This window comes from Vigna unguiculata, chromosome 9, assembly GCF_004118075.2.
Source record: "Vigna unguiculata cultivar IT97K-499-35 chromosome 9, ASM411807v1, whole genome shotgun sequence".
Lineage (NCBI taxonomy): Eukaryota > Viridiplantae > Streptophyta > Magnoliopsida > Fabales > Fabaceae > Vigna > Vigna unguiculata.
The window spans coordinates 9,236,641-9,308,729 of record NC_040287.1 but is presented as its reverse complement, the minus strand read 5'-3'; the positions used below and the strand labels follow the sequence as shown (position 1 = coordinate 9,308,729).

The following is a 72,089-nucleotide window of genomic DNA, read 5'->3' as shown; positions in this document are numbered from 1 at the left end:
AGAAGGCGCAAAAGAAGGCGCAAGGGCATGAGTCCAAGAAGAGCATGATCACTCTCAAGGGGGTGAAGAAGGTAATGCTTGCCCAAAAACCCATCTTCCTAGCTTATCCTAGTGAATCTTCCCCCTCCTTCCAAAACCCTCACTCTAGATGTCCCTTAGACTTGTCATTAGTCTTAGATGAGTTCAAAGATGTTTTTCAAGAACCTCCAAAGGGTCTCCCACCCCTAAGAGGTATAGAACACCAAATTGATTTCATACAAGGCTCATCTTTGCCTAATAGGCCAGCCTATAGGACTAGTCCCGAGGAGGCTAAAGAAATTCAAAAACAAGTGAATGAGTTGTTAGAAAAGGGGTGGGTGCAACATAGCATGAGTCCTTGTGCAATGCCCGTGATCCTAGTCCCCAAAAAGGATGGAACATGGAGAATGTGCATAGATTGTAGGGCTATCAACAACATAACCATCAAGTATAGGCATCTCATTCCTAGGTTAGATGATTTGATTGATGAGTTACATGGTGCAACCATATTTTCCAAAATAGACTTGAAAAGTGGGTACAATCAAATTAGAATCAAAGAAGGTGATGAATGGAAAACCTCTTTCAAGACTAAGTTTGGATTATATGAGTGGTTAGTCATGCCTTTTGGCTTGACCAATGCACCTAGTACATTCATGAGACTCATGCACCATGTTCTTAGAGAGTTCTTAGGGAAGTTTGTTGTGGTATACTTTGATGACATTCTCATTTATAGTATGTCTCAAGATGACCACTTGCATCATTTAAGGAGTGTGTTAGAAACCTTAAGGAAGGCATCCTTGTATGCTAACATGGAGAAATGTGTGTTTGGGATGGATCATGTGATCTTCCTAGGTTTCAAAATAAATCAACATGGGGTCCATGTGGATCAAGAAAAAGTGATGGCAATCAAGGATTGGCCTCCCCCAAAGAATGTAAGTGAGCTTAGGTCTTTCCATGGGTTAGCTAGTTTCTATAGGAGGTTTGTGCCAAACTTTAGCACCATAGCTGCCCCTCTCAATGAATTGGTCAAGAAAGGTGTGACCTATAAGTGGGGCAAAGATCAAGAAAAGGCTTTTGAAACTTTAAAACAAAAATTGATCAATGCACCACTCTTAGCCCTCCCTAACTTCTCCAAAACTTTTGAAATTGAGTGTGATGCATCCAATGTAGGCATTGGGGCCGTGCTTCTCCAAGAAGGGCACCCCATAGCTTATTTTAGTGAGAAACTCAAGGGGAGTCACATCAACTACTCCACCTATGACAAAGAGCTTTATGCTCTTGTGAGAACTTTGCAAACTTGGCAACACTATCTTCTTTCAAAGGAGTTTGTGATACATAGTGACCATGAGTCACTCAAATTTTTGAAAAGTCAAGGCAAGTTAAACAAGAGACATGCTAGGTGGGTAGAGTTCTTAGAACAATTCCCATATGTGATCAAACATAAGCAAGGAAAGGCTAACATTGTGGCGGATGCACTTTCAAGAAGGCATTCCCTCCTTTCCATTCTTGAAACTAAATTTCTTAGTTTTGATCATATTAAGGAATTGTATCCAAAGGATGTTGATTTCTCCCCCATTCTTAGTGAGTGCCACCAAGGGGCTTACAAAGACTTTTACCTTCTCAATCAATATCTTTTCAAAGGTAAGAGACTTTGCATTCCCCAAGGTTCCTTAAGAGCCTCACTCATTAGAGAGGCACATGAGGGAGGATTAATGGGGCATTTTGGGCCAAACAAGACTTTGGAAGTCTTGAAAGAACACTTCTATTGGCCTCACATGAGGAAGCATGTAGATAGGCATTGCAAAGGTTGCATAGCATGCATGAAAGCCAAGTCTAGAGTCCAACCCCATGGTCTTTACACCCCCTTGCCTATCCCTTCCAAGCCTTGGGTTGACATTTCTATGGATTTTGTCTTAGGTCTCCCAAGGACCAAAAAAGGTAGGGATTCCATTTTTGTAGTGGTGGATAGGTTCTCTAAGATGGCCCATTTCATTCCTTGCCATAAGATTGATGATGCAACTTATATTGCAAATCTTTTCTTCAAGGAAGTGGTAAGACTACATGGCCTACCTAGGTCCATTGTAAGTGATAGGGACTCCAAGTTCCTAAGCCATTTTTGGAGAACCTTGTGGGGTAAACTTGGCACCAAGCTTCTTTTCTCCACCACTTGTCATCCCCAAAGTGATGGCCAAACCGAGGTGGTTAATAGAACCCTAGGGCAAATGCTAAGATGTATGATAGTGCAAAACATTAGAGAGTGGGAGGAACTTCTTCCCCACATAGAGTTTGCCTACAATAGGGTTGTGCATTCCACTACTTCTCATTCCCCTTTTGAGGTTGTGTATGGGTTCAATCCCCTAACTCCCTTAGACCTCCTTCCCCTACCCACTCATGAGGCATGGACTTGCCAAGATGGTGAGACCAAAGCCAAGTACATCCAAGACTTGCATTCACAAGTTAAGGAAACCATTGAGAGGAGAGTTAAGAAACAACAAGAGGATGGTAATAAGGGAAGAAAGGAAGTCATCTTCCAAGAGGGAGATTGGGTTTGGCTTCACTTGAGAAAGGAGAGATTCCCTACTCAAAGGAAGTCTAAGCTCCTCCCTAGAGGGGATGGCCCCTTTCAAGTCATTAGGAGAATTAACAACAATGCTTATGAGTTAGACTTACCCCCAAGCTACAACATAAGTAACTCATTTAATGTTTGTGACCTTTCTCCTTTTGATGTAGGGTTTAAGAATTCGTGGTCGAATTCTCTCCAAGAAGGGGAGGATGATGAAGGCATGACCACCTCCTTAGAAGCTCCACCAAGAAGGATCACTAGAAGCATGTCTAGAGGAGAGTCTTCTATTCCATCACCTTTATCTTTGTTTTGCATTACTTTAGTTTGAATTCCCTAAGTTGGTTTCTAGTTGATTTATTTTGGTTGACTTGTTGACTTTGATCCAAATTTGACCTTTGACCAAGATTAGATTAACTTAAACCAACATGTTAATCCTTGTTTGTCTTGTTTTGTAGGTAATTAAGAGAAAGTAGAGCATGGCTAGGTGGCACTTGGTGATTGGAGCACTTGGATGAAGTGGAAGAGAGAGGAAAGCAAAAAGCATAAAGCAAAAGCAAAAGTAGACATGTACCTTGTCTCCTTTTGCCTTTGTGGTTTATGCCTTAGAAGGTCACTTGGTCTCCTTCCTCTTTTGGCCTAGAATCCTCATGGGAATGCCTCCACCAATCATCTTCCTTCACTTGGCCAAGACTCACTCTCACATTAGGTTTAGGGTTTGCTAGTTAATCCTTTTTCATGTTTTTGTATTTGCTAAAGGACCCCTATGAACTCCTATTTAAAGGGTGCTCCTTGTCTTGTAAAAGGGTTGATCATTTTGTTTCTAAACTATTGTGTTTCAACCTTTAAATTTTCGTGAGCTCTCCTTCCTAGAAGTGAACTCACCTTTGCCTTATCTTGCTTGCAAGTGGCGGCACCATCACTCATCTCTAGGGCTTGGTTGGCTTAGATCCCCCCCTATGAGTGGCGTGCTTCTTCCATGCTTCATCTTCTATGCTTTCCATTTTTAATGTTTCTTCTTTCATTTTGGTTCTTTAAGTGTTGTTAATGTTGTGTGAGTTTAAGCTTGAATCCAACTCTCTTCTTCCTTTCATGAGCTTGAGAAATGAACCTTCACATCTAGATAGCTTGCTATCTTAATGTCCAGTGGGAATTTTCAAAAAGCTTTCTTAAATAACTTCACCATATTCATAACTCTAAAAGGAAACAAGATAATCCTTCATCACATTACTAAAGCAGGTCGGTTCATTCCTTAGAGCCTAACCTTAAATGCCCAAGTACGTCCTAAAATAACATCTATATTCTCTGGACAACAATTGGGATCGTCTTCACCATCCTAATACATATAAAAAATGACAAATTATTAAGCTTTTTACAATAGTGTTTAATTGTTAGAAAAATAAACTTTTACTACCATGATCATTTCTTTTCTTAAATCAGCAACAGATAGACCAATCAAGTTCATGCAGTTTTGGTCTCAAAGCATAAAGTTGACAACATTTTTTCCATCATAAACTTGAATTTCAAGCTTGTATCTACAAAAAGAAATTAAATATAATTAACATTCTAATGTAGGGTTATATATATATATATATATATATATATATATATATATATATATATATATATATATATATATATATATATATATATATATATATATATATATATATATATATAACAATATATAATGGGGATTTCCCTTTTTGTATCCACTTTTCAAAATACCGATTTTACCCTTTAAATATAATAATTTATTAAATTTTTAAAAATTGACCGTTACTTTTACAAACTTTTTATAAAATCATATGTCTTTGCTTCTTTTGTTCTTCTTTATTTATCAATGGTTATTTTTTTATTTGTTCTGATATATTTCACTTTATTTTTAATAAATATAATTTTTATATATATATATATATATATATATATATATATATATATATATTAACTTAATAACATTATAATATTATCACCTACTAATATAATATCACACATATTTAAAAAATACATACACACAAGCGCGATAGCGCCTATGTAACGCTAGTATATATATAAAATGTATCTCATTACAAGTGCAAACAATGAATCCGATCTCATTACATGTATCCGGATAATTGAGTTAGAGGGGCTTTTATTGGTTACCATCACATGTTGTGTGCTTACTGATTTGTTTTTATAATTTGTATAATAAATTGTTTGCTCATTCATATGTGAAAATTATTTTTCTCTAGCTTACCCTTTTTTTGTGTTTGTTTTCGGTTTGGCCTTCCTTTTTGCTATGATCACCAAATATCGGGTGATCATGCGAATGGTGGAGATGTTGCTGCTTAGTTAGGCTCCTCGGTTTTTGCTCATTGTTGAGTCTTTCTTCTTGTGAACGGTTTATATTTAGTAATTTCTTGTTCCGTTAGTTATCCTGTTGGACAATTGGTTTTCTGTTTAAATTCTGTTTATGATTGTTTTGTGCTTTAGTTTTCCTTTCTAGTATAATTTGGGATAATTGTAATGACTAATCATTTATACTTCATATCTCGTACTCTACTTTATATTATAATATGTGATGTTTTATTTACTTGAATTTATTTATTAAATGGGATGTCACAAATATCAACTGACTTTAAAAATAAACATAAATTACGGAATTATTATTATTATTATTATTATTATTATTATTATTTTACCTTCAATTTTTGAATAAAACATAATGCGTAGTTAGTAATGTAATTAATTTTTAATTTTGAATCCTAATTTTACTGAGACTGTTATTGCTCTAAACGTGGAATTTTTTGGAAAGTTCTGTTATTTGTCATTGTTGTTAATTTTCATATCTGGACTAAGTGTCTTCTGGAATATTGTTATTTGGTCATGAGAATCGATCCGAAACACAATTATATGATAAAAAATGGTTATCAAAGTCGAAGTCTTCATCAAAGAAAGAAATCACTATCAAAATCCAATTCCTCAACAAAGAAAGAGATTTATGTGAGTTTTTTCCTGTTGGCTTTTGTGGCTCACGTTATTAGTGTTGAGAAAATAGTGGGGACACATTATTCTACGTTGCATATTTGACTTTATAGATATAATTCTTTTATTACAAATAAAAATACAGAGAAAGTGCCGAATAATCAAAACAAAAACGTGTTTCCAAACGAAAACACCATCTTCAGTTCTAACTTTCTTACAAATTAGGCATCTTCAAAGGACATATTACAACGTTCTTCTTTTTTAGAATCTCATTGCACTTCAAACAACTACACCAATGGAGATCTTTCACATAAGATGAAAAAAGAGTATGGTGAAATAATAAGGAAAGTTTAATAGAATTTTTAATAGAGTATGTGAGATAAAGAAGAAGAATAATAACCACTTCTAATTGTTTTTTTTTAAGTATAGTTCAAGTGTTAATTTTAATAGCTACACAAAAATGAGGTTTAAAATACAAAAAATAACACTTTTTTCGAGAAGATATAAGAAAGTTAGACTTTCTTTCACTGAGATAAATTTACAATAGTAAACGTCTCTTGAAGATTAAGGATAAATTTTACTCGTCATTTTAAGGAAGGTTCGAAGATGATATTTTTTAAGAACTCCAAAATTGAATATTAAACAACAATCGCATAAATATCAAAGAATTCTACAAGAAAGCAAATAATCTCGCAAAATTGAAAATTATTTTACAACTACGACATTTATCGATTTTGTAAATGTTGAAAGAAAAATACTTTAAATATTTAAGTGAACTAGGTGGATATAAAATGAGTTGAACCATTAAAAGAAAGAATGAAAATTAAATAGTTAAAATATGATGCTTCAAGTATTTTTAAGTTACCTAATAAACTAAAAATATTTTAGTAATTTAAAATAAAAATATATATAGAGACAATATAAATATAAACATATATATTCGTTATCATTTGATTTTAAAAATTGGGTATTACGTGGCCCAACATATGTTTGGTTAATGCATTGTAAAACAAGAATAATAAAAAGTGGATATTAACATCTATCGATACAGGTTTTTCATCTCTAGTTAATATTAAAAAAGTGGTGGATGAAACAAGAATAATAAAAAGAAGTGTTTTGTTAGTATTTAAAGTTGAATTATGATAATTCTTATGATTTCATGTCATTGAAATATCTATTATATATTCTAAGAAGGTTAGGTTTTCATGAGATGGGTGAAGTAGAAGAGAGAATGTATAGCCCACGCTTTAATGCAACCCCTACATATGATTTTAGATGGAAAAGACAAGATGACCCAATGGACACATCTTTTATTAATAGTTTTTTATAAGCAAAGAATTATATATATATATATATATATATATATATATATATATATATATATATATATATAATTATGCTTTTGGTCCCCATTTTAGAGTCAAAATCTCAAAATGGTACCCAAATTTTTAAAAGTCTCAAAATGGTTCCTTTTTTGTTGGAACGTCTCACGTTTGCCCTTCTCGTTAAGTCAAGGTTGACGCCGTTAGAGGGAGTGTCACGTGTCAGTTCCTCGATTTTTTGAATTTTTTATTATTTTTTTTATTTTTTTTTGAATTTTTTTAAAAAAATCAAAAAAATTGTCACGTGTCAAGCTATCATCGTGCCACGTGGCAGTGATAGTGACACGTGTCAGTATTACGCCACGTGTCATTTTGTTAGTCTCAATTTGGTCCTTTTATTTTAATTTGTCTCAATTTAGTCCTAATTTTTGTAAAAATTCAGCAATTTTGTCCCTCTCCAAATTGAAATCAAATTTAATTTATGTATAAATGTACACAAATATTTCCATCAAAATTGATATTTCAAGTAAATATTTTTAACCAAATTAAGTTCATTTAATTAATATTTTGCATTGAACTTTATTTAAAATGGTTTAAAAGTTGTTAATAGAAAATAATGTTAATAGAAAAAAAAATCATAAATTACCTAGTTCATGTTACAATAAAACACATATAAATTTAAAATTTGAAAACAATTTTAAGTAAAGTTGAATGTGAAACATAATTTTAACGAAACTTAGCTATGTTAAAAATATATAATAAAAATATCAATTTGAATAAAATATCAAATTTAATAAAAATATTTGTATAACATTTATATAAAATTAAATTTTGTTTCAATTTGAAAGGGGACAAAATTGCTCATTTTTGCAAAAATTGGGACTAAATTGAGACAAATTAAAATAAAGGGACCAAATTGAGACTAACAAAATGACACGTGGCGTAAGACTAACACGTGTCACTGTCACTGCCACGTGGCACGATGACAGCTTGACATGTAACAATTTTTTTATTTTTAAAAAAAATCAAAATAAAAAAAAAATCAAAAAATTAAGGAACTGGCAGGTGGCACTCCCTCTAACGGCGTCAACCTTGACTTAACGGGAAGGGCAAACGTGAGACGTTTCAACAAAAAAGGGGACCATTTTGAGACTTTTAAAAATTTGGGTACCATTTTGAGATTTTGACTCCAAAACTCAAAATGGGGACCAAAGGCATAATTAAACCTAATATATATATATATATATATATATATATATATATATATATATATATTAATATAAAAAATTACATAGTGTTTTGGGCTCTGTTACCTAATTATAAAAATATTTATTTATTCTGAACATCTTACATTTAGATGTAATAAAATTCAGCTAACTCTCCATTTAATACATTTATATAGAGTGACTACAAAACTACATCAGATTCAAAGTTTCGGTTTATAATCAAGCATCATACTCTACAATTCCGTAATAAGTTGTTTAGTCATCGATATCATTTACTGATACACCTTTGTTCTGTATTTGATTTTGTTGATATTTCCAAGTTGTCTCTAAATATGATAAGGGTTGTATGAGACAAAATCTTCCCTGATTTTCTACACAGACAAAACGAACAATAGACTACAATTAGGTTATCTTGAAAAGAAACAAAACATCTGACTCACATTTCTTGCTTCGTGATAGGCATTCTTAGTGATGGCAAAAATACCCACGCCCACGGATATCTGCGAATAAAACCCGTGACGGATAATTATTACCCGTGAGTATTTATTACCCGCGGGTAGCGGGTAATTTAATACCCGTTTATAAACGGGTTGGGTACGGGTATCATACTATTCGTACTCGCAGGTACCCGTTACCCGCAAAAAATTAAAATTAAAATTTAATTTATATTTTATTAAGTTAAATTTAATTAAAATTAAAATTAATAGTATATTTTATTATGTCAAATTTAATTATAATTAATATTTAATTTAATTAATATTTTATTTTTATAATGTTATATTAAAAAATTTATAAAATATATTTTTTTTAAATATTTGCGGATATCGGGTATCCACGGATATTCGCGAGTATTTTTTAAGCGGATACCCAGCGGGTAAACGGGCGGGTAACGGACGATTTTTTTTTTTGCGGATCGGGTTGTGGGTTGGCACTATCCGTGTCCGACCCGACCCGTTGTCATCCCTAGGCATTCTTAGTCCCTACCGAGTTCCTTATTTGTGATTATGGTTATGTTTCTAAGTAACATAATGAATGCACTGAATTGGACAAAGAATCCGGTATGAATAGAAGGAATTAACGTTGCCAATTTTATACTTCATCCAATTGTAATGCTAATTCAAAAGTTCAATGTAAAATAAAAATTTAAATAAACTTAATCATTTAAAAATATTTAATAAAAACATCAATTTTAATAAAAATATTTTGTATAATATTTATATAAAAAATAAATTTGGTTTTAAGTTAGAAATGGACGAAATTGCTTAATTTTTAAAATAATTGAGACTAAAATTTTACAAAATAATAAAAATACATCACCAAATTGAGACTAACGCGATGACATTTGGCATGACAGTGTGACACTGCCACTGTCACATCATACGATCATTGTCACGTGATACGACATAAGATTGATATGTGAAATTTTTTTAAATAAAATAAAAAAAAAACACAAATTCACACATGATACATCTTTAATGTTGTTAATACAATATTAACGAATTGCGTCAAATTTGTCGAAGTAAGAATCAAATGGAGACCTATAAAAAGAAAATAACCTACTTAAGATTTCCCAATAACAATAAAGATCAAAGATCTAATTTAATCTATTATTTATTTTTCTTCTTCCATGCCTAACTATATCATGACTTGAGACGATACCTAGAAATTTATATAAAACAGTTAAGATTTGAACATTTTTTAAAATTTAGATTTAAGAAATACAGTTATAAAAATAAACTATTACAAGAATAACAATAGATATTAATAAACTTTATTATTTTTCCTAGACACGTTTTTTGAAGAGTCGTTATTAATATACTATATTTAATCGATGGCTTTCAAGCGTACCTACAAGACAAGACAAATTTTAAAAGTGATATTTTGGATTTTAAAATAGTTAGCCGCTTTTTTAAAATCCTTAAAAATTCATATGATACACCAACTTCTTTTTCATATAAGAAAAGAATTAGAAGTACGTCCCTTATGAACAATAGAAAGGGAGTGTTTGAAGATTTTTCTGAAATCAAAAATGTTTTTGTAGAATTTATCTGTTTTGAAATTCAATCCAATTCAAACGTTATTGTGAACATATTCTTGGAGTTCAAAATTAATTATTAATTATTTCCATATTTATAATTAAACAAATAAATTATCATTAATAGATAGAATATTACTGTAGTTGAAGCATAACAAGTTTTTATTTGTAAATAGCTAACTTGATTTAAATTCTTTCAAACTAAATGGTTTAGTTTTTCCCCCCCTAATTTTAACGGTTAATATCACTTTGTAGCCATAGAGATTATTAAAATATATGTGGATTTCATACGTGTTTTTCACTCCTTTTACCTTTAATTGGTTTCAACGTTAATCATACTCTAAGAACAATAAGAACAAAAACTTTATTCAACTTTCATCATTTCTCATGATGCAACTAAACGTAAAAAACATAAAAACGAGGAAAAACCAAACATGGCCTATGCCAAATGGTAAATAGGAATTAATTTATTCTCCGTAATTTGAGGCTTAATTTGAAGAATGGGAAGTTGTAACCCTTTCATGAAGACGAATCATTCACTTTTTATTATTTCTTTACAATTGACGTTTTAACAACTCCATAGTTATATATATCACCAATTAATATAACATTCTTTTACAACAATAATAACAATAACATTTTGAAAAAATTAGGATTGTAGTCTAGTTTCTTAAATTGAGTAAATTATGGAAAAATTAGAAAATTAGATAAATCGTGTTTAGGAAATATGACTTTTTACTTTTAACCATATAGGAGTTGTGTTTTATAATGAAGTGTTTATCAAGCAAAAAAAAAAAATAGAAATCACCCATATTATCACATAAAGAGGGTTTCCTATTTTAGTGTACACATTTTATTTTCAATTTTACTCTTTAAGTATTTTTTTTTAAATTAAAATAATTATTTTCCAATTTTATTCTTTAAGTAATTTTTTTTAATTTAACCATTTTTTGTTTGAATTTTTTTTTCTAAAATTTAACTATTCTTTTAAACTAAAATAACTATTTATAGTAAAATAAATTATCTAAAAAACAAACTACAAATTTTCTACAATCAAATTGTAAAATCATTTAATTTTTTATAATTGTAGTAATTATTTAATTATTTTTTGTTATTATAAAAAAATTACTTATTAAATACGATTTTAATGTAAAATAAGTGCTGTATTATACATAACTTCTATATATAAAAAATAATAAGGTGAAATGGTGCTTACCTAATTAAGAATTTTCCTACAAATTATTTAATTTAATTATTAATTTGAGAAATTTACAAAAGTCATCATGATTTGTTGACAAGGCACACGGAATGTTAAGATTTTCATATTTCAATTTTTTTTTTTAGATGTAAATGTGAACTTTGGGACTTCAACTCTCCCCGTTGACCACGTCAACCATTCAAGCTTTCCCAAACCAAACGCCGAATGCAATTTTTCAAACTCTAAGCCTTTTTCTTTTCACACCTTCACTTTTCAATAAACCACATAAAAGGTTCCAATTATAAACCATTTTTCAAAACAATTTAAGAAAGTGAAAATGATTCGGCTCAATCAAAACTCCTCATAACACTCACTCATGATTTAAAGCATAATATATTAAAGAGCTTTTTTATTTTTTATCATTTTTTGTACGAATGTAGTTTGATTAGAATATACAAATTCTAGATTCTCCAAAACTTCTTCTCCTGTTTAGGAAACAGAAATAAATATATAGAACATTGCACAAAAAACTCGATATTAAATAATTTAACAATTTACACGTGTATTTAACAAAAAAAAAATATTATTGTACTGTATGAGTCTTTCAAGTTAGTCTCTTTAGTTAATTAGGTCAAAACAAACAAGTTGACTTTTTTTACGTCGAATCTGATAAGCTCAATCCATCCTTAATTATAGATGTATTATACATCATGTATAATACACAAACTATATGTTTTAGTATCAGGTACGAGAGAATTTCATACATTTATCAAGCATTCAAATTTAATTTCATTAAAAAAAAAAAGAAACAATATACAAGTAGAAAACCTATAAATATATAGTCTTATAGTTTTATCTTTTATCATGTGATGTTTGTATTTAAGAGTGTGTTTGAGCATTCGAATTTAGAAGAAAAGAGCATAAAAGTTAAAAGAAAAAATGTCTTATTGTTTTGAAAGTGAAGTTTGAAACATAGGTTAAGATGGATAAGTTGAAAAAAAAAGGCAATGATGAAATGGTGAAGTGAAAGGTGACCAAAATGGAGCATGAAAGTATTGTTTTGGTGTGGCGTACCCAGCATTAGCCTTTAACTACAATGCAAATGGGTCCATTCATTCTTATGCATTATTTCCAATCCACCACATGCATTCAAAATAATACAATATATACCTTCACACCCCCTTTTTTTTAATAATTCTTTTTAACTTTTAATGCATCCAAATTTTGACCCATTCAAACTTCATTATATAATAGTTAGGTTTAATTGCATTTCATTCACAAGGATACTATGTCATTGTTATGTTTTTAGCAATTTCAATGAATTGCTAAAAAACGTTACACTATTTTTCCAAGCTTGTCTCACAAGTTCGCATATTATATATTTTAAATTACCTTTAACTTAATTTCACCATTCAACTTAGGAATGTTTAGTCAACAATTAAGTTCAATTAATACCATTTACTGCATCTTTTTCTTTGAATAAATTTGGATTGAGTAGTATTAGTAAATTAAGTTGTGCACCTTGAATGTAATAAAATCTATATTAAAAAATTAGAATATTATAATGTTTTGGTTGGGCTATTAAGTCAAAATATTCCTAACGTAACCCATCCACCGTTCAACAACTTCAACAATCTGAAAGAGCATTCCTTTTCCCACCTTTTTTTCTAAATTATTTTTCCACTTTTTAGACATATATCAATTTTTATTTTGAAAAAGAATAAATATAAATAAAAATGGTCAAAGGTCAACATTATTGGTGGGCATTGAGGTGTTGTCGTTTTATTGCTGCCAGCCGAAGACCTTCCGCGTGGAAACATAGAACCTTTAATTTTATCCATTTCTCAAGGTTGTTGGCATAGTCAGCATATTCTTTAATGCTTAAAATTAAAAAAAATATATATTTATTTTTTATAGACATTAATTAACTGAATAACATAAATATTTTTAAATCACTTTCATATATGTTTCTAAATAGTATAGTATGTCAATTTATAATTAAACACTCCATCTTTTCTTACTTTTTAAAATATTTACTTTTTAATGTAGTTTTAAACAAGTTGCTTATTATACTTCTTTCCGTTTTACAATTTTTAATGTATAATAAAAATGGAAATAAGAGTTTAATTAGAAGAAAAGTTGTAACTAAACTTAAATAAAAATAAATAAAATATAAAAAGAATTAAATATGTTTTTGATCGTCAACTTTTGGTGAATGCTAGAATTAATCTATTTTAAAATTTTTGACCAATTTAGTTCTCCATCTTTCGAAATACGTGAATTTAGTTCTTTTAATCAAATTTTGTTAGGTTTATTTGATGTTTTGTACGTATTTCAGGACTGTAATTGAGTTGTTTATACTGTTTGATACATTTTTTACTTTAATATTAAGTCAAATACTATTATGAAACGCGCTTGAAATGACAAATAAACTTAACATAATTTGATTAAAAAGATTAAATTCACGTATTTCGAAAGATAAATAACTAATTGATCTAAAATTTCAAAATAGACTAATTCCAAAATTAACCGAAAATTAAGAAATAAAAATCATATTTAACACTATAAAAAAATACAGAGAGCTAAATTGTAACCTTCTACAAACAAGAGGGTAAAAACAGCATAATATTGTAACAGACAAAAACGTAGTTTAGCCTAAGAACAATGTGTGAAATTATTGGTTGAGTGGAAGTTAATGTAACATGTTGAATGAGTACAAAACGCAGCATCATAAGGATGAGGTAAGTCGGAGTCAAAAGTTGAAACAAACACTAAATTATAATGATGAAGGTGAAGACCGTTTTAGAGGGATAATAGTAATACTTTATGATTTGTTGATTTGAAACAGAAGCTTCTTTTTTCATGCTTAGCTAAAACCAGAACTTTTATTATTTGTACAGTTGTACTATAAATGTATCAAAAAGAAAATAAAGAATATTAAGTATCACACTGCCAAAAGTCCCAAACATCGTAGATCTTTTGTCGCCATCCAAAGTTCTAATGATTTATTTTTTCGCAAAATTTAAATAAAAAAATATTATACAAATGTCAAAAGTAGCACGTAATTATGGGGTTGGTGGTGAATTTGACATCGAATACCTCCATATAATTTTTTTTAATTATATAATTTAATTATTTTTCTCAGTAATAAAATAATTTATTTTAATTTTAAGATATTTCCGTTCCTTTTGTTTATCATAGATTTAGTAAAATATATAATTGTAGCATATTTTTATTGTTAGTCAAAGCTAATTAAAACTAAACAAGATTATAAACAGAAATTATCAAATAAAAATAAAAATAAGCTCCCCGGTATTATAACTTTCACGAATAAAAAGTGAATTAAAAAAATATACTTTTTAACTTTTTCCGGTACATATTTAATGACACCCGACAAAATTTAATTAATTCCTTATATTTATACATATATAGTATATATTAAAACAAGAATTCAGAAACACGTGTGAGACATTATGGGCAGAGAAATATATTTTCAGAGAAATATAGAGTTTCTGACATATATTCTTCAGAATACAATTGTTTCCAGATTAAAATCATAAAAGAATTATATATTTTAATAAATGTTTTTTTGATAATTTTTGAGAAAAGGAAAGAGGTGTATTGAACAATTTCACGTGTAGAAGGGCATTCTTTGGAGCATTTTAGTACCAAACAGTATTGAATAGTATTGTTGAGCTTTGGGATATTCTTTTTTGAAGATTTGAAGATACAAATTGTGATATAACTGGATGAGTATTTTTAATTCTCAATTTATTATTACTTAATTTCCAAAAGCCACCAATTTGTTTTCCTTTTTCTCTACTGAACTTTTCTCTCTCTCTCTCTCTCTCTCTCATCTGGTGCTTTCCTCCGCCGGAAAACCCACCGGCGGCGATATTACACAAGTAAACCTAGACTCCCACTCCCACCCTTCTAGAAGCTTCTTCTAGAAAACGCAGTATGGGAAACTGCAACGTGTGTGCGAAAGCTGATGTGGTGGAAGACAATAGCAAGAAGTCGAGCGACGGCAACCGCGCCCGGAAAAAGGAGGCGAACCAGAAAAAGCCGAACCCATTTTCGGACGAACCGGGGCGGTCGGCGGCGCCGATCCGCGTTCTGAAGGATGTGATTCCAATGAGCCACAGGACGCGCATAAGCGATAAGTACATATTGGGCCGGGAATTGGGCCGGGGTGAGTTCGGTATCACCTACCTCTGCACGGACCGGGAAACCAAGGAGGCGTTGGCCTGCAAATCGATCTCGAAGAGGAAGCTGCGAACCGCCGTGGACATCGAGGACGTGCGGCGCGAGGTGGCTATCATGTCCACGCTTCCGGAGCATCCCAACGTGGTGAAGCTCAAGGCTACCTACGAGGACAACGAGAACGTGCACCTCGTGATGGAGCTCTGCGAGGGAGGAGAACTTTTCGACAGAATCGTCGCCCGAGGACACTACAGCGAGCGTGCGGCCGCCGCCGTGGCGCGCACCATCGCTGAAGTCGTGAGGATGTGCCATAGCAATGGCGTCATGCACAGAGACCTTAAGCCTGAGAACTTCCTCTTCGCGAATAAGAAGGAAAATTCCGCTCTCAAAGCCATCGATTTTGGCCTCTCCGTGTTCTTCAAACCAGGTAAGACAATTAAGAACTTACAACAAGAACTGTTCAAATTGTGTTATTTTTTTGAAATTTTTTTGGGGTTTTTGTTAGGGGAGAGGTTTGCGGAGATTGTTGGGAGTCCTTACTACATGGCGCCGGAGGTTCTGAAGCGGAATTACGGGCCGGAGGTGGATGTGTGGAGTGCTGGAGTGATTCTTTACATTTTGTTGTGTGGGGTGCCCCCGTTTTGGGCAGGTAGGGATTTGTGTTTTTGTTGTTCTATTTGGATGGATTTAGCAGTTTCTGGATTTGATTTGAGGTTCTTGTGTTGTGTGGCTTTTGGGTGTGGCAGAGACTGAGCAAGGTGTGGCGTTGGCGATCTTGAGGGGTGTGATTGACTTCAAGAGGGAACCTTGGCCGCAGATATCGGAGAGTGCCAAGAGCCTTGTGCGCCGAATGTTGGAGCCTGATCCTAAAAAGCGTTTGACAGCTGAACAGGTTCTTGGTAAGCCATTCACTCTCTGTACTGTCTGGTTTAGTGTGTACTACTGTCTACTAACTGGGTGGCATGATGTTGGGTTTTTGAATAATTGAGGTTTTTAATTTTCTTTATATATTTTTTGTACTGAAATATGTTAACCTTCGCCATTGTGGTTTCCTTGGAATTGGATCTAGTGGAGAGGTATGACGAGTGTGTTTCTGATCTCTGCGTGTTTAGTAGGAATTGGTTTTGGTACAGAAGTATGATAAGCGTGTTTCAGATTTCAGAATGTTTTGTAGGCTTTCAATAAATGACCTGTCAGGTATCACTATAACTTTTGTACATTGGTATCGGTGTCCATGAAGGATGCCGCATAAACATTAGTTTCCTTCTCCGCTTGATTATTGAACTTGCGTGCACCGTCTAATATGACTTGAAATTTGCGTGGACGAAATTTGTCCGCAGAAAGCCCGTAAAATGAAGATGGGGATATCAGAAAAAAGTAAAAGCCCTTATACTATTTGCTAAACATGGCTCTGTTCTAGAATAGGTAGCTATAAGGCTTGGGAAAATTTTCCGTTATAGTGGGATTAGTGGGTGGAGCTTAGGATTAATTGTTATTTGTTATACATTTAGGGGTTGCTTGGATGAGTTGGTGGAAACTGGGAAGGTGGGGAATTTGGAACGAAAACCGCTTCACATTTTGTTGGTATGGCTATAATATGTGGAAATTAAAATATTCATTTTTCAAAGTCATAGCTCTAACACTTTGGTTGAAAGTCTTCTTCACTCAGTCATATATTTTCCGCTGACTCAACTGGGCACACTGTTCACTTATGGTTAGGATGCTCCTATTTTTGCTTCTGTTGGGCTTGTTAGCAAGCTATAACTTTACAAGAAATGGGTTTCAAGTTTCAACCACGGTTCATAGCCCACGCTGGGTTCATTTTCCATCTGTTTCTCGGTTTAAAATGCATTATGTCTTGCTAAGGTAGATAGGAGTGAAGAGAGAATAAACTCTCACTTCTTTGAAGCTGAATAGTTGTATTTTTTTATTTTTTTATTGTTCTTTTTATTTTTATATTAACAGTGATATTTGTGGTCAATTTTTGCGTCTTAGAAGGTTTTGTTTTGATAACTAAATAGGTTTATCTTGTGGGGGGCTTCAAAATCATATAGTGTTGCAACAGTTTGAAACAGCTGTGTCTAGCATTTGATTTTTCAAAATCATTCTTCTCACCCATTTCCCCCTTCTCAAAAAGGAAAAATAAATTGTTAAATATTTGAACCCTTACGACATGGGTTGGCAGATAGGACTGTACATGAGGTCTATCTTGTGAATATTTACAATCTTTAATTATGTTTACAGAACATCCCTGGCTGCAAAACGCAAAGAAAGCTCCAAATGTTCCATTGGGAGATATTGTGAGGTCAAGGCTTAAGCAGTTTTCTGTGATGAATAGATTCAAAAAGAGAGCTCTGCGGGTTAGCATCTGTCCTGGTTTATGCTTGATTGTTTACTCAAGTCTCTGTGATTGAAATAGTAAGTTGAAAAGTTGGTGATTTATGTTGCTTTGAACGAATGCTACAGGTAATTGCAGAGCATTTATCTGTTGAAGAAGTAGAAATAATCAAAGATATGTTTACATTGATGGATACTGACAAAGATGGCAGAGTAACATATGAGGAGCTGAAGGCTGGATTGAGGAAAGTTGGTTCACAATTGGCTGAGCCAGAGATAAAGATGCTGATGGAAGTGGTAAACTTCTATAATTATATATCGTTTATAATGTAGTTACTTCAAATAATATCAGTTATTTTGTCATTACCGCTATATTATGACTTGAGTAAGTCCGTGGAGCTCTTGGAAGCATTTTTTTGGGACTTTCTTCATTTCTTAAAAGTCAATGCACTTTGAACAACCAGGGCAGAGTTCTACAGGAATTAGACTTTTTCTCTCTCTACTATATACTCCATTACGTATGAATGTGCCATGTGTATGACAAATGTGACTTGTCTAGCTATTTGGATGATGAAATGAGTAAGCATAATTTAATATGCCAGTATGTTGCATTTAACCCCAATAGTGTGGTGTATATATGTCTAAATCTACTTGTAGGAACCTTTATTTTATGGTAATATTTCGTAAGTCTTAATTTGTATTAAAAAATGATGCTAAAGGTTATATCAATTATGGATATCTCTTTTTTATGTCTCTCTTGCGGAGATTGTTTTAGATATTGCTGTAGGAAAGTGGCACCAGTTTATCAAAAACACAACATATATCTGAAGTCAAATAAATTGAGTTACTTTTTATCCCTTAATCTTGGACCTGTCAAGTGTATTTGTATAACAAATTTGTGATTCAATAATGGTTTCCTTTGTTTTGAATTACACAGGCTGATGTTGATGGGAACGGAGTACTTGACTATGGAGAGTTTGTAGCTGTTACAATTCACTTGCAAAAAATGGAGAACGATGAGCATTTCCACAAAGCATTCAAGTTTTTTGACAAAGATGGGAGTGGTTATATTGAGTCTGGCGAGTTACAAGAAGCATTAGCAGATGAGTCAGGAGAAACTGATGCTGATGTATTACATGATATCATGCGTGAAGTAGACACTGACAAGGTTTGACTCTCATGCATTTTATATTTACTACGTGTGAAGTTTCAATGGAAATTACAAGTATTTGCTGCCTCTCACGTTACATTCTTTTATCATCTCATATACACGTCATGCTTGCTTCTCTATAAGTATTTCCATCGTTTGTCAATTTTCTGTATTCATTTCACAGGATGGTCGCATTAGTTACGAGGAGTTCGTCGCAATGATGAAGACGGGAACTGACTGGAGAAAAGCGTCCAGGCAATATTCAAGAGAGAGATTCAAGAGTTTAAGCCTAAATTTGATGAAGGATGGCTCGCTTCAGCTTCATGATGGAATTACTGGTCAAGCTGTGGTGGTTTAAGTGTAAACTAATTAATTTCTTAAAGTAACCTCATGCCACGCTCTCACAGTTTCTCATTTTTCTTGCGTCACTTGTCGTGGTTGGAAGTCTTTGGAATCTCTCCATGAAAGCAAGTTCTGGGAAGGTTTGAGTTTTTGTGTTTTAAGATATAATGATCTTGAGTTGGAGTTGGATAGCTTAGGTTTCTTAGTTGGCCTGCAGCTTGCCTTGGCTTGGAGGATTGCAATTGCATACTAAAGATGGTTCATAGCCTGTCACCAAAAGGTGTGGAGAGCACATGCTACAGCTACATACGCCCCAAAAAGTTACATATTCTTTGTATATCTGTGTTATATCTGTGTTTGATAATTCCATTGATAAATGTGATTTTTCTAACTTGTGTGCAGAAAAGCAGTTATAGGACTTGTCTCATTGACGATATGAACTTGTGAGCATATAGAAAGTCTAGGTATCTGCTAGTTGAAGCAATTTAATTTGTCTGAAAGTGTATTTATCTCAACTCTTCATTTCACCTTTTCTCCCCCTTTTGGTTAAACATTCTCTCTTGTCCCCCCTGTTTTTAACTTTATGGTTAATTTTCACGAGGTATAACATAATCTGGAACAGCTCTAAACTGCTAACACTTTCGTTTGCTAAATTGCAAATCAAACTTGTGACTGTAGCAATTTCGAGAAAAAAATACTAGTAAATCCCCATTGTTAGTGCTACTATTATTAAACTTTCATCCTTGCTCAGCCTTAAAATGCATTATAAATAGTTATTACTTTGTTTGGAATTTAGGTTACTCTTTTCCTGAAAAGGTCACACTCTAAGATCAAATCAAATTAATTATAGTACATTTTCTGAATAAATATTAATCACAATAATTATAATACAAATTGTCTTTTTAAAAGTAATCAAAATAATTACAATTTATCATCAAGTTATTGATGTTTGTGTTACTGGACTTACGACCTGTTATCTTGAGGGAATAACACTGTTTAATTGAATTTGGGAGCGCGGATTTATTTTTCAGATGTGTTCCATTTCACAGATATGGAGCGATATGCGAATGCTGATTTGAGGGATTGAAAAATTATTTCATCCATGATAAAAGCAGAGATTAGCGAGTATTAGGAGATTGTTTACCACATTGCCCTTGCCCTTGCATTTGTTTCTTCCCAAACCAGTGTAGTACTTCCTCTGATGATGATGTTTGGGGTGTGGTAATGGTCGTGAGAGGTGTTACGGTGGTGCCGTGAATGGTGTTGGAGGTGTTGTAGGGCTACAACTTTGGGATGGCACCGGTGTAGATGGATGGCACCGGTGTTGTGTTTTTGAGAGAGAGGGATGGCACTGGTTATGTAACGGTGCCTTGTTTCCATAGGAGTGACACCGGTTACGACACCGGTGTCATGGTTATATATATATATATATATATATATATATATATATATATATATATATATATATATATATATATATATATTTTCATGCAGTTCCAAACAAACTCGCGTGGCTTGTTTCTCGAGTCAAGTTGACGTTGAGTTTTGCACCCGAAACGCATTCCTGAGTTTAATCATGAACCTCTGCCGGAAAGTCATGTTCATCTTCGGAGTCACACTCCCAACATCAACAGAGAAAGAAGACCTCTTCCCTTGACGCTCCTCCTTTCTCCTGTCAAACTCAATTCTCGGAGACGATCTCGACCATCGTTCTCCCTTCTTAACCCTACCATTCTCAACACACCTCTCTCCTCTTCCCCTTCCTTCCCTTCACATTCTCTCAACACTTTGTTCATGCACCCCACCTCTTCTTCCAGACTTCCAATGCACGCATTCTTCTACTATTTTCTAACATTAATCTAAATTCAATTTTTTTTTCAGTTTTCAAAAAAAAAAAATTTATTTTTTAAGACTAAAAATTACTAATTTAGAAATTATTTCAATAACATCAATTTAAAAATTCATCTCTTTTTATACAAGGGGTAACTTCATAAATATATCTATTTTAACAATTAATTTTATCTATCACATCAATCAAATCTTTCACTAACTTTCATCAAAATTATCTCCAAATCTACTCACTTTACCCTCTAAATCCACTCAAAAAAACATAAATATTCATCCACTCAAATCTACACAAATCCATCTTCACACTCTCCCTCATATCTATCGTTGGAAAGGAACACATCCTTAGACTAAATTTAGTTGTTTCAAGGGAGTTCTTAAGTTTGTACATTGTAAATGAAACAAAAAAAGTGTTTGTCAGGATATGTTTTAATGAAGATGGTTAACCAAGTTCTCAACAAAAATTAGTGATAACTAATATCATTATTACAGAAAATGGTAACTTATATAGTTATTAATTTAATTTCAATTAAAAATATTGTGTACTATAACTAATTTGATTAATATTAAAAATGTATAATATTTCATTAGATGTTTTTTAAAAGAAAGCATCTCCTATGAAACGATGTTGTATATCTATTCCACATTCTTAATGAAAGTAAGTTTCATTCATTTTTCTGGCGTTATTCTTTTAAGCAATTTACTAATTTTATGTAATTATTCTTTTAAGCAATTTACTAAATTTTATGTAATTCAATTAATTTTCAGTTCAACGAAAGTTTATACGAGTCTCTTAATTCTTACGAATACATTTTTTTCTCATATAATTTATATAAATAGTAAAACCTCATATAATAAACAAAGCAACTTCCTCCAATTTTAAAGAAAACAAAAATTTCTCTAAATTAAAACTTTTTCTAAAACATAAATTTTCTAACTTCTATCTAACTTTCCTATTACTTCTTTATTGAAATTTAAATTGTTTTCCTTCTTTCTTTTTCAAAAGCCATGAGTTGGGAGATAGCTAAGAATAAACCTAAGCTACAAAAAAACTATGATTGGAGATACATTTTGTCTTGGTCTTCTACTACTCCACATTATGTTTCGGATAAAAATATTTTATGTGATGGATATATTTTAAGTGATTTTTCAAATAATATTTATAAAATATTTTGCCATACTAAAATGACTATTGAGTTATGAAAAACAGTTGAACTGAAATATGGATATGTAGAAAAAGATTTATCTAGATATTCTTGTGAGAAAATAATTGAATTTCAAATGGTTGATAATAAACCTATTTCTAATCATATTCATGAGTTTGAAAATATTGTTATGACATGAAATTAGAAAAATATTATTTTACCTAACATCATGTTTGTGTCCCATTTGATCTTAAAGTTGTCTCCTTCATGGTCTCATTGAGCTCGAAATTTAAAACATAAGTCTAAAAATTTCTCTTTTGATGATTTGCTTGTGTGTCTTTGTATTGTGGAAAAATACCATTTTTTTTTCAAAAAATTGTTCATAATTCTCAATCTACTTCCAAAGCATGTCTTATTCAGAATTATGATAAATCTGAGAACTTTTATAAGCCTATTAAAAAAATTCCTCAAAATAAAATTGGTTTAATAACATAAATTTGCGAATAAATATTGTTTTTCTAAAGCAAAGAACAACTTTTCTTATAACAATAATAAACATAAGGATAAAAGTATATGGAATGAGATTGCTTTGTTTTATTTATGGGTGAACTAATCATGTAGTCAAAAATTGCTTTCACCATCCCTGCCAACTAATGTCTAATTCAAAACTTGAAGCTAATAATATTATTTATGGGTGTTGCACCTAATTTCCCATCTGAAAGGTACCATGTCACTAGCCTTGAGTTAAATTATGTTTTGAACTCAAACGATTGGTTTATAGACTTTGGGGCCAATGTTAATATGTGTGGTGATAAAAAAATATTTTCTTTATATAAGGAAATAAGCACACGTACTATGAGTATGAGAAATGTGACCATGTTCTAGAAGAGGGTCAAGTGAAATTAAAGTTGTCTTTTAGAAATTATCTTATTTTAAATGGAGTCTTTCATGTTTCTGAAATTAGAGAAAAACTCATTAAGTACTTCTTTGTTAGTACAACAAGGTTACAAAGTTTTTTTTGAGTCTAATAGAGTTATTATTACTAAACATAGTGATTTTATGGGTAAAAGATATATTTGTGATGGTTTGTTTAAGTTAAGTCTTATGTCTTTTTCTTTCAATAAAATATCTGGTAGTTCTTCTTTAATTATCACCAATGTTGAAAGTTGTCATATGTGATGCTATACTATGTCATATAAATTTAAATTTTATTAGAAGAATGATGTCTCTTAATCCTATTCCTAAATCTTCTATTGATTTGAAGAAAAAATGTGAAACATGTGTTCAATCAAAGTAATCAAGAAAGCCTTTATATACATGTTTGAAGTTTATTTAATAAATAAACAAACATGTTTTTTTTTTTGAAAAATTCAAAATATATAAATCCAAGGTAGAAAATCAATTAGAAAGAAAATTAAGATTCTTTGTTTTGATAGAAGGGTAAAATTATGTCTTTAGAATGAGCGATTTTTGTGAAACTCATGGTATTATTCATGAAATAGCACCTCTATGTGATCCTCAATATAAGAGTGTAGCGAAAAGAAAATAGAACTTTGCTTGAGATGAAGAATATTATGCTTATAAGTTCCGGTTTGCTTAAAATCATGTGGGATGAAACTTTATATTATGTTTGCTACATTCTCAATAAAATTTCTTATAATGACTGTGATAAAATTCCTTATGACTAATGAAAGAAAAAAGAATATTTTTTAAAAATATTTTGAAATGTGGGAGTGTCTTGGAAATGTTAATATACCTCTTAACAAGAAAAGACAAATAAGAATTTAAATAGTTGGTTGTAATTTTATTGTTTACTCTTTGCATATCAATACTTAACAAGAAAAATATTTAAATTAATAAAAATGATAATTATGTTTTAAGTTACATTATAAAAGTTATAAAAAATATAAAAAAAATAATAATTTCATTCTTAACTTCTTTAAGATTATGTTTCTCTAACTTCACAATTTTTCTAAAACATAAATTTTGTAACTTCTATCGAACTTTCCTATTACTTATTTATTGAAATTTAAATTGTTTTCCTTCTTTCTTTTTCAAAAGCCATGAGTTGGGAGATGGCTAAGAATAGACCTAACTAAGCTACGAAAACCTATGATTGGATATACAATTTTTCTTGTTCTATTTGATTTTTTTTCTTTTTTTTTATAGAAATATTAGTATAATTTGAAAAAAATTAATTAAAATAAAATCCTATTGTTATTAATGTTTTAGTGTAACATTACTCATAAAAGATAAATACTATTTATCATGGATCACAATGAGATAGGGACGAGTTTTGTTATCTTATACGAAAAAATTCATCCATATCCTCATATCAAAACTTAACGAGTATCAAATTTTTGTCTCATCTCCATCCCCACAAAGTAACGGGTACATACTCGTACTCGTACCCATTTTTTACCTTTTCAATATTATTTAATTAATTTTTATAAAATAATACAAAATTACAGTAAAAGAAATATAATATTATCACATATTCAATATTAAAAGGATGTTTGCTTCTTTAATATCAAATATTTAGAAAGAAAGTATAATTGTATATATTTCAATTGTATACATTTCAAATTAGAATACAAAATAAAATTTCATGAGAACCAAAACATTTATTAAATTTACAAACACTAATGAAACCTAATTGTTAAAATTTAAACATATTTAAAAAATATATATAAAAAGAAAAAAATTCAAATTAAAAAATATTTTAAATGGATGTTTACTTTAAATTTTTAAATTCTAATGAAATCTCTTCTTTTATACACTAATAAAATATATAATACATCACTTGATCAAAATAAAACAAGAACAAAGATTAAACTAATAATAATATAATTTTAAAATAAATATTTCATCTTTTGAACTTCAATATATGTTAGATGATGATAAAAAAAATTCATGAGAATTTAGAGATCTGTTTTTTTTTTTCAAATATTGACCTAGTCAACAATTAAGAGATAACGAAAATTGTTAGGAAAACAAAAAAATTATTTAGATGAAACAGAAATTAATAACAATAGAATAAACAAATTTATATAACCTAGTAAATAAATGTTTATGCTATTGAACACTTAAATCAAGAGTATTAAACATTCTCATATGAAAAAAAAAATACAATAAATAAAAATATTAAAAAATAGTAGAAATATTTAAATATGAGACATAAAAAAATTTATTTGACATACATCATTTGAACATAATTGCTAAAGGTTGATAAGACAAAAAATATCTTGGAGATATGCGAATGAATTTTATTACAAGGCAAATTATTAGAAGAAATAAAAAAAAAGAGTGTGTAATGTGTTTATATATATATATATATGGATGCACATACCTGCCCCGTCCATATCCTTATACCCGCTATAATACCTCTCCCATTTTATTAAAATATTCATTGTTTATTAACCAACATTGTTTATTTATTTGCAAAATTCACTGGAATAATTGATTATTCTTAGTGATAATCGGTTATCTTAGTTAAAACTGATTTTTGAGAAAAGCCTCTAGAATAATTGATTATCACAGCTGATAATTGATTATCACCTACTGATAATAGATTATCCTGGCTGATAATAGATTATCCTGGATGACAATGCACCCCAACCCATCACCCTTCTCCGTCCATTCATACTAGGTGGGTTGTTGCCAGTAGGAATCGAACCCTCAACCTGACATTTAACACCTCTGGCAAACCAGCAGACGCTATGAGGAGGGGTAGCCAGGGATGTTACAAAAAAGTGCACTTTTTTGTAACATCTCTGGCTCGCCCAGACCATGTCAGGTTACTACAGCCCGATGCACCCCAACCCCTCACCCTTCTCCGTCCATTCATACTGGGTGGGTTGTTGCCAGTGGGAATCGAACCCCCAACCTGACCTTTAACACCTCTGGTTCACCAGAAGACGCTACCAGTTGATAATCGATTATCTATGGCAGTTGAGACTTAACTTTTCATATTCTTAACCTAATTTCTAAATAGGCTTCTATAAATAAAGTGATAGGCTTTCATTATTAAACACAGATGTTAGAGAAGTTTAAGTACTTGAGAACTCTCTGTGGGAAGGCTTTGAAAAACCTAGTGTGGGTAGAGCGATAACTTTCATCAAGTGGGATCTTGAGTGATTGAGTGTTGTTGTTGTTGCTAGGAGAAGCCAGTCATCCTTTATGTGATTCAAAGGAGGTGTTCATTCCTTGTGTGATTCAAGGAAGGTGTTTTCATCCCTTGTGGATTTTAGTGGAGGTGTCTTCATCTCTTGTGTGATTCAAGAGAGGTGTTTTCTAAACCTAATCTTTCTTATCATTGATTGTAAGTTTGTTTATTTTAGTGATTGAGTTAATCTCGTTTTTTAGAGATTAACAACTGGAAGTAGGGTTTTTTGATCCGAACCAGTATAAATTCTTTGTGCATTTTTCTCTTCTCTACTCTTTTTATTTTATTGTGTTTATTAAAATAAAGGAAACAATTTTAATTGATCTTTGATATTAAAAGGAAAAATTTTAAAAGCACAACTTTTATTAAGAACCCAATTCACCCTTCCTCTTGGTTTTTGTCCAAACGCTAAACATTCCGCTGCGCGATACCAACAGTTTTCTCTCTAAGGATAAAACTCTCAACCCAAACTCTTTTTAATCTTTTGTAAAACTTTTGAATATAGTGGAAACCAAGCTCAGGTTGTCCTGGTAAACTAGATGTAGCTTTGTGATTGAGTGAACCAGTATAAAAACAATTGTGCAATTCTCTCTCCCTCATCTCACTCACTTTGAATCTCTTTAAAAATTCAAGAAAACCAAGCAATTCATTCTTTGGTGTGATTTAATGCGTTCTTGTGTAATATGAGGTTGTATACTTGTTAAAAATATTGATTGGAACAAGTCTTGTATGTAAAAAATTGTTGTTTGAGTTAAATATGCGAATTCTGTAATGTGTATAAATCTTCAGTATTTTAGCCGACTAATTTGTCTTTTTAATCGACTGAAAGTGTACTGGTCTACTGCTTTTACATCCTAACTTTTCAGTCTATTTGATTCAATTGAAAAGATGTTTAAGCTTTCGAAAAAGTTTTAAAAAACCAATTCAACCCCCTTTCTTGGCTTAAATCACCATTTCAAAACTAATAGGACTAGAGGTAATTCAGGTATATCACCAAGATCATCATCATGTTCCTCTTTAGCATCACTAATTTGAACCTGTACTCCACCTCCAACCTGTTGATCATCAACATCACCATGTTGCTCATCATCTTAAGCTTCAATTTCAACATTATCCAGATTATGAGCGGGTAACCTCATCAGGTTACTATCAGTGAGATTATTATCTTTTTCGGGTGTGGTCTTCTCCACTTTATCAATGTCCTCAATGGTCTGGTCTTCCATGAAATGTACATCACGACTTCTAACAAGCTTCTTCTTAATATGATCATAAAACCTATAGCCAAATTCATCCTCACCATAGCCAATAAAGATGCATTGCCTTGTCTTCCCACCCAACTTGGATCTTTCATCATTTGGAATATGAACAAATGCCTTGCAACCAAAGACATGCAAATGATCATAACTTACATTCTTGTCAAACCAAATTTTATTTGGCACTTCACTGTCCAAAATCACAATATGAGTGAGATTGATAATGTGCATCGCCGTGTATAGTGCCTCACCAAAAAAATGCTTGGGTAATTTAGCATATGAGAGCATGCATCTTACCTTTTCAAGTAATGTCTAGTTCATCCTATTAGCTAAACCATTCAACTGAGGAGTTTTAGGAGGAGTCTTCTCATATGCAATACCATGATGTTCACAATAAGCATCAAAGAGTCCATGATACTCGCCACCATTGTCAGAACGATACAATTCAACTTCTTCCCGTATTTGTTACATAGAAGCTGAATTATATGTCTAATGAAGAATGAGACTTTGAGCACCAACAAGTGTATGGTTTTATTCAATAGTATGTGAAGACAATGTTATAATCACATTGCTAATGAGACACATGCTAGAACTTTGTGGGAGACGATTGAGTCTTTGTATGCTTCTAAATCGGGCAATAATAAACTATATTTGTTGAATTGCTGATGAATTTGACGCACAAAGAGAATTCTTCCTTCCATCTCATATCATAAACTTTGATGACTAAAACATTGCCAAAGGGGAACATAAAAAGAAAAAGTAGAGTTAGAATCCACTAAGAACCCTAACACATTGAGAGAGATGATCACTAGGGAAATTTAACACAAATGAGACATGAGTTCAATGCACACATAAGGGATTAACACAATTTTTAACCAAAAATCTTAAGATAATGAATTTATGGGTTTTCATCTTTATATAGTGTTCAATTTTTTAATTTTTATTCAATGTGAGACTTAGACCCACACTTAAATTTTCAATTGCAAATATATATTATATTATTATAGTTGACTTTTTAAAAATATTTTGACTTCTTTATTTATGTATTAAAAAGTTAATTGTATTTTTGTGAATTTGTAATTGTAATAATATAAAGTTTGATTCATGTTTTTTTTTAAAATTAAATGATTGTTCCACAAATAATATATGACAAAATTGTTTAAAAATCCTAAACGGTAAACTAATTCAAACCGTAAAAGTTTGATTTAGTTTGAATTGCATAATTAATTTCAATTAAAATTGTTTTTATTTTCTTACTTAGTATTCTATTTTCTTTAATTTGACTAGTGTAACACAGGCGCTATCGTGACTGTGTGTATGTATTTTTTAAATATGCATGATATTATATTAGTAGGTAATAATATTATAATGTTATTAAGTTAATATATATATTTAAATTATATTTATTAAAAATAAAGTGAAATATATTAGAACAAATAAAAGAATAACCATTGATAAATAAAGAAGAAGAGAAGAACATACATTTGATTTAATAAAAAGTTTGTAGAAGTAACAGTCAATTTTTAAAAATTTAATAAATTATTATATTTAAAGGATAAAATCGGTATTTTGAAAAGTAGATACAAAAAGAAGATTTCCTTTTATATATTGTTATAGATAAAAGCGACACACGCACACGACGTGCCTACATTTCTTAAATATTTTAAAAATAATGTGTTATTATTAAATATTAGAATTAAAAAGTTATAAAAAGAAAAAAATAATTTTTTAAAATGCATTATAATTTGTATTTTTATTTGTTCGATGTATGAGATATAGAAAAATAAAAGTTGGATAGAGTGAGTGTCCGAAAATAGAAAGTTAGGATCTGTTAAAATTAAAAGTTAAATAAAGTAATTATAAAAAATAACAAGATTATACATTATACGGAAGGAAATCATAATATTTAAAGATAATTTTAAAGTTAAATATGTAAACAAAACGGAGATCTTGTAGTATATTATTTATAAACAGGCTATATATTTCAAAATTTAATTACATTAAAACAAGAAGATTTACTCAAATTGAAAAAAAAAATAGAAAATATAAATTAATTTAAAATTTAAAATTGTAATAAACGAATAAAATAATTTAAAAGAAGTTGAAAAAGGACAAAAAAAAATACATTGCTTTATACTTTTTAACATGTCATTATATATTTTACTAAAAATCTTTTAATTCCTGAACCAATATCTGAAAACACTACTGAGTGGCAAAAACACCCTCTTCATTATGATATAGTAGTTTAGGGTTTTGTTTTTTCTGAAAGATTGCCTTATTGTGGTGATGAAGAACAGTGTTGGAAGGATGAATGATAGGAGTGTGCGTTGCACGTCGAATTAAAAACACGAAAACTTCATATACCCGAAAAAACAGAAACTAATTTATTTATATTATTTATACATTTTGATTCTCCTCCTTCTCCCATCTCATTCTTCATCTCCTCCGAATCCTAACCGTCAATCCCAACGGTCATCTCCGCCGCCGTGCCTCACCGGAGCAGCGAAACGACACCGTCATGGGCATGGACTACTACAACATACTCAAAGTGAATCGCAACGCCAGCGACGAGGATTTGAAGAAAGCGTACAAGCGGCTAGCCCGCATATGGCACCCCGACAAGAACCCCGTCAACAAGAGTGAGGCGGAGGCCAAATTCAAACGAATCTCCGAAGCCTATGATGTCCTCAGTGACCCTCAGAAGCGCCAGATCTACGATCTCTACGGCGAGGAGGCTCTCAAATCCGGCCAGTTTCCGCCGCCGCCGCAGTCTTCCTCCTCCTCCTCCCGCGTCTTTAACCGCCACAACCCCCCTGCTTCCTCTTTCCGCTTCAACCCCCGAAACGCCGAAGACATCTACGCTGAGTTCTTCGGCCCGGACGAAGTCGGCTCCTCACGCCGCGACGCCTTCTTCCGGACCTCCAACGGTGTCCCCGGGTTCGGCGCCGCCGCCCCGAGGAAGGCAGCCGCGGTCGAGAATGCGCTGCCTTGCAGCTTGGAGGACCTCTACAAAGGCGTCAAGAAGAAAATGAAGATCTCCAGGAACGTCTACGACGCTTTTGGGTAAAAAAAGTCTTATTTTTAACCTAATTTCACGCAATGTGCTTGTTTCAGATTGTTTTTAGGGTTTTATTTTTTTCTTCGGTTGATGAGCTTGTGTGTGTGAGAGAGAGAGAAATGGTTGATTATAGATTAATTAGTGTAGTTTCCAACAGAGGGTGAAAGTTAAGTACAGTGAATTTGAGAAGTGTTGGTTGGGGTTGCTTTTTTATTCCAATTTATATACCTTACCTATAGTAGACCAATTGCGTGTACGTGTGTGTGCACGTCTTTACCATGAAGGATTGTCATGGTTGTAAGTTCTAGAGTTGCAGTGCAAATTTCAACTTCTCTTTGTGACACTGAACTCCCAAGCCTTTAGGTTAGCGTCTGCCTACTACACTTCGTTTCCTTACCCTTTGACTGAGAACTATGTAGTGGTTGCTGAACACCATTATATGTTGATTGTTCTTGAAGTCCAAATCTTTGACTGACTAGGTAATATGACTTTCTTTTGGTCCTCTTTTGCTTTTGACATTATTCACTTTTCCCCGTATGTATGTTGTATGTAAGTGGCTTGTCTATGCTTGGGTCGTTTATCAATTCTATATTTGGGTGAAAAGATATGGCTTAGTATTTTTTATTTATCTTGAAACTAAGGACCGAAGGTGGACTTTGTGGAATAGGTGATGATGTAAGGGTTGACATGGGGGTTTCATGTACAACGTAAATATGAACCCCATGATGAAAGAGCAAATTTTCCTAGCAAGTAGAAATTTTTCATGGGCTGTTTTTTTTTTTGAACAACGGAAAATAATTTCATGACTGGTTCTAGTGTACGGATAAAAAAATGTTGTTCTTAAGTGTTGGTATAACATATTCCAGAAAGTTGTTTTCGCTCACATGTTGGAATCCTTAGTGTTCATTTGTTATGCTTTTGACCTTGTGGCACGATAAACTATTGTGAAATAAAGGAACTCAGTAAGGTATGGCATTTTAGATTTGTCAGTAAGAGGCAAGTAATGAGTGTCATGCGCACTTTGCACCTGCTTCAGCTTCAGCTAATTAGGATAGTGCTTACTTTTGTTAAGATAATTGGCTATTGGGACCATAACATTTGGTTAATGTCTTGAGTGAGAGAATACATTTTATTACTTTGCAGTTGCCTTGATTAAAACCTGTTTCTTTGGTGATCATCACGTGTATAATGAACTTTAGGCTTCCACACTAAGATTTTAAAAATAATTTTATCACCTACCATTTTCACCACCCTGCTTTTGCCTTTCCTAGGGAAAGATAATTCATAATTGGCACACCTGTCAATGTATGCAATCTAGTTGTTTGTTTACATAGTATAATTAAGGTTAGCTCTAAAGATGATTAGTGTTATATTGAAGGTAAAACGATGAAGAGGGGGCTGTTTGGCTGGTCATTTACTTTTGTTAGTAATTACAATATACAATTTACAAAATTCTCATCATGTATTCATCGTGCTTTATGTTTTCCAAATTTTGTGATGGAAGTGGAGAAGAAATGTTTACTATTACCAACCACTTCGTTCCCAAAATTTTGAAAGCAAGATGCAAAATGAATACAATGTTAGAATTTTGTAACTATTTATGAAAACATGTAAATTGAAAATCATGGTATTTAGTTGATGACTTTTCCTATACCATACATTGGTTATAATTCTTTAGAGAGCCTCTGGTCTCCTGAACTGGAGGAAACCCATGGTAGGACAAAAAAAATCATTAGTGAATATATATAAACTAGAAGGTTTTGCCTTAATCATTGAATATGGGAGGAAGAATATAAAACTGAAGTTTAATTAAAGCCTACTTTAATTACCATGATGTGATTAAATTGAAGCCTGTGTACACATACATGTATTTCTTATCTATTTGGAATGGCGTGAAAGGATGTTGTGTTCGTTAGTCATTCTGGAATTTAATGGTTCGCTTGTCAAGGACGAGGAAGCCTTTTTCATAATAAGTCAGCTTGCTAAGTATCCGTATATTGTATTTACATTGGCGTTAATCCCAAAGATATAGATGCAGTGTGAGGTTTCTTTTGCACTGACTAAATATAAGATATCCATGTTAGTTTCAAATAAGGGTTTAGATTAAAATGTACCCATTGAGTCATGGTAGATTGTGTGCCATGACTCAATAAGTTTTAGTAGCCTCACTGGGTACATTTTAATCTAAACCCTTATTTGAAACTAACATGGATATCTTATATTTAGTCAGTGCACAAGAGCCTATCTATGTTCTCTCTACTGTAAGGTTGAATCCATGACCCTCGAGTTCACATTAGTGGTTTCCTCATCTATTAGACTGCTTCCATTTTAACTTCAAGTCAAGGTAGTAATGATACATTTGTGTATCATGTCCAATACGGCCTGAATCTTGAGACATTTTGAAAACTATCGGATTATATGGGACTATAGGTAAAGATACTTCAAGTTAAATTAGAATAAATATGTATATACTTATATTTTTTCAAGTTGGAGAAGCTATTGATGTAAAACACAGATCAACTATTTCTTTTTCAGTACATGGCAAATCAAGTTTTACATATTCTTGAAACTCTAACTACTACAAATTGCTAATTTTATCTGGCATCTTTTTGACAATACGGCATATGTTTAAATTATAAGCTTATTTCCTGATCTTGAATGAAAGGAGTCAATTTATTTAGTATCAAACTTTAGCATCGATTTGAAACTATGCGGTGTGATGTTGCATAATGAGGGACCAAAGTCAAACATTAGTCAAACTATATGGACCAAGTTAAGCCTTTTTTTATGGTTGATTGTAGTGATTTGATTAATCTAGTATTGTTTTTCTAGAGTAGGAGTTTCCATTATTATCGGTATAGACCAACATTAGTAATCAATATTTATACTGTGAATCACCAAACTGATTTTTGAATTATGAATCCTAGTTTGTATCATATTGTAAGATTCATAGACTATGCAAAATGACTTTGAATATGTCACACTGATGATATTTAGTATTCAATATTATAATTTTATAGAAAAATACAACATAACCTCTAGTCTGGTTAGATGAAATTGTTTGTTATATTCGATTTTATGAAGTCACTATTTTGGACGGAGGGAATGAAACGGCCAAATAGATGGATGTATTGAATGAGTGGTAAATAAATTAGTGGAGTAATCAAATAGGATAGGTTCAAAGTTATTTTAGATTCATTGAATGATACAAATTGATAGCTTGCGGAATCGTTGGTTATATCTTAATAACTAGGTTTAGACAGAGGTCATCAAAAATCCAAATAAGTTGCCGAGTCTTTTGAAAATTGTAATCAGACTGTTTATCTAATTACCTGATTATCCAAGAAAATAGGAAAGATTTGCCCTGTATGTAGACACTATAAATGTTTCTTTAAGGAAAATTTTTGCTCTTGTTCTTTTACATCTGAGAAGTGGATATTTGTGTTTGTTGACAATGTTTGAAACGTGCAATGAAATTTCAGCAAATCACGATATGTGGAAGAGATTTTGACTATTGAGATAAAACCTGGCTGGAAGAAAGGAACAAAGATTACCTTCCCAGAGAAGGGTAACCAGGAGCCTGGTGTGGTCCCAGCAGATCTAACTTTTGTGATAGATGAGAAACCGCATGCTCTTTATAGAAGGGATGGCAATGATTTGGTGATCAACCAGGAGATAACCCTTCTTGAGGCCCTTACAGGTAAAACGTTGGACCTTACTACCTTGGATGGAAGGAGTCTGGTCTTACCATTGACAGATATTGTCAAACCTGGTGCCGAGGTTGTTGTCCCTGATGAAGGAATGCCTATATCAAAAGAGCCTGGGAAGAAGGGGAATCTGAGAGTTAAGCTTGACGTCAAGTATCCTTCAAGGCTAACTCCAGAGCAGAAGTCTGATCTGAGGAGAGTGTTAGGTGGAATCTCATGAGTATGAGTTTGGTATTTCGTGTCACTGGTGAATGCACATTGTAAATATGTCATGTGCATACTATTGATGCATGTGAATAACAGGAATACTCCACGGGTGAAACTGAGTATAAAGGGCTAACATACCATGAGCCCATATCTTGACATCTGGACTTTTTTGCAGGCTAGGAACATAAACGAGTGTTTGGAAACCATTGGAAGTGTCGATCTTAGTGAAACAGTTAGGTAGGTAATTTAACTGATTTTCCATCATTTTCACAAACTTGTTTTGCCTTTGGTTAAACTCGTGAAGAGTACTGGTCTTGATAGGATCACAACGAGTCGTGCTCATACCATGAAAATTGTATATATTGATTTTTTTTATTGGACGTTCCTTTATTGATATGCTGTTCTTTTAAAACTTGGAGGGACAACATGGAATCTTGGTCTATGATTTTATTACAGACTCGTTTGTTCTGCCATAGAAATTTGATGTATGGCAAAGTGTTCTTTTAAATTTCTTATATTGATAGACTGTTATGCGTGTATTACAGCCTCGTATATTTGGTACCTTACTCTCTTGAATATGTAGGAACACTTTGTATATATGATTTTTTCTACACCTGAATCTTTTAATTAAATAAAATTTATCTAAATTTCTATTCCAGATAAGATAGTCCATAGTTCGATGCTAGAGATGGAGATTGTGTTTTGTTGGTAAATGATACAAAATATACATTACTTTCTCTCAATTAGGATTGATAATTCTGATTCTGTAATATTTTTTGTTCGAATTTAATTCCTTAAATTTTGATTTCGTAAAGTTGAGTCCTGCATTCATTTATATTTACATTGAATATCTAAATTGTTGTTTTTTATTTACTTTCTTTGTCAAAAGAATGTTAGTGTGTGTAGATTTGGGATTTTGACAACAAACTAACTATTTGGCAGTTACTTATTGCACCCCTCCAATTTCTACCTGCACTCCGCAAGATTTGGAATTCTAGTTGTCTATCATATTTTTATTTGAAAAAGTGTCTTCCGTGGGGAATACATTGTGTTGTGGTAGTGGTTAAAACTTAGAAGAGAATTATTCTGGCAAGGGTGGTGGTGGAGCTCACAGTGGTGTTTAGAAGCCACTGAAGTCGGCAACAGTGGTGGAGCTTGTGGAGGTATTTTGGCGAAGTTTGGCAAGGGTGGTGGCGAAGTTCGGAATTGGAAATATGCTTCTGGATTGGTGTTTTCGGAAAGTATTGGAAGAACAATTTGAAAAAAAAAAAAATAGTGGGGTGCCAATCGTGTTTCCAGAAGGCAAATTTTTGTACAATCCAGAAAAAAATATATGTTCAATTTGTTCTCTGGAAAGACTATTTGGGAATAGAAATTTTTGTTCACCGAAAAGACCTGTCCTGAATAATAAATGTGCTTCACCGGAAAAATTAGTCTGGAATATGGCAAAAGTTAAGGAAATGTTACAAAGGTTATCTCTGGTAGCAATGGCACAAACAGAAGGAGAAATGGAGAAGGAACAAATGAAGAACGGAAGCAGAGATGGAGGAACCTAGACAGGGAAGAAAAAAAGGGTTGCATAGGGAAAGGACAATGGAAGAAAAACATACTGTAGAATTAAGGGTTAAGTATCGTTTTGATTCTTTAAATTTCAGTTAAAATTGTTCATTTTTTAAAATTTTTTAAAATTTTAAACTAATTTAGTCCTCCAATTTTAGAAATATATGTATTTAGTCTTTTTAATATTTTTAAAAATTTATTTAACATTTTAAATGTATTTTAGATAATAGATAAATTGTTTACGGTTACCTCTTTTCTAAAAATAAAATATTAAATTGGTCTAAAATTTTTTAAAAAAATTCAATTTTTACTAAAAGTTAATAAATTAAAAACATATTTAACTTTAAAATTAAAAAGCCATAATAACAATACAGACATTGAACGAGGATACAGAAGCAATAGCCTAACTATTGTAACAAGTAAAATCATAAAAAACAGGCTTTTACTTCCAGCACTCAATAATTTTTCCGCATATCTTTCCAAACTTAGAAAAAAAAAAACTATTTTACTTTGTATTAGTGTAAAGAAACTTTCTGGAATAGGATTTTCAGAATGAATTTTTATGACGCGTTCGGAAAAAAAAAATTCAGAACACCCCAAATGAATCCATTTGAAAATAAATGAACTTTTTCTTGCGTTTTTTTTTCTTCCCCTATAGCAACAGTGATGATGGAAGAGGTGGTGGCAGTGATGGTAACGACAGCTGTGATGTATCGCACTTCTTAGTGGTTGTGTAGTTTTTTTTATTAATATGGGAGTGCAGGAAGTAATTTACTAAAAAGCATTGGTTAGAAATTTTTTTATTCTTTTTTTTCCAAAGCAACATACAATTTGGGCTTGGATATTGGTTAAGGCCTTGTCTAAGTAAGGGTTGTAGTATTTGAATTTCACTCTGTAAGTAATGCTTCACATATATTGTAATTGCTTTCATCCTAAATCACTCCTATTCTTGGTAGATGAGTTAATTTATGTTCGCATCTTTCAGTTATATAGTGTGTTTTTCTCCCAAAACTCACTAATGAAAGTTTTCATTTATTATAGATTATATATAAAAAATTATATTAATTTAAAGTTAATTAACATCTCATTTAAATAAATTGACATAAATGTACTATTCAAAATATACTAAAATATGAATTATTTGATATTTTATTTTATCGTTTAATTCTAATGAAATTTAACAAGAAAAATTATGATATTATAAAATTATAATTGCATCATTGAATCAACAAATTTTATATTTTATATAAAGTTATCAATATTATAATAACTAACAAAAGTTACAGTAGTATAATTTTAGAAATAGTTTTTCTAAAAAATGATATTTTGGTAAAAAGAAACAGATAAAATAAGTATAAGTAAATCTCTAGTATAAATACAAATTTTCTTTATGTTTGCTTCTGCTCTTTTATCATGTAGCTGAAGGTTGATGGATTTGGGTCCTCTGCTTGAATGTCTTTCAGGGTAGTTTGTTCCTGCAGCTTTATAAATTTTTCCCTACATCCTTACGTAGATGAAATTTTATATTCTTTATTTTTAAATTATACAATTTAAAATTCACTTTCAAAAGTAAAAAATAATTTCTGAATTCTGCTATTCACAAATTTTTTTTCTCTCTCATATTTTTCAATTACGCAATTGAAAAGTAAAATAATTTTTAAATTATGTAATTCAAACACAAAATAAATTCTAGATTATTCAATTCAGAAACTCCTTTTTCTTAACCTTCTTAAATTTTTGGCACAAAAATATGTAAATAAAACTGGACATGCTTATATGAGAAATAGTCATTAGAATAATAAAAATAGGAAGTCTTTATATTTTTTAATTTTGGTCCAATGAAACCGAAACGATCAAGTAAAATGTACCTTTCATACTTATTTATCTCTACTTAGAAAGGTTAAAATGTTTAAAGTGCTACTGTCTTTGAAAAATGTTTTCGTATACTTTTTAGGAGAAAAAAATAAAATAAAATAATTTATAAATTAAAATTATTTTTTCATAAACTAATTTTGTAAACTCAATACTTTTCAGGAGAAATAAATAAAATAAATTCTTTATAAATTAAAATAATTGTTTTCACAAACTAATCTTGTAAACTTATTTCATTTTGTCCTTCTAAAATTTGTATAGAAAAGTTTGTCTAAATGTGTACCTATTTTCAGTAGAAGTAAAAAAAAGTTTGAGAGATAAATTGAATTACTTCAAATATTTTAAAGTAAAATTTTTATGGAAGGGCACATGGATCAATGCATAAAAAGGGTTCCATAACTATTCATTAAAAAGAAAACTAAGTTAAGAAATATTATAATTGAGCAACGAGTAGAACCTTGAATAAAATTAATAAACAAAGAAAGAGTTAGTTTGAAATAATTGAAGAATGATTTTTTTTTAAGAGAATTGAGAAAGAAGTAGTAAGTGATTACAATAAAAGTTATATTCATAGGGGTGTAAGTAGCAAGGATTTGATTTGATTCTTAAAAGAGAAAGATGTTTTAAATCGAATAATACTTCTAATTTGATAATTAATCTTAACAATATTATCTAAAATATTATCTAAAGCTAGGAATATTTTAAAAATAATGGTGATGTTAATAGTCCTATTTTGTTCATCCAAATTGAAAATCTAAAGATTATTAATATAAATAAAAAACATTTAATTGATATTTATTTTAAATTCAAATGATCATTTTCAATAAAAACAATATTTTTTTTAGTTTTTTTAGGATTAAATATGTTTTTGTTCTTCAAGTTTCAACAAAATTTGGAATTAGCCTCTCTTCAAAATCTTTGACCAATTTAGTCATTCATCTTAAAAAATGCATGAATTTAGTCATTTTAACCAATTTAGTCATTCATCTCATGATAATATTTAAATTGTTTACAATGTTTGGCACATCTTCGCTTCAATGTTAACTCAAATATTATTATAAAATGCATTTAAAATGTCAAATAAACTTAACAAATTTTAGTAAGAAAAACTAAATTCTCGCATTTCTAAAGATGAAGAACTAAATTGGTATAAAATTTTAAAGATTGACTAATTTCAAAATTCATTGAAAGTTGAGGGACCAAAACATATTTAACCCTTCTTTTTATAATGTGTACTAGTATAATTGAACACTCGTGGGAAAAGCTCATTTTGGTGTAATATTCTTGATGTGGTGTTTTTGTTTTGGGTGATTTATTGATTGGTGTGGAAGTGAAGGCTTTGGAAGCAAGAATCTACAATTTTTAACCATATTTGCTTCATTCTCTCCATGGACCACACCACAATCACAAAAAACCATTTTTCTCTTATTTTTTTATTTTGAGTTTTTTTTCCCCATTTTGTCTTCTCTTTTAAGTCCTTATACTTGCTTTCTAATATTCTCCTTCACTCTTAATGCCACATGCATATCTATCACTGGATTTAGTATTTGTAATCTGTACCAGAAAACACTGTCACACACCAGAAAAAAAAAAAAATCAGATATGCATGTCAGCCACAAGAACCTTGAATCCGTGAAAACTCTATATTCAACGACAAGAATCAAAATTAGAAAAGAAAAAAAAAAACTAAAATATCTCACAACAAGCTTATCATTGCTTCTCTTTCATTCATTGCACATTTTGTTAAATTATTATTCTTCTTATTACCTTAAAGTGCTTTCTGAAAGCCGATTCTCTGTCCTTCGCTGGCGGAATATTCTGTGGTAATTAACAAAATCTAAAACATACTAAGACAAACCACGTGTTCGACAAGAATGATTGTCGTTTTTTTTTTCGTTTTTTTTCTTCTCTTTTATGACTAGGAATCGTGTTTTTCTTTCTGTTGTATATGTTTCTGTATTTATCAAACAGCTATGTTTTTTTTTTATTAGTTTGAAGCAAAGATTGTGTTGAGGCATTGTGTAAGCAATGAATGAGGAAAAACCTGTTTTCTTTTTACCTCTTGTTGGTGGATACCGAAAAACGTTTTTAACTTTTGTGATATTCTTTTGTAGTTGGAATAAAGATTATACGAGAAATGATGGCACATTAAAAAGTGCATGATATTTGGTAAAGAAAAACTGAATTATGAAAGTTGATAGACACGATTCCACTTGCAAAAAAGAAATCTTTTTCTTTTTCTGTGGAGATTTTGCTGTGTAAAGATTCCTTTGTGCATGGAAAGGATGTTATACGAGAAAGTTAACACCACGTTTCTCCCGCAAACGTCCAAAATTTCTTCTTGCTTTTTGCTTACACCGTTGCCAAATTTCCTTTTTCTTGAAGGATTAGAAAGAAAAGAAAAAAGTGTAGTGTGAGAAAATATTGTCATAAGCTAAATGACTTTTGTACACTTTCTCACTTTGTATTTGGTTTTCGTCTATTATAACGTAAGAGAGCAATATATATATATATATATGAAAAAATGATTTTTTAACTATTAAATTTTGACAACTTTATTTTACAACTGTATGTGTCATTTTTTAAGTGGTTTTTCATTTTGGTTTTTTATTCATTCTCAATATTCCAAAACCACTTAGAATATGTCATCTTATGTTCTAAGAAAAAGTTGTTAAAATTTAGTAGTTAAAATATCATTATCTATATATATGAGAGCTAATATTTTCACAAATTTTTAAAGTTTAATGTTTGTGGATGTTTTTTTATTACATGTTACTCAATTTTTTTTATTTAATGTGAAATTTGCAAATTATATTTGAATTTGTAAGAGTTTTTCTCTTAAGTATGAGTTGGGTTTTATCCGAGTAAAATTATTACATACATAATTTATTTATGCATGTATAAAATAAATACAACGATGGAGGAATTATATATCATCTCTTTAATTAAATTTCGTAACATTTATTTACTAAAACATAATAATATTTACTAATTTACCTTTTTTTAAATATATTTTATAATATATGTTATTAATTTATGCAAGTTTATTGTACTTAATTACATTCATTTTTTTTACTTGTTTTTTTATATTTAATAATTTTATATATTAACTATTTTGGCACGTTTCAATACTAAACAAAAAAGCCACTCATTCTATAGGATTTTAGAATTTAGAAGTAAAACAACTTTTCATCATGTAATAATTGTAGCGTATACATTTCATCTCTTATTTTAGCTTGATGCAGCAACACATGCCACAAATGTAATAAAAGTGTTTCTCTAGAATCTATCTTTGTCCAAATAATACGAAAAGTGACTTTCTATTTATAGTTTGCAACTTAATCAATCTTTATGTATTTTTCAAGAAAAAAACAACAACGTCTATATAAAATAAAAGAGAGATAACTTATAGATTAGGGTTTTGTAAAACAATACAAAATTGATATAGATCACGAGAGAGAAAATGATGTCACAAGGCTAAATTTTGAATAAAGATAAAAGACATTTTTTAAAGTACGAAAATAAAATAAAGAGATACTATAATAAAGACTTAAACCAAGTCATGTTTACATAAGGAAAGATTCTTGTTACTACGATCTCATTATTCTTCAAAACATCTTCAAATTAAAGAAAGAAAGATTGATAATTGAAGTGAAACAAAAATTATGAGCGCGTACTATTGAAAAAGATGCCAAACATATATTACATAACAATTATACAAAGATTCGGGGTAAGAAAAACTTTTTTTACATCTATTATTATAATACTTTCAATCAAGAATTAATTTTTTCAGAAATTAATTATAGACCAATTCTTTGTACAAATGATAGAAAAAGTATTGCAATAAGTTACAAGAAAATCCAGATTCTACATGGGTTGTCTTAAAATTTTCTATTTTTTATATTATAGTGCAACCAATAGAAATATTTTCTACGTCAATTTTAAAGTAATTGTTGTAGAATATATACTTGTTCATATAGTTGTACACTAAATTATTTTTTAGTAACCATTGTAAAACATCTATATTGAATGGATTTCTGGTAGTAATAAATGAATTGCAAAATTATATATATAACCAACTTGACTAGAGCTTGATGTTATGTTAGGAATCTAAGTGTGAGTTTAAGTTCACATTGGATGAAAATAAGAAAGTATAGCACTATATAAGAATAAAGATCCATAAACTCATTGTCTTAAGGTTTTGGGTTGAGAGTGATATCAATGTCTTATGTGGTTGAGATCAAGTGTCATTGATGTTTGTAATCCCTAATGAAACCTCCTCTTTAAACCTAACACCTTCCACTTGTATTTCTTTTCTCTTTTTCCAATGTTTTCTTTTTAATGGTTTCTTTTGTGACCTAATTACTTAAACCAACCCCGACCACAAATTGATGTTTTTTTTTTTTTTTTTTTCATTTCTTCACAAATTTTCTCCAACCCTACCCACTAGACCAGTTCTACAATAAGGGTTAGAGTTGTGTTCTAGGTTAAATGAGATTAATGGCCATCACATGGTGAAGTTAAAATCTTGCTCGGGAAAGACCTATTAAAATGGCACCGTTGGATATTATTATAATATAAAAAAGATTTGGGTAAGAAGGATCACATAGAAGTTAGAACCTCAATAAATGGTGGCTTATATAATTATAGTTATATATTTATATTTAAATTAATCTCCTCGTTGAAAGAACAATTTGTTGAAACTTTTGCTAACAAATCCATGAGGTGAGAGAGTAAAAGATGTTTAGTGGCATCCCTTACATAGGTAGCGTGCACCATGTCTACTTCCATCGCTATAGCATAGCTTTTATAAAACCTCATCAACAATCAGTGTAATATATTATTGTTTTCGGAGAAAATTTATTTTAGAGTTTAAATTTAATAAAATAGTTATAATTTTTCTGGTTAGATTGATCACCTTAAATATGTTCAATTTGAGAATAATGAAAATGTAAAATCATTACATAAAATAAGATATTTTTGGAATTACTTAGTTTTCTGGATTAAAAGCATAATATGTATATACATACTTTTGGTTTCTGGTTTTATAAGTTTTCACAAACTGAAAACAATGCCATAAACGTTTTTTATAAATCATATTTGTCATATGAAATTAAAATACTTGATACACATTTTTAACATATGATTAATTTTATAAAAAAGGAATTTTAAAAACATTAAGACTTATAAAGTATTTCACTTTAAACGTAAGTGATAATCAGTTGGTATGTGAGATTGTTTCGAAATTAATATCTATTTAACTTGCTGATCGAAAAAAAAAAACTTAATTTTTCTCATACATGATTACTTTCCATGTTGTTTTGTTTTCAAAACGAGTTTTAATGGTGGTAAAAGGCAACGTTTTTGTGATTTTAATTATCTGATGTGATAGGGTTATTAAGTCGTAGGTTTATAGACTTGTAATAATATATAAAACTTAGACAATATCAGACAAACTAGATTAACTTTTTCTTATTGTCTTGATTGAAAAAAATGTGATTCTGTATTATTACAATGTAAAATTATCACGAATAATGTGACCTAACACATGGTTATGTCAATTGCAAGACAATTAAGCTAGATTTCTTGAACGCCAGAGAACCTAAGTATAAAGGTAGTTTAAATGATGAGAAATTTTAACATTTTATTAAGTAAAAAGTTTATATATAGAAAATTTTTGTTATTCAAATTTTATTATTATTATTATTTTTAAATTAAACTTTTTTACTTCTTTTTTCTAACATTATGAGTTTTTTTTTTTAAAAAAACTTGTTGAGTCGATAAAAATAATACATTTTGAGAAGTCCTACGTTACCTAGGACAAATAAGAGAGTGTGTGTTAGCACTAGTGTAATTTTTATTTTTTAACTCGAGTAGTATGTCTCGATTTTAAAGAAATCGAGACCTATAAAATCTCAGTTGGAATTTTGAAATTTTTGTAAACTTATATGCCTTGGTTACTAGAGAACCGAGGCCTATACATGGTATATGCCTCAATTGTTTTAGAACCGAGACATATAAGTTTGTTAAAATTTCAAAATTGTCATTCTTTTTTTTTATTATTTTATTTTAAGCAGAGGTTTATGCCTCGGTTGCTAGAGAACCGAGGCCTATACATGCTATATGTCTCGGTTGTTTTAGAACCGGTGCATATAAGATTGCTAAAATTTTAGAATTGTCATTCTTTTATTATTTTATTTTGCGCAAAGGTTTATGTCTTGGTTGTTTAAATAATCGAGGCCTAAAACTCTGTCTAGGGTTAAATTTTAAAGAGTTGCATAAACTTCATTTCTTCATTACGCCACTTCTTCTTCTTCACTGTGCCGATTCTTCTTCTTCACTCCTCCTCCTTTGTGTCATTCTCCGTTGTTCTCCATCGTTCTTCCCAACCTCCATTACTCGTTGTGTAAATGTAGAACTCCGCCACACCGCCACTCAACGTCTAACTTTGGTGAGCGTATGTTTCAAATTTACTTGCATTTTTGGTGAAGTTCATGTCGTTCTTGGGTTCCTTTTTGTAAGTTTGAGGTTTTTTTTTGCAGTCATTGGTGTCTAGGTACCCTTGGTGGGATTGATTAGCTTTTCAAAACAGGTCCAATATTGCATGCTCCTCCATCACCATTGTTGTTCAGCTTTCCTGGGTTCTTTTTTTATTATTGGTTTTATACCTCGGTTCTCTAGAACCGAGGCTTAAGATTGAAGTTTATGTCTCGGTTGATAACCAAGGCCAAAAACACATCCCTTTCTACCTCGTGCAAATATGTCTCGGTTATTGAATCGAGGTATAATAGCCAAAACAACCGGTGCCAAAACTTTGTCCTGCAATAGTGTAGTAACTATATAATGAACCCTAAGTTTATGATTTTAGATGTCCAAAGCCAAATATACATTAAGATTGTATATGACTTTTTTATACTCTTATATTAAAATGTTATGATATTTGGGTTAAATTCTTACTTTGAATAGAATAAGTGTACTTGGTGCAAGAAAATGTATATTGTATGAATGTGACTTCGCCACATTAATGTATTTTTATGCATGATGACATTTTTATGTAAATTGTTGAATATTTTTTGTTGAAAATAATCCAAGTATAATAAGTCTAAGTTCCACATTCAGTGGCAACTTCAACAAAAATTTTAAGAGGGCCAAATTATATTTGTTATATATAAATTATTTTTTCTAATTAAAAAAAAAGTTTTCATTTTCTCACATCATTTTCTTTATTCAAAACAAGCACTCATAACGATAGAATCCAAAAAAATATGACAATATTATATATAAAAGAGTAGTATAAAGTTTATCATCAACAATAATATATTAAAAAAAGAAAGCAAAAGTTACCTTCCCGGAATCACGTTCTAAAGCATTTCCAAATTCATTATATATAACTTTAGGAACCTTAGATAGTTATTTTTCATTTTTTTCAATTTTTGGATTCTCATAAAGTTTCTCAAAGTTTATATGACATAGATGTACGTTTTTCATCTTCATCACAAGCCTTCCACTTGAAAAAAATAATCAATTATTTTACTCTTTACCATAATTTTTCTAATTTAAATTTGTCACCTCTCACCTATTTAGAAAAATATTAAATTATGAATATCCTAAATTAAATCTTAAAACCAAGACTCAATATTCTAAGAAAACTAATAATTAATGGATTATTACATTCTCTTACCTTAGAGATTACTAATCTTGTTCTTCTCTTACACGACTTCAAAACCTAAAATAGCTCTATCTACACAAAAAAGAGTTTGATCAACAATTAAAGCATGATTTTATGATCTCTAACAAATAAAGATATGCCTAGAGTGTAAAAAATGCACATATTACTTCAAAAACAAAGAGTAAAAAATGAATTTACTCAAAAGAAGAAATTGTACAATCCAAAATGTTCCTTAACTCCTCAATTTTTTCCTGGTGCAATTTGATTTTGAAAATAATAAGAAATTGATATGAAAATTGAGATGGAAATAAAAGAAGAGAAAGAGATGGAGACACAAAAAAAATCAAATAAAGAAGTAAAAAAAATGTAACAAAAAGGAAAAAACATGATTTTTTAATTTTAAAAAGGTTTTTTTAATCTAAATTAATATAAATAAAATAATAATATATAAAATATATAGAAAATTAGAAAAAAAAGTGTTGGGGGAGCCGTGGCTCCCCTATGTCAACACTATGTTCCGTCTCTCCCCACATTTGGTGAAAATGACAAAGTTAACCATATAAGAAAAAAAATACTCATAAACTCAGTGTCTCAATGTTTTGGATTAAAAGTGGAGTCAATCTTTTATGTGGGTTTGACTCATGTCATGATTCATCTTGATGGTTGAGTTAGACTTTTGTGATAACAACAACAATAACATAACTCAAGAACAACTATATAAGTATGATTATTTGATGTAACTATTGTAAGAAAATAGTGGATTGTATATTTAATTCAATTTATTTGACTTTATTTAAATAAATTGTTGTATATAAAAATTAGTTAAGAATGATGAATTATGAAATGCAAGTTGATATGAATTTATGGTTGATGATGTAATATAGACATAGTATTTATGAGGGAGGTAATATTATGTGTGGTGTAGTGGTGGATTGTATTGAATTTGAGATACTTATAAAGATATTATCCTAACTCTATAATTTAATGGACTCAATAAAGCAATATATTGGGTGTTGAGAATCAAAGGAAGTTTTTGTGACTCAACTTGCTATTTGAAATAGAATTGAGTCTTCTAAGTCATAAGAATTTACCTTATCACATGAGTAGACAATGTTTATTGTCTTTGTTAAGTGTCATAAAAGCATGATAGTTTGACAAGTATAGCATTTGTAAAGTCTAAATTCAACACATTCGTGTGTCTTCCAAAAGTTATCAAGTATTTATTTGTCATGGGATTGGTGATATGCAAGTGCAATTGCCTATAGGTTGTAGCATGAGAGAGATAAACATTTGCGTTAGTATGTATGGATTAATATGTGTTTGGTGTAAATGTTATATCAAAGATGAATGTGTGGACGTGATATATTTGTCCGTCGAAATTCAATTAATAAAATGACATTATTGACGGGTAATGTCCATTACGAACAAAATATGATTGTTGATAATTAGTGTTTTTTTTTTGTAATGTTTGAAGTATTGGCATACTTTGTATAGTTTGTGTTGTGATCTAACTTAAATGGTCATGTTTTTAATGAGAAGAGAATGTAGTGTGTGGAAAAATTAAGAGAAAATGAGTTGGTGCACGTGATTTATATTTTATGTTAAAAATACTTTGTTTGATTTTATTAATGTATATAAATTTATATAAAGTAGGAATTGAATATTTTGAAATGAATTTTTATATGTTAGAACTATAAAAGTATTTTGGTGTTACACTTCTTCATAATTTTTATACATGCTTTCTTATGATTTAGAGAAAAATGTTATATAATATATCACTTGTTAATTGTTTATATTAGTATAACTTACACAAGTTATGAAATCATTTAAGTTTGGTGTTATTCTGTTTTTAATCCTTAATATATATATATATATATATATATATATATATATATATATATATATATATATATATATATATATATATATATATATTTCTTTTTAACTGCCTATAATGTATCATTTGTTAATTATGTATATTAGTACGATTTACTCAATTTCTAAGAATGTGGAAATCATTTAAGTATGGTATTATTATTTTTTAAAATATTTAAGAATATAGGTGTATGTACTATATTCAAATAATGATTTACATATCATTTCAAGTTTGTGACCTCAATTGAATTTATATTATATGTTTATTTCATTCATAATAATCTAAATTAGTATACATTACATTATTGCATGGAATAATTGAACTAAACAATGACTTAGATCATTTTAAATCATTTTCAAACATTCAAAGTTTATTAACTTGTGTGACATGGAAGTTACTTGCACTTCAGGTCATTTCTAAAAAAGAGCAAGGTGGCACCAAAATTTAAGAGACCTTTGATAACTAAATAATAGAAAACATCATTCATAAATTAATTAGTTGAGAAAATCCATTTTCCCAATTAACCAATTAAAACATGAACTCAAACACGAATAGAAAACAAATTGAGACTTTTTTAAAGTAAAAAGACACTCCTAACGAAATTTGATAAATAAAAATATTTTATAGCTCAATAACTTTTACATACTAGACTTTGTTTGTGAAAAATAAATTTAGAAATAGAATAAAAAAAATGATGAAAAAAGATAACGCTCACACTTGTATAGGAAAGAAGAATTTAGAAAGGAAAAAGAGTGAAAGAATTAAACCTGGACTTAAAAATTTTACGTTATGCACTTCCCGTTTAGTAATTAAAAAATAAAAAATATTTTTTCTCGTTGAAATGTAAAAAATGTTAAAATAAATTTTAAGAACCAATTTATTAACAATTCAAATACTATACTATCATTTACCTATAATGTCCTGAATTTATTTTTATTTTTTTACATATTTAGAGATTAAGTTGTATCTCTTATTTTTTTTTTCTTTTAAACACTAAATTAACAATGTCCCACAACTTGAAGTATAAATAATCTCTTATTATTGTTAACCAAAACCTACGCAATAACACACATCATCATTAAGAGGGAAAAGGAAACAATTTATTAGGCGAGAAAAGTACACAATTTAACTTTAGTTAAGCCTTTAAACAGTATAAGTTTAAGTCAAACTTAATATAGTTACCTTATATAAAATACCTAACTTAAACTTTTAAAAATATATTTGACTTGTATTTGAATCCTTAATTTACAATAAAATATTGTAAATATATTACCAAAACTATATCTAAATAAGTCTATGGGTCTAAACTTATGTGTAAGTCAAATTTTCTTATAACATTTAAATAGATCAATATATAAAATTTTAAAACACTATATCAAAAGTTTGGTATAACAATAATAATTATTATATTTTAAGCTTACTTTCTGTATCAAATTAATATAGTTATCTAGGATAGTCATAATATTGTGAATGACATTAATTTCTAACTACTATTATTGTTATTATTAACTAAAGATATAATATTTTATCTTGTTTATTAAACATTTATTTACATTAATCTAATCTTTATTAACAATTGAATTTTCTTAGGAAAGATTATCCATTAAGTAAAGAAAGTGATGTTAGAGATATTCAAACTCACATTGATGAACAATATGACAATCTATACTATATCCTTACCTACTTCTCCAATTCACACTTAGCTTTAAATGCAATAAATATGAAATAGTTATTAGTTCGCTGAAAAAAGAGAGAAGTTATTACGAAATTAATAAGAAATTGTAAACGCTATTAATAACCAAACATACAATTCTATGAAAATTTCTCAAATAGAAATAAATTGTAACACTATTTTTTTTTATAATTAAAATAAGATGATTCTATTATGTTCTACTACCTCCCTTCTATAAGAAAAACAATATTAAGTTGTTAAAAAAGAAGAAGATCAAACTAACTAATGTTCTCATTTCTAATGCAACATTAATTATGTAAGAATATTTACCACTTGATTTTGATAGGCTCACGTTTAAAAGTAAAATAAAATTCGAACCAAACCCACCTGATTTACGATGATTTGGTTGGTTTACATGAAATGATACATTGAAAATATCAATCCATCTAAATTATTTTATAATTCGAAGCAAACCCACCTGATTTACAATGATTTGAGAACGAAACTAAAGGAAAATAAATTTTTTTATTAATAGTGAAAATATCCATTTTAATATTTTTAGAAATCTAAGATTTTACAAGAGAGACAGGCGAAGAATTATTTTGATTGGGATAAAAGAATGTATTAACTTGATCAATATTTACGATAAAAAATAATTAATGTTTCTATAGTTTCATTCGTTTTGATGAATTGTAAATTGTGCTTTAATAATTCCTTGTCTCATCTAATAAATATATATTTATATAGTACTAACACATATAATAAAAAAAACTACATAGGTAACACTTTATTCTATTGAATTATTTGAAAGCTTGAGAACAAAAATAGGAAAATTAGTGAGAATATATTTTGAGAATATTTGAAGTGGCTCCCACGACAAGAAGAAGCAAATCAACAGTTACATCGAGACAATCAAATCTCTGCAAGGGGCTCACATGTGCTGTGAAATCCATGATTCATCTAATCATTAACAACTAAAATAATTGAAAATTAAAATCTCTTTATATATATATATATATATATATATATATATATATATATATATATATATATATATATATATATATATATATTAAAAAAACAGCTAAGAGACCACCGTCTATTTTGGTGATAAAAATATATTTTTATAACTATAGGTTGCTCCTTAATTAGTGTGAGATTCTTTCAAATTTTGAGTTTAAATTTTATGTGTGTAGTTATGATTTTATTATACAAAAGTAATCTTGTTTAAATAAGACCGCATCTTGCAATTTGTAAAGATCTATGTTATTCTACTCAAGTAAAGTTAACTTTGATGGAGTTACAATTTTTTTTTTTTCAAAATTTTCAAATAACTAATTAGGTCATTGTTTTCATCATTATTAATCAAACCATGAAATCATTGCACGAATGAAAAAAAAAGAGAAATTATTTTATCAATGATTTGACATATCGATCAACGTTTTAAATTGATATATATTTTCATGCAAACTCATTTCTAGGAGAGTTGGAAGTGGGACATGTTGTTTTCGTCGTTCATGTATTTCTTTATATTTTTTTTTATTTCTAGATTTCAATTTCTAAAGTATGTCATTATTATTATTATTAACAATGGTGTTTTCCAATTTGAACATAAAAATCGGATAAAATTAGGTTTTGCTATTGTCCCTTCAAATGAACTGAATTGACCTTGTGGAACATAAATGTGCACGTTCCTTTCCCATTTCTTTACCTCTTTATTTCTCTTACGAAAAAGGTACTTTTTTTTCAATTCATATTTAAAAACGAGGTAACTAACAATGACCATTTATACTTATTAGAATCGCGTCAAAGTTTGGTTAGAAAAGTCTAACATGCCTAAGAGTAAGTGGTGTACGGTTACAAAAGTCTAATTGATAAACTATTTTTTTTAAAAATATATTCACATGATATCGTTATGATTTTATTAGTAAAATTATTATTTTTATCTCATCTAAAGCAAGAATATGATGAAAAAATTTCATTAAAGTTGAATTTTTGTTTTGGCAGTATTTGATATTTTTAGGTAAAAGGGATGAAAAGAATTGAAAGTGGTGGTTGGTTAGAAATGTATAAAAGTATTATTTGAGAGATAAAGAGAGGGTATGACGGAAGAGTACGGATTTGTACCTTGTTGGGGAGGGGACAAAAGTCATGTGATGTGATGATGGTTTTGTTGGACAGTTGCCATTAGTTACAGCCTAGTTCTACCAAACAGACACGTTTGATTGGGCATTAGACAATAGGGATTATTACCACACACATGTCTCACAACGGTGGGACCCTTCTTTGTCTCACTCTCCCTGTCCTTTTCTACTTACCTTCCTTTCCCCAACTTCCCATGCAACGCAAATATTGCAATCCTCAAACAAACACCATTCTTCCAATACTATCCTTTTTTAAATCCAGATTCATATTACCGGCATAAACACAATTGTTACTGTGCATGTATTTATTTATTTATTTAAATATACATGATATTATATTAATAGTTGATGATATTGTAATGTTATTAAATTTATAAAAAAAATAAAATTATATGAGAAAATAACTGTTAATAATTAGGAGAAAAAAGAAAAAAGAGATAAATAAATAATTTTATAAAAACTTGTAAAAATAACTGTTAATTTTTAAAAATTTAACAAATAATTACATTGTAAAGGGTAAAGTTGAAATTATAAAAAATAAATACAAAAAAGGAAATTCTCTTTATATATAATTATAGATATTTTTTTTAACAAATAACAATAAATAATGATTAAAGAAATATATTTATGGGATATTCAAACTCTTTTACAAAAAATAGTCTATTCGTACAAATAGATTCAAAAGTTTAGCATTATGGCCACATAAAATTGGATAGCCAACAAAATACAAAATCACAATCATATAAGGAAAATATCCTTAATCATCAAGTGGTGGATGACTAACTCGGAATTTTAATTTAAATGGATTTTTGAGTTTTGTAATTCTATTTTTTTTCTGTAAAAAGTGTTAATAAGAGTTAAGGGAAAGTTTAGTATTACAAATAGTTAAAAGTCTTGCCCATGTATTTGATAAAGTGTGATTTGCCATTTGGTTTAGTAAGAAAATGGGAGTGTTTAAATTTATTTACCCATTGACTTTCTTTAATTTTTATTAGAGTCATTAACTTGAGCCATGATGCATAGGTCACTCCTAATCTACCTTTGAAAAAAAAAATCTAATTTTAAGAGACTTTCAATTGAGGGGCTAAAAAAAAACTCAGTCCCTAAAGTTTCCTCTCAAATGGGTTAGGATTAGACTTAAGGTGTGTTTGACCTACCACAAGATTTTAATTAATTCTTAAAAATAATACCTTCAACCTAGGTCATATATCAATTTAGACTCAGGCTAAAGACCAAGACAGGTCGACCTAGGCTGAAGGTCGAAACGGGCTGTTGTAGACAAAAACTTTGGACGAACTCTCTCTGATCGAAGGTCGAGAAGGGTTAACTCAAGTCAAAGTTCGAGATGAGTTGGCTAAGATCGAAGGTCGAAACCGATTGACATGGATTAAAGGACGAGACATGCCAGTCCAAGCCGAAGATCAGGACGAGCCGGTACGAGTCGAAGGACAAAATTGGCTCGTGGTGAAGGTTAACCCTGGGCGATTGGCTGGAGGTCAGACAAGCCAACATAAATCAAAGGTTTAATAATATATTTTAAAAATTTAATGTTTTTTTCATGTTTAAAAAGAAAGCACATGTGTTGACCCTAACCCACATGATTTTGGTAGACTTTTTGACCATGTGAACATTTTTAATAGGGAGCCTTTTTACCTTGTGGACTTTTTTGGCCCCAGCCCACGGGTTGGGACCAAATCTTATGGGTTAAGCCAAATTAACAATTATAGTTTTTACATACAATTTTATAGCCTTTTCTTTTTTAAACAATGACTTTGGCATACTAGTGAAAGAAGAAAAATAGGAAGTTAAGAATGACGAGGAAGAACAATCATAATATGTTGTTGTTGATATCTAATTTATCACATTTTATTTGTTTTCAATACATGGTCACTTGTGTTTTTAGATAATTTTTCATTCTTTTTACATACATTTATAGAATAATTAAATAAAAATAATTCAAAGAAGTGAGATGGTTATTTTAAACTTTGAAATTGCATATTATTTTTTTTCAAAGTTAAATCGACTCATAATTATTCATTCTCAAATCCCACACATTTTTTCTGTTTCATGTAGCACTCCCTCACCTCACTCATAAAACACACACTATTAACTTCTACACAAAATTCTCTCACCTCACAACACTCATTCTCATCACCGCACAACACATCTCTCACTCATAACACTACACTCTTTCTCTTCTCTCTCCTAGGGCCTACTCACTGCACCACTCTCTTTTTCTCTTCACGCACACTACTCTCTCTCTCTCTCTCTCTCTCTCTCTTTCTCATTCACATAACCCACCCATCATACACTCCTCTTCTCTTACAATCACAGTCTCTCACTGAACCCGCACCATACACCTCACTAACCTTCACTAACCCACACAAAACCCTCACTTCACTCACTTTAATGCACCACTCACACTCTCATCTCACTACACCCACGACCCAACACTCATACCTAACACACACACACACACACACACCACTCATTTCTCACGGTACCTATACCTACATAATTCGTAGAAACGGTGCACAAGCAAAAAATTAATTGCAAACTTAATCTCTATCAAACTACAAACCCAATTTCTACCATATATCTTAATAATCTCAAATTCAAGATTGAAAATATAAAAACAAACAAACAATGCAAAAAATTAAATCAAGGCGAATCCAAAAACAACCCAAAATGTAAAAATAAACATACAAAGGAACATGATTAAACAGAGGCAATGCCAACGACAGCGGCATTGGAACAACCTCCTCGACGGTGCGGTGCAGCGACGATGCAGGCAGACTGAATGGAACGGTATAGTGGACGTTGGTGATGGTTGCTCGAAGAAGAAGATGCAGCGACTCCTCGACGGTGCAGTGATAGTGCAGCGACCCCTCGATTGTGCAGGCGGAACGAACGCCGAAATGGAACAACGATGATGGTTGGTCAAAGAAGAAGAAGATGCAATGGCGTCGAAAACCTCCTCGACGGTGTAGCGGCGATGCATGCGGCACGAAGGGCTGGTGCTCAGTGGAAGAGTGGACCAGGTGTGCGAAACTTGGAGAAGAAGAAGTGTAGAATGTGTGTTGTTGTGGTGTGAAAAGATTTGGGTTTTTTTAACCCTATGAAGCGATACTGCCTTGGTTAATTCGAAACCGAGGCATATTGGCTTGCTCATATGCCTCTGTTGGCAGGAGGACTGATGCGTAAGTCATCTACTGCCTCAGTTATAAAAGAATTGAGGCACATTCCTTCAATGAAATAAAAAAAATTACAAAACTGCAACTTAACTGCATCGGGTAAAAAGCACCTGAAGCAGAAAAGCTATTAGGCCTTGGTTCAGCAGTACCCGAGGCAGAAAAGCATGTAAAAAATTTCAAATTCTGGGAAAGCGGGAATTGTCAAAAAATTTTAAGCTATATGCCTCAGTTAGAATAGCAATCAAGGCATCAAAGTTGACTTTAATTACAAAAATGCCACCGCGTGTTTATATGCAGCGGGTGCGCAGGAACCGAGGCATATATTGCGATGTAAAAACTCTTAAATGCACTAATGTTAATATCTATTACGTTCTTGATATTTTTTTATTTATTCTTTTAAATCATTTTTAAATTTATGTTATTATGCTTATCTTTAATTGAAAATTGACAATTGAGATTTTAACATTGTATTGTTCATTTCACTAAAGAAATCAATATCTTATTAATGATGACATTATCAGTTAAATGTTGAAATGGGAGATATATTTAGAATATTCAACACGAGTAGTCATCAACAAATTCATGTAAAAGATTACAAAAATATTATTCTTAATAATATTCCTCTCAAGTTATATACTTTCACATTAGTATCGTTGGTCATCAAGATGAAATATCAATTCTAATACCACTATTGAGTCTTTTAAGAATAGATACATCCAGGATATTTAATACCAATGAGACATAAGCAAACTTATATAAGAGACTTAATTGTGAGTGTTGAAATGGGTAATATGCTAAGAAGGGGGTTGAATTGACTTATTAAAAACTTTGATTAATTTTGAAAGCTTAAACACCTTTAAATTGAATAAGATTAACCACGAAATGAGGATGCAATTGCTATTGGACTGCACACTTTTAATCGATTAAAAATAGGGATAACAAGCTAATTTCATTAAACAATAACAATACAGTGTAAATCAACATATCAAAATATTAAATCAGTTGATTGAAATACTATGAATTCTACAGAATTTCAAATTTACAGTTTAAACCAAAAACAACATGAAAGACTTATCAAGATTGATTCAAAGAAGCAATACAAATATGAACCAAGCTTCAGGTCGTGCTAGAACACACAAGAACAATTAAAAGATTATAGAAATCACAATTCTTGAAATTTTAAAACACAAATCAAGAGAGAAGGGATAGAGACAAGAAAAAGGACACAAAGTTTTATACCGGTTCACTCAAATATGAGCTACATCCAATTTGTCAAGGCAACTCAAGCCTAACTTGCACTATTTCAAAAGATTTACACAATCCACAAGATTACAATTTTAAAATAAGCAAAAATACAAATCAAGACTCTTGAATCCCACAAGAATCACAACAAGCACAACAATATCACACTTGCAGACCTGGAAAACCACCAGATAACGCTCAAAAACTTGAGAAAGATCAAACCTGAATGAAGGCTCTCCCTAGCCAAGAAAAACTCTTTCTCCAATTTCCTAAAACAAGCAAAATTACTCAAAGAAAGATCAAAGATCAATCACCAAAGGTTGCACTTCTATATGATCTAGAAAAATTTTCCATATAATTCAGAATGATTTCATTCAATCGGTTGATTTCACTTGACTTAAGTGAAATCAAACGATTAAAGAATAATTCAACTAATTGAATATGTAACAAATAAAACTACTGCAGCAAACCACTTAATATGTTAAAAAACCATTCAACAGGTTAAAAGACACCAATCAGACCCTATACATTTATACAATGCGAAATGGTCTACACTATTAGCACCAATCTTCAAACTTTGTGTTCTTCATGTGAACCTCAGATTCAATAAACACCCCAAGCTTGATCAACATGTAAATCATCAACTCTTCACACCTTGATCAATTTTATCATGGCTTTAACATGTTCCAATGCAATGATTTCATATATCTTCATCAAATCTTCGAACACCAAATCATCAAACCATTTATGCTAACATTAATATCACCTCAATCCCAATCCAAAACCTTAAAGTTATGGGTTTGTGAAGTTGATCACCAACACAAGAAATGCACAAACCTAAGATTTTTTTAATAATTCTTTGAGTTGATCACCAAGACAAGTCACTGTGACGAAAAAAAAATTATTTTTATTTAATTATTATTATTATTATTATTTCCTACAATAAAATTTAAAGGCAAAATTATACGATGATATATAATTATACTTAAAATATTCACACACACACACACACACACACACACACACACACACATATATATATATATATATATATATATATATATATATATTTACAATACTGTATGCATCTTATATCTACCCCGTTTAGTACATTCTATATTTCCTACACTAGAAGAGGAAGGAGTGTTATTTATTTACAGTTTCCCCCTCATGTACTGGTTTTCAAACAGGTGGAGGGAAAAGGCTATGGATGGGGTTTACTTGGACTGTTGGGGGTAAATAGAAGGTAACTCTGATTTTTCCTTCGATGACAATCGGCACATTTGGAGCAAAGAGAAAAGTAATGGTGGAGTTTCTCGTTCCTTGAAATGTTACAGAATTATTCACTGCATTATTTTGCCATGCATTCCCTGGAAAAATAGTCACAATGTCAGCGAAGAAGGGATCAGGCATGTTGGGAGCGACCATCTATGATGAGGTTATAACATTTTGTTTTTCACACATAATCATAAAATAGGGAAGTGAGACAAAGATCACAAAAAATATATATACAACATATCATAATAAGATAAAATGAAATGAAAATTCTCCCAAATCCATAAAACTGGATTTTATCATACTTTATAAAGATATTGATTAATTTTGTAGTGACTAGTTAGGATAAATGAGCTCATGGCCAACAAAGTAACTTAAGAACATCTCATCTTTAGTAATACTAACTCGTTTAAATCTCCAAGGTTATACCTCCAACTACAATAATCAAATCTTTATTTATCATAAATTTTATTTCAATATTAAGCCATATAATTATATAAATAAATAAATAGATAGGATCAATGAATAATTAAAATAAATATAAATAAATAGAAAGGACCAGTACGGAACTGGAGATTAATATAAATAAGTAATTGAGAATAAATATAAATTGAATAAATAGGACCAGTGCATATCTGGAGATGAATATAATTAAATAAATAATTAGGAACGAGAACTAAATATAAATAAGAATGAGATTAGGGACACCTCACTTAAAGGTAAATATAAAAATATAATTACGAAATCTTATTAATTGAAATTCTATCTCTTTCTGAACTTGCACCATTTATTCTAAAGATAAACTTGTATTATACATATACTTTAAAACAACTAAACATAATCTATTATTATATAATGTTTATAACATTATCATGTTATATATATATATATATATATATATATATATATATATATATATATATATATATATATATATATATATATATATATATATATTATACGTACATTCTGATATATAATATTTATAACATTATGATATTAAATAATATATATATATATATATATATATATATATTATAACTAAAAAAATAATTATTATAACTATTTAATCATTTTTTTTCATACTGAAAATATTGTGGTATAAATTTTGAGATGTTATAGTCACTAACTCTAATACCAGTGTTGGGTCTTTCAAGAGAAAATACGATGAGAAGATTTGACACTATTAAGCCTTGAACTAATCCATATAGTATACTACAACATTCCTTATACCTTAAACCTTAAGATAATGGGATTTGTAGTTCTTTTTTCTTATATGTTGTTCAATTTTTTCCTTTCTAATCATTGTGAGACTCAAACTCACACTTATATTTATAACATTAAACCTCTTTTAAATGTTTATCACTAGATCAAAAGTTATAACTTATAATCAGGATGCAACTCTTTTTACTTTAGTAGTGTTTTATTTTGTTTAAAAGACAACACACTCAATAACATTTTTGAAATCTTTAGATCACCTTTTATTGATAAGATTGGTACAAGGATGAGAACATTGGTATTCATAGCATGGCTTTAGAGGTGGTGTAAGTGACAACGTAGGGAGGTTGATGACAATGAGTATAACAACAGAAAGTTTGGAGAAAGAAAAAAGAGAAAAGGAGAAGGGTGCAATGAGTTTTAACTTATTAAAAATTTTCATATTATGAAAGTGTTGTATTCAATATATGGAAAATGTTTCAAGTTGCTTAAAAAGCACTAGAAGTAAGTTGGGAAAAAAATTAATTGAATTGAAGTAGTAATAGACTTAATTGAACTTCTATAAAATTATTGAACCTTTTTTTTTATAATAAATGGAATTGAATTGTTTTAATAGTATTTAAAAGTTGTACTATGTTTGAATAAACTCTTGAAATTGAACTAGACTTAATTTAAATTAAAAAAATCCATGAAATATCATTCACTCATTTTAAGTTTTTACTTGGTCTATTTTCCCTTACTAAATCGTCATTCATTTATATTCATTTTAAACAGGAGTGAATCTTTGTGTTGCTATACGGGACCATGCCCCCCTTCCCCCTTTGCATGTCTTTATTTTCACAAACAAAAAAAAAAAAATAGAAAGTTGGACACGTTATATTCATCTTCCACACTTGCATGTTTTTTTTTTTCTTTTCAAATAAAATAGAAAGTTGAATACAAACTCATTCATTCTACTCTCATTTTTCATATGTTCTATTCCATTTTAAAATAAAAAAAAATATCTCTCTTTTATCTCTTATAATAAAATATTATTTTAATATTAGTTTTTGACTTAATTATCATAGATTTTTCTTTTAATTATTATGTCTTTCAATTCTTGATTAGATTTTAAAAAATTATATTTTAGTTTTAACTTTTTTTAAATAAAAATAGATATATTAGATGAACCCTTTTAAATTAATTCTTTAGATAAGAAAAACATTGTCAAAACGAGAAAATCCAATTAATGAAATAGATGAAATTAAAAAAAAAACTTATTTAAAATAGATTTTATATGAAATACAATCTCAAAATTATAATATATATTTGTGTTATACCAGTGACAATAATTAAATATATAGATTTGAATGTATTATTTTAATGCTTTTAAAAAATTTTATCAACCACTAACTGATTTTAAGGTTTATTATTGTTTTTTAGTTGTGTAATCTAATTTTTTTTTTCTCTTAGAATAATCACAAACGACATAACGATGTAATTTTAATGTGGATAACATGGAAAACTTTCAAATCTCAATTAGTTTCAAGATTTCTTCTCCTTGTTTTCAAATATCATTTTTAACATTTTTTAACCTTTTCACTAATTTCTCTTAATTTTCCTTGAAGCATGCACCATCGTTATCATAGCATTCTTTTAAAACTTTGAATATTTCCAATGTAAGTTGTACCTGAAGAAGTAATGTGAGAAGAAGAGATGCGAGAGTAGAGAGTGACACAGAAGTAATAAATGTGTCTGCGTCACACTTAACTGCTGATATAGATTTCTATTAAATTTTCACTTACCAAAATAAGACTAATTATTTAATATTCTATTTACATAAATATTTTAGTCAAGGGTCAACCAACTACCATCTCCATCTTTCACAAATCAATTTTAGATATTTACTCTTTTTTTATGATGAAAAATACAAAATACAAAATAAATGAGATTATGTCTCACGGGAAAGTTCAAATAAAATTGTATTATGTCCATATTGTAACTATTTTTTTTTTATTTCCTTAAAATTAACAGTTTCAATCGATTCTCTATAAGTGCATGAAATATTCTTTCAACTGCCTTAATACATTTAAAATGTTTTACACATTATTTGATTTAGAATATAAAATAAGAAGAGTGAAAATAAAAAGTAAAAAAAAACTAAGAAAGAAAGAGATAAAAATCAAATAAAATTAAATATAAAACAATTTTGTTTATTAAAAATGGCTGAGAAAAAAAATATAATTTCTAAGTAATTATATGATTTGATTAATTTTCAATAAATACTTATATAAATAACACCCATTTTTTTAATTAATAAATGTAACATTCACATAAAAAACTATCATATTTGCCATAAGACTATAGAAGCTTGAACAAAATGTTTAATATTTCAAAATAACATAAACATAACAAAATATATATATATATATATATATATATATATATATATATATATATATATATATATATATATATATATATATAGGGTTAATTACTATTTTGGTTCCCTAATTTGTTGGTTCGGTCCTTATTATTTTTTGTTTTAATTTGGTCATCTAATTCTTTAAAAAAATTCAAATTGGTCCCTGCCGTTAAGTTGATGTTAACATCGTTTCCGTACGTGTCATTTTGTGAAAATTTCAATTTTTTTTAATATTTTTTTATAAAAAATTAAACTGTCACATGTTACTTTATGGTTGTGACATGTGTCAATTTAAGAATTTTTTTATTTAAAAAAATACTACCACGTGATGGGTCACAATTGTGCCACATGTCAAGCTAACATTGGTTTTTTCAATTTGGTTCTTCTATTTAAAATTTTGATTCAATTTAGTCCCCTAATTTTTTTAAAATGATTCAATTTTGTCATCTCAAATTTGAGACCAAATTAATAATTAAGCTTAATTACAACTTATTTATTCATGTTAAAATATTTTTCTATCATTTATACATCAAATCACTCCCTAAATACTCATGTTATTTTATTTCTTACATTTTTTCACTTGTAATTTTTTACACTTGCATAGTTAGGTGGAGTAATTTGATCTATAAATATATTAAAAATTATTTTAACATGTATATATAAGTTAATTAAGCTTAATTACTAATTTGGTCTCAAATTAGAGAGGACATAATTGAATCATTTTAAAAAATTGGGGGACTAAATTGAATCAAAATTGTAAATAGAGGGACTAAATTGAAAACAACCAATGTTAGCTTGACATGTGACAAAATCGTGATCTGCCACGTGGCACATTTTTTTTAATTAAAAAAATTAAAAATTAAAAAAAAAATCTCAAGTTGACACGTGACACAACCATGACGTGACACGTGGCAATTTAATTTTTTTAAAAATTAAAAAAATAAAAAATTAAAAAATTGAAAATTCCACAAAATGACATGTGGCATGTACAAAGACGGTGTTAACATTAACTTAACGGCAATGACCAGATTGAACCTTTTTAAAGAATTAGGAGACCAAATTGAACCAAAAAATAATAAAAGGACAAAATGAACCGAATCAACAAATTAGGAGACCAAAATAGTAACTAAGCCTATATATATATATATATATATATATATATATATATATATATATATATATATATATATATATAAAGAAAGTTTAAAATAGATCTTTAATCTAGATCATATGTCTCAACATGTATATATATTTATTCGTGTGCACATCACAATCATTACAAATAACCATATAATCACATTGAGAGATAAATTATTAAAATAAATGTTTAACATGAAAAACAAAATGTACAAAAGAAAACAAAACATGTTAATTAACAATTCACAAATAATTAAATTTTATCAAACACAAATATACAAAAATCACATATGCCATAAAAAGGTTTATACATCAAATTATATCTAACAAATAAAACATAAATTGACATTTTCTCGAAGACTTGTATTAAGAATGTCCTACTATACACTAACATTTGATCCAAATCAAAACTTAGATTAACAAGCGAACCTAAGACAAATGGATAAGGGTAAGTTGACTACAACACAATTCACACATCTACACATGTCAAAAGGTGCAAGAAATCCTCCTTTAGTTTCTCACCATTTGGTATACTTTAATTTGATTTATTTTGATGAGGTGTTATCAAATTGATAATGACAATGGTGTCTTAAGATGCAATGAATGATTTATATAAGTGTGGTTTAGGTTAAAAGGTTTTTTTGATGATATTTGTTTGTTTGCTAATCTTGTAAATGAGAGCCTAATATATCAATTAATACCAAATGATATTATCTCATACCTCCTTTAATTCAAAGATTCATTGTGTACCATGAAAGATAACCAAACCAGTCCATATAGTACCAAGTGGATTGATATATTAGATTACACATTTATCGATTTGCAAATTCACTAGGCGAATGTTTCACTTGCTATGCAAGAGTAGGATTCGTGAAAGTCAACAAGGCAAGGGAGGCCTCATTCGTTGGGCAAGTGATCTGATCACTAAGTGAGTGTATATTGATGAAAGTCAAAGAAGTAGGGGTGGTCTTACTGGCTGGATGAGATAAGACTCGCTAAATGAATTTGTGAAAAATACCCTTAGTGGTCTTATTCGTTGAGTGAGCAAGACACTCCCTGGGTAAATAATTTTAATAAAAATCTTGTGAGTTCAAGAAACCAATGGTAGTCAATAGTGAGATATATAGAGATACTATTCAGGAGCTTAGTTCCAGTTTATATACATACACTTGAGGACTGTTAGAAGTGAGCTTTAAGCCTAACTCAACCCCACAAAACCGGCTTGTAAGGTAAGGTTTGCACCCCACTTATATACTATGAAATGGTCTTATCTCTAGTCGATGTGGGACTTCAAACACACCTCCTTACGCCGAGGTATATACATCTCGTGCGTGGGACTACAAATGAAAGTTCGCTAGGATAGGATCTAACTTGGCTTTGATACCATGTTAGAAGTGAGCTTTAAGCCTAACTCAACCCCACAAAACTGACTTGTAAGGTGAGGTTTTCACCCCACTTATATACTATGAGATGACCTTATCTCTAGTCGATGTGGGACTTCCAACAAGGACTGTAAATACAATGTATAAATTAGGTGAAGATTTATGCTTAATATCTTAATTGTAATGCTATAATTAATAGTGTGATATTATACTAATATAGAGTGTTACACAAGAGAACTTATATTGGTTTAAGTCTGATGGGTTATATATTTCATCATATGGGTTATAGGGTTATAGAGAGATTATGGTTCTATATATATGACATTGGTCTTACACATATAAGTCATTTGACACCATTTTTATCCCAAAACCTTAAGACAATGGTGTTATGGGTCTTTATTCTTATATAGTGTTTAACTTTGTCTATTCTATCCAATGTGAGACTTTGAATTGCACTTAAACTATTCCCAACAAGGTCGCCATAGATTCTATATCCATTCTTAGGTTTTCACGTTTGAAAAATTGGTTTCACTATCAACAAAAAAAAAATGTATAAGCAACTTGCAACTACAAACTTACAACTATAACAAATCAAGAGAATATCAACCTCTGTCAACTTTGGATCACAAAGAGGATGTACCCTATCCACTCTTGAAAAACTTCAAAAGGGTCTCAGTCTTATAAACTTTTTATCTCCAAAGAAGATATATGTCTCCATCAAAACAATAAACAATAAAATACTAGAAACACTACAACAAAACAAAATGGAATGAATTTACCAAGATTTAAACACAACAAAAGCAATTACAAGAAATTTAAAACTCAACACAACCTTTGATTCTTCGAAGCCTGAAGGTACTTTTTGAAAGTATAAAAATAATTTTATTAATCTCAAAATAATTCGCTTAAAATAATTGCTAAAATTATTTCAAATATGGAGATTCGGTCTCTGTTTACATAGTTTTGAAATTAATTTAAAACAAGTGATGCTTTTAATAAATTATCTCAAGTATCTAATTGATTATCCTAATTAAATTTTAAAAAATAGTTACATCTCTTCGTTATAATCTATTAGAAAATGTGTTTAATTGATTAAATACATTCGTCATTTAATTGATATAGTTCATTTAATCGATTATATAATATAATAACTAGTTATAATTTTGTGAACTTACAAAAGAATGGAATTTATATCTAATTTAGTCGATTAACAAAATAAATAATTATTTATACTATTTTGAAATATTTCAAAAAAAAAAATAGTTAAAGTTACAGATAAATTTAATTGATTAAAAATATTGAAATTCAAGACATTAACATGTTTTCCTTTATCCAACTATTGTCAACTTTATTTCCTTTTTTCTAGTATTTTTTTTTTTTTTGGTAAACAAATTAAAAATAACAATAACCAAATTGTCAAATAATAAATATTTTTTAACATATTTGTCATATAAGAGAAAGGTTCAATTGAAGTTTGGTATTCAACTTTATTATTAAAAATAAAAGTCAATTTTGTTATGAAAGTTATGGATTGTCCATTAAGTTGCCAACAGTTACTCGACTTAATTACTATTGATGATATTTATATTATTTATGTTAAGTATGTAACCCTTGAGTTGTACCCTTTGAGTTGTCTTTTATACCTATAAATAGAGACTTTTCCCCCTTGATAATGTGACACATAAAACTAGTATTTGATGTTGTATTCTTTCTCTATATCATTCTCTCTATTATTAACTTTATTTTATAACACGTTATCAGTACGAAGGTTATCCAAGCACGAAGGTTATCTAAATGAGTTAGTGGTGTCGTTTTCTGTAACACCCCAGATGGATATTACTAGATAAAATTAATTTTTCACAAAATATACTTTAAGAAAATTAGACATTTCGATAAATTCCCAAGCGTGGAAAATTTCAAACTTGTCTCGCTATAATCCATTCGTACTATCTCATCTTTATTACAAGTTCATAATGGATAAAACATCATAATGTCTATTACAAAAGGTAGGAAAGCATAGCATAAAGAAAATCCCCCATCGGTAGCCCCGCTCTGTTGCTAAGCATCAACATGATCACCTGAATTCACGTCTGCTCCCACGTAACAAGTCACGTGATCATCGCCAAACACAAACACACAAACAAGCAAGGGTGAGCTGAGAAAGAAAAATTATACAAATAATAAGATAATAAGAATTGACCCTCACCCAATCTAACTTAGTCAATTTTAGTTTATTGACCTTTTTATAACATTATACCCCAATCTCATAACCTATATGAGAAAGATCCATTCACAACCTTGGTCCTTAAGGATTATCATGCTCCCACGAACCTACCCGCTCGTGGTCCAACTCTACGGACCTCCCCGCCCGTAGTCCAACTCTACGAACCTGCCCGCTCGTAGTCCAACATGCGTGAGCACCTACTATGAACCTCCCCGCTCATAGTAGCCTCAAGTGTGAGCACGGAACATACGAACCTCCCCGCTCGTATCCCCACACAAGAGTACAACAGATACAGACCTCCCCGCCCGTATCAATCACGCATCTCAAATCTCCGTTACGAACCTCCCCGCTCGTAACTAGTCCAGCATATCCCTGACCAAACTCTCAAGACCATCGATGTAAAACGCTACAAAATAATACATTGTTCGCACGCTATTGCCTGGCATTGCCTAGGCACCGCCAGACGAAGTTGCGTTGTAGACTGCTTGGCAAAACCTCTTGCCGCTAGGCGCCAGGCACTCCCAGAAACTATAACACATATCCCATACATCAATTATTCATACATATTCACAATTGAGATTGAGTTGAAACTTGAGTTTATCCAAAAGTTAATAATACTCTTAGGAGCTCTAAAACAACAACACAATAATGCATATTTTAATACCAAATCCAAAATTCATCTCAAACAGTACCTACAAAAGCCCCTTCCAACCAAACCTTCATGTCAACCCAAAATTAACATCAACACATAGTCATATAACCTCACATTATACAATCCAAAACCAGAAACTATATTCTGCAACATGTTTCTTTATAATATATACACATATATATATTAGGATCATATATATATATTTTTTTAAAAGTGTTGCACCAACTACATAATTCTACTGCACCTTCATTAATCACATCGTCATTTTTTTATTCTTATTTATTTATTTATTTTTATAATATAACTCATAAAGAAAACTTCTGCACCTCGCAACCATTCTTCTCACGATCTCCAATTTTTTTCGTGACTGCACCCATTTTATAAACTTATTTCACACTTAATAGATCACTATTTTACACTGCTACCAATACATATTAACCTTTTATTATTCCAACGATCAACACCTAATAAAACTTCATACTTACAATTTCAACCCCTGGCTTAATCACTGCACAAACATAATAATAATTTAACTACAAAAGCCTTTAACATATCTTTACTATATCATATACATTACTATGCAATACATTATATATACACAAAACACGCTGCCACTTTCTTTTGATACCAAAACGTAATATCAACCCACCATTATTCATATTAGATTAGCTTTTATTTGATACAATGCCTAATATAATATTATATATATACATACACGTTGTCTATATTCCTGCATAATTAATATAGAAAATCACACTTGCATTTTGATACTTTTATATGAATACATGTAATATATCTACATCTTGAAATCCAGAATTTTAATTCACCTCTAGATTCATTTTTTTTTTGTCTTTTCAGAAAGGATTCCACTGTACCCAATTCACATAAATAACTTTCCAAATCCTAATGATCTTTTACACTTCAATTACCTAATTATTTATTTTTCAACTTGTGTTCATGCAACTTCCCCCTAATCCAAATCTTCCGACGTACTCACCCATGAAAACACCTCCAACCCCAAAAGGAAAACAATAAACAACAGACCCTACATTTTTTTTATCCACTTTCGCATCAACAATCACCAAGAAATCTCACACTTGAACATCTTTCAGATTTCTATAACATAATAACACCAATAACCATACCACATATACAAGAAAAATATAGATAGCTCCCCTTACCCGGTTTCTTAGCTTCAAACAATTTCCAATGAATTCTTCCTTGTTCCCAAAGCTCCCCTCTTTGCCTCCACTCCAATTTCCTTCTCTGGATTGCAATTCTCAGCCCTCACTTGACACACACACTATGACTTTTTGTTTTCCCCACTCACTCTTCTCTCTCTCCCCCCAACTTCAGCCCAAAATAAATAATACACATAATAAAACGAAATTTATTTAAATTCAAGGTTTTATGACCATTATTTTGGATTACTGCACCCCAACTGCTACCTCTCTGGTTTCTCAGGGAATTTCTACAGTCTCTAGATTTTTCCATCACTTAGCAAAAATTTAAAAATATAAATAGCCTACTTGCTCTAGTCAAGATTCGAACCCACACTTAGCAAAAATTTAAAAATATAAATAGCCTACTTGCTCTAGTCAAGATTCGAACCCACAACCTCCCAATCCATCAAACACATGCATACCAACAAACCATCCCATTATTCTTGTTAATTCACACATTCATATAATGTTAAACCATGTTTCCGCATTCATAATATTTTGGTAATATAAAACACAATTAAAATCACACTAATGGCACACACTAGACTTGAACCCAAGTCTTCCCAACATAACCAAGTGCTCTAAACCCTTTAAGTTATCATTGTTTCTTGTCTAAGGTTTATCAAAGAACTCCCTTAAGGTATTCTCAACCCCTCATTTCTTTATTCCATTACTTATTAATTTTCATAAATTTCCTGGATCTCACATTTTCTCTTTAAGGACAATGTTATACGTTCCTCAATCAGGCTCTTTCTAATCATTTTCTTATTGACAACTTTGTCTTATATTCTTCTTTTTTTGATAAAAATTATTTGATTTTATCAATTTTCATATTTGACTTATTATTATTGTTATTATTACTATGATGATGATTATTATTATAATTATTGTCTATATTAATTTTATAGTTTCATAAATAAAATTTGATTATTATCAATATTTTATGAGTCAATTTTAAACAAGTCAAACCTTACAAAATTTGAATTTGTGACTCTTGATATTACAAGGAAGAATTACTCATCTTCTTGAGTATTTCACAAATATTCTGAAATTATTTCATGCATTCTTATGACTAAACAAAACAATGAGTTTGTGATGAAAAATCATGAGACCAAATAGGTTATGCTTCATTCCCATAAGTGAATTCAGCAACATCCATGAGGCTAAATTAGTTATGCTTCATTCCCATAAGTGGTTGCATCAACATCTAATTCATATTTTCATGGTACTTTCATGGTCATAAAGGAAATTTCACAGAGACATTTTATCATTAGAAGTAGAACAAAATAGTGTGAAGAAGGGAATAGAAAAAAAATATGAAAACAATGACAAATAATATGAAATATAATTTATCACTCGATGGTAAAGGCCATTTGAGTCATACTTGTCTTACATAGAAGCATCCTAAAAAAAAGGAGAAAAACATAGAAACACACCTTATGTTTATAAAGATGATGATTTTGATTTTGGCCATATGGATGTCACTTGTAAGACCCATAGAAATTAATAAATTAAATAATTAATTAAGTAATAAATGTGGGATAATGGGACTTATATTACATTAAATGTTATTTGTTATGACGTGGAAAAGTACTAGCCCAAATGGTTGAGAGTACTTAGTTATGTGAGAGGACTTGGGTCTGAGTCCTATGTATCCTTTTTGTGTGTTACTTGTTTTATTATTATTTTGATAATATATTTGTGATTGGTGATTGATATTATAATCATAGGATTATAATATTATCACTAAATCTGAATTAGCGTAATGGTGGTGATTTGGTCTTATGAGTGGAGGGTCACGAGTTCAAAGAAGAGTATAAAACATTAATTCAATGACCATTAAGTAGGTATAAAAGGTGAATTTTCGTTTTGCCACAATTACCTCTCATTAAGACCATATTGAGTGATCAAGTAAAAGAAAGGAAGGGCTGTTAGTGTTGGGTGCGTAAGAGACTAAGTTGGGGAGGAGGCTTGAGGCAAAGCATCAATGAGCAAAAAGAGTCACTCTTCTCTTTTCCCAATTTTAAGCCAAGTTTCCATATTGCTCGTGTTTCTGCGTTTTTGCCTTCAATTGGATTCTATATGGTATGATTTTGGTATTATATGTACTGTAATTGAGAATTGGTGGGTTGAAGTTTAGGTACAAAGCCCTTTTGGGTGGTTTATATGAATTGGATTAGGGTTTTGGTACTGTTGTTGTCTTTGGCCAAACCTTTAGTTTGATGATGCAAACCTGTTGAAAACATGTTACTGTGATGGCTTGATGAAATAAAATGCTTGGTAGTCATTAAATTGGGTTTTGGTATGGTTGTGGATTGTTTTCGCACAAGACCAGGAGAGGAATACTGCAATTCTCGCCCAAGCGGGTCACTCTCGCCTAAGCGAGAGTTGCAGGACTTCGCTACTGGTTTAGGGGTCGAGCATCTCGCCCAGGCGACTTGCTTGGTTTTAAGCGACTTGTTTCTCGCTCAAGCGAGACATGCTCGCCTAAGCGAGGTCGCGATGAGACCTGTGCATGTTTGAGCGTGACTTCTCGTCCAGACGAGGGGTTTTGGTGTTTGAGCGATAGATACTCTCGCTTAGGTGAGGGTGGCTCACCTAAGCGAGGTTTAGTTGTGGTCTGATGCAGTATGCGTCGAATTCTCGTTCAGGCGAGGTTTCTCTGCGTTTTTGGGCGAAGATATAACTCGCTCAGGCGAGACGAGCACGCCTAAGCGAGATGGTGTGATGTTGCCACTGTTTCATGCTCGCTCAGGTGAGATGATTCAACTTAGGCGAGATTAATGTGCTCGCTTGGGCGAAGGCACATAATTTAAGTGAGAATGGCTAAAAGCCAAGTTTATACGCACTGTTTGGACTGTTTGCTTGCTATTTCCTAAAGTATAGGAATTATATGCTTGTGTTTGTGGTGTTTGGGCTTGTAGGACTAAGTCCAATAGGAGTCTAGGATGTGCTTAATGGTGGGACGCATGATGGGCATGGATCTGTGTAGTTCCCATCGGCTACTAAGTGGTGAGGAGTCCTTAGTATGGTGATTACATACGTCGGACGCACGATGAGCAAGGAACTGTTATGTTCCCGTCGGCTGCTATTGGGCGAGGAGTCCATAATATGGTGATTGCGTGCGTGTCATGGTCCAAGCGAGGGAGGCTTGGATGTCTTACTACAGACGAGGAGTCTGTGGGGAAGGATTATGAGCGAGATAGGCTCGTAGGGTTGGACCACGAATGAGTTAGTTTCGTGGAAGCACATTGAAGTCCCAAGACCTAGTTCATGCATATGACTCATGAAGGACTATGGGATCAGGGATGGGTAATTTGAAAATAATAAAATACTTTAGTGATGTTATTTTCTTTGGGATGGATGACATATTTATTTTATGTGTGTATATATATATATGTGTGTGTGTGTGTGTGTGTGTGTGTGTGTGTGTGTGTGTGCATAGCTCACCCTATTTATGTGTGGGTGGCGATGATCAGATAATTTGTTATCCGGTAGTAGATGATTTGATAGGTGAGCCAGGAGATGCTTATAGGCGGAGTGCAAGGGCTACCTGGGGCTTTGAAAGGATTTTCATTTTAAGAATTTTGATGTAATCTTAATTATGTTGAACTTTGGTCGATTTTGTAATAATGTAATTGCGAATATTTGAATTATGTTACGATTAAAGTTTTTTAATTTCCCGCGTTTTTGGGAAATGATGCTTTAATAAATAAAGCTAATGTTTTTTTTTGTTCTTTACTTTTTATTTTAAAATTCGTAATATCTTGACGGGATGTTACATAACTCATCTTGATATTTTTGTTTTTCTTTGCTAAACTAAATAGAACATGGAAGATGGAAACATTGATCACCTCATTGGTGATGAAAATATTAAGATTTTTTTAATATAAAATGGTAGAAGAAGTTTTGATGTGACATTATAAAATATATATTTATATATTAAATTATTTTTATTATAATTTAATTAATTTAAGGTGAATTCTTTATGGTATTATTACTATATAAAATATGCATGTTTGATGTTGGTTATGTATAAGTTAGAAGAATCAATTTTTCTTTTATATTATGAAATGTATATGTGAAATGAGTGTATAATGGACATTTATTATATATATATATATATATATATATATATATATATATATATATATATAATATTGTAATTGTTATAAAAGTGTGAATTGTGAATGTATGATATTGATAGTTTTCTAATATTGGATGACACATGAATAATATTATTAAACTTGAATTGGTATTACGTAGGGAATATGTATGGTAATTGAAAAGTCTTTCCAAAGTCTTTCCTCAAACATATATAATGTTCTATGATAGAAATAATAATGTTGGGTTTTATTGATTGCATATTTTTAAATGTTGAATAGAAAAAGCTATCACTTGTGCATTTATGTGTACAAATTAAATGGAGAAAAACATTAGATGTATGGTGCATTAATTTGTTGAAATTGAATTAGAGGATGTAACTAAATTTGTACAATAAATTAACCTAACAAGGGGCAATGAAATAACTTTTAGATAAAAGTAAATAAATGGACACTGCATTTTTAGGTGTAGGAAATTTAAGTTTTGGAAGGTAATAAATTTGAACT

General features: G+C 30.3%; 2 protein-coding genes across 3 annotated transcripts; both read left to right on the top strand.

Moving 5' to 3' along the window:
• Positions 1 to 15,100: 15,100 nt before the first annotated feature.
• LOC114163387 (calcium-dependent protein kinase 10-like) lies at positions 15,101 to 19,906 on the top strand. Of its 2 annotated transcripts, XR_003599415.1 has the most exons (8): positions 15,284 to 15,953; positions 16,032 to 16,175; positions 16,273 to 16,425; positions 17,771 to 17,886; positions 17,993 to 18,160; positions 18,801 to 19,031; positions 19,198 to 19,495; positions 19,573 to 19,906. XR_003599415.1 is itself a non-coding variant. In XM_028047695.1 (7 exons), the coding sequence occupies exons 1-7, from the start codon at positions 15,284 to 15,286 to the stop codon at positions 19,369 to 19,371; spliced, it is 1,656 nt and encodes a 551-aa protein (XP_027903496.1). In that variant the 5' UTR covers positions 15,101 to 15,283; the 3' UTR covers positions 19,372 to 19,906. The 2 variants fall into 2 exon arrangements, 1 of the variants encoding a protein (XP_027903496.1); XM_028047695.1 differs by having other exon boundaries at positions 15,101 to 15,953; positions 19,198 to 19,906.
• Positions 19,907 to 29,975: 10,069 nt separating this feature from the next.
• LOC114164770 (dnaJ homolog subfamily B member 1) lies at positions 29,976 to 35,250 on the top strand. Its single transcript, XM_028049532.1, has 2 exons — positions 29,976 to 30,826; positions 34,304 to 35,250. The coding sequence occupies exons 1-2, from the start codon at positions 30,282 to 30,284 to the stop codon at positions 34,746 to 34,748; spliced, it is 990 nt and encodes a 329-aa protein (XP_027905333.1). The 5' UTR covers positions 29,976 to 30,281; the 3' UTR covers positions 34,749 to 35,250.
• The last annotated feature ends 36,839 nt before the right edge of the window (positions 35,251 to 72,089 follow it).

Excerpts from the sequence above, each read along its gene's own strand:
- LOC114163387 (XM_028047695.1), top strand. The coding sequence starts at position 15,284 with ATGGGAAACTGCAACGTGTGTGCGAAAGCTGATGTGGTGGAAGACAAT. Across the intron at positions 15,954-16,031 it reads CTCCGTGTTCTTCAAACCAG|GGGAGAGGTTTGCGGAGATT; the intron begins GTAAGACAATTA and ends GGTTTTTGTTAG. Across the intron at positions 17,887-17,992 it reads TCAAAAAGAGAGCTCTGCGG|GTAATTGCAGAGCATTTATC; the intron begins GTTAGCATCTGT and ends CGAATGCTACAG.
- LOC114164770 (XM_028049532.1), top strand. The coding sequence starts at position 30,282 with ATGGGCATGGACTACTACAACATACTCAAAGTGAATCGCAACGCCAGC. Across the intron at positions 30,827-34,303 it reads AACGTCTACGACGCTTTTGG|CAAATCACGATATGTGGAAG; the intron begins GTAAAAAAAGTC and ends ATGAAATTTCAG.